The 72,089-nt window shown below is 41.7% G+C and overlaps 1 protein-coding gene across 3 annotated transcripts; it reads left to right on the top strand.

The window, feature by feature from the left end:
* The first annotated feature begins 23,301 nt into the window (after positions 1 to 23,301).
* On the top strand, positions 23,302 to 56,920 carry LOC308675951 (ADP-ribosylation factor 1). Of its 3 annotated transcripts, none has more exons than XM_081341628.1 (5): positions 23,302 to 23,382; positions 27,408 to 27,591; positions 32,307 to 32,417; positions 50,474 to 50,598; positions 52,418 to 56,920. In XM_081341628.1, exons 2-5 carry the CDS (start codon positions 27,444 to 27,446, stop codon positions 52,577 to 52,579), a joined length of 546 nt encoding a protein of 181 aa, XP_081197754.1. In that variant the 5' UTR covers positions 23,302 to 23,382; positions 27,408 to 27,443; the 3' UTR covers positions 52,580 to 56,920. The 3 variants fall into 3 exon arrangements, with proteins under 3 accessions (XP_081197754.1, XP_081197753.1, XP_081197755.1); XM_081341627.1 differs by lacking the exon at positions 23,302 to 23,382 and adding an exon at positions 23,575 to 23,737; XM_081341629.1 differs by lacking the exon at positions 23,302 to 23,382 and adding an exon at positions 23,758 to 23,874.
* Positions 56,921 to 72,089: the final 15,169 nt, after the last annotated feature.

Here is a 72,089-nt window from a genome sequence, read left to right as displayed (position 1 = left end):
CTTCCTTCCTTCTTCCCCCTTTTTTTTAAAAAACTGCCACAGGTTCCAGGCAGAGGTGGCAGCAGGCAAGCAGCGGTGGGCAGTTGCTTTGTATTTTGACCCGCTCCCATGTTGTTGCCTCTGCATGGCTCTCAGCTCACCTCTCCCAGATCTGCGCATGTGTGTGTGTGTGTGTGCATACAGGCAGGCGGGGGGGTGGGTCTTGCCCCTAGCAGCCTGGTGCCCTCAACAGAGACCTTCTGTGATGGCAGGCTGAAAACTAATGAAAGCTGTTTTTTTGGAGTACTTGTTTCTTTTTTTCTTTTTTTCTTTTTCTTTTTATTGAAAAGTTTTACAGTACATTTTTTTAAAAGAAAAACTCCCTCCCTCCCCCTCCCCTCCCCCCAACCCTCCCCTACCCTCCCCTCCCCCCTCCCCGACTTCCCAGAGCTGAATACAGGGTATAAACTTACAAACCTAAGCTAAAATATGCTAACAAACAAAAATAATACATTAAATTCTATCGCACTTTAACTCTCCGTAAATATAACCATATTACTAACAAATAACTAATAACTAATAATACATCATATAAAACCACTACTTATTCAAATGCTAAATGAAACTTTTTAGTCCCATATTTATTCTGAATATATTCGATCCATCTTCTCCATTCCACAATATATCTCTGTTGCGATTGTTCTTTCAAATATGCTGAAATCTTTGCCATTTCCGCCAAGTTAGAAACTTTCAAAGTCCGGGTGGCAAGGCGCCGCCGAAGACAGACATTTTCGGGCTGTCCGCTCCGTGGCTTTGTAGAGCCGCCGAAAACAGCGCCGATCAGCTGTTTTGGCGGCTCGGAAGCCCCCTCCTCGGGAGAAGGGGAGGGGGTGAGTACCCAGGTAGGGGTTGAGCTCTCCGGGGCCGCCAGAGCTTAAAGTTCTGGCGGCTGAAGGATCAAGCCCCCCCGAAGCCTGGGTTTGCTCCGGGGTGCGCAGCGTTTCTGTTCCGTGCTTTTAGGAGCAGAACAAGGCGTTCGCAACCATCCCTGCCAGCAGGAAAGGATTCTGGAGAACGAGGATGCAGGCAGAGCGATACAGGAGATTAAGGTGAAAGTGGACTTTTGATCTTTGGCTCAATGGACTTTGCAGACTTTGAAAGTGAAAGTGCGTAGTAAGTAACAGTGGGGGGAAATGGCGGCTAAATCTTCCAAAGTTATTCGAAGTGCGGGGGCCTCCCCGGTGCAGCAGTCTTCGTTGCAAGCTTTATTGCCCCCGGCACCTCCACCTTCGCCTGCTCTGACAGTTAAAGTTTTGCAAGATGCTTTGGAAAAGCATTCACAGCAAATAGCTGAGATTATAGATGAAAAGCTGGATGAGAAGTTAACAGAAAAACTAGCTGAAGTTATGGATGAAAAGCTGGATGAGACGTTAACAGAAATAAGGGCGGACATCTTGCTTGCATTTCAAGGCATGGCAATATGTATCGAATGCTTGGATGAAAGAGTGGAAGATCTCAGCCAAAATAATATTAAATTAGATGCAAAAATGTTAGAGACTGAGAATGTGGTGGATAAAATTGACAGTGACTTGATCTTGGTGCAGTACCACGAGATGGAGTTTGCTGTTAGAATCAGAGGCTTGAAAGAGAATCCTAAAGAAGATCTGAAGGAAATAGTCTCTGAGGCTCTGGAAGGGGTGCTGGGACGGCCAGCAGATGGAATTGTGGGAGACATAGATAAAATCTTTCGTGTCAATTCGTGGATTGCAAGACAAAGGAAATTACCTAGAGATGTGGTTGTTTATTTTACAAAGAGAGCAATCAGGAATGAAGTTATTCAAGCTTCTTACAATACTAAGCTTGTAATTGCTGAGCAAGAAGTTCTGGTTTTAAAAGAGATCCCTCCAAAAATTTTAAGGAGAAGAAAGGAGTTTGCTTTTCTAGCACAAGAGCTCAGGTGACATGATATCAAGTTTAGATGGGAGATACCAGTGGGTATGGTGGTGATGCATGAAGGCACGAGACATCGTCTTATTACAGTGATGCAGGCACGTGATTTTTATAGTAATGTTTTAAAAGCAACCCCCATACCACTTTTGGAATCTACAAAGAAGAATGGCGAGGGAAATCCTCAAGGTGCTGAAGGAACAACACAGACAGATGAGAAAGCTACAGGAGTGGATCAAATTTCAGTATCATCGGAAGAAGCAAGAGACCAGAGGATGATGCGTGCTGCTTTGAGACGAATGAGACGCGAGCAAGAACAAGACCAGCAGAAAGTTATGGAACCTCCAAAACGTACTTATAGCGAAGCTGTGGGAGGGGCACGGCCTAAGAATGTTAAGGGGATCCTGGAAGACGCGCTCCAAAAGCTTCGGGTCGCTAAGGATGGCGACTAAGCTTCTAACTTGGAATGTCAATGGTTTAAATTCACCACAGAAGAGAAAGAAAATCTTTCAATATTTAAAACAATTTAAGACTGATGTTATTTGCTTACAAGAAACACATATTAGAGTTATGGACCAAAAGTATTTATTAAATTCAAGATTGGGCACACAATTTACTGCTTCTGCAATGAATAAGAAAAATGGAGTGGTTATTTATGTCAAGAATACTATTACAGCAGAGTTAATTGAAGCAGATAAACAAGGAAGATACGTTATAGTAGATTTGTTAATAGAAGGCAAAAAAATGCTTTTGGTTGGATTATATGCTCCTAATCAACAACAAGCTGACCTTTATAGTTTATTACACAGCAAGATCACTCAATTGGATTATAAATCTTTTATTTTTATGGGAGACTGGAATGGTGTCTTGAATGTACAAATGGACAAGAGTGGCTCTTTTAAAAGTACTCCAAGTCATGCTAAATTGCCTAGGTCCTTTTTTGAGATGATGGATGATTTGGAGCTGCGAGATATCTGGAGAGAAAGAAATCTACAAGAAAAGGATTATACTTTTTTTTCTGATAGACATCAATCTTTTTCTAGGATTGATTTTATATTAATCACTAATGATTTTTTTTCTAGGATTAAGAAGATAAAGATTTGTCCAAGAATTATGTCTGATCATAGTCCAGTCTGGTTAGAGATTGATAAGGACAACAGAGATAGGCGCTCCTGGCGTCTAAATGAGAACCTGTTTAGAAATCAGGAAAATGTGGAAGAATGTAAAGAACAGATGGTTTTTTTTTGAAACTAATATGTATAAGGGTACTTCTATGGAAATGGTTTGGGATGCTAGTAAGGCGTACATGAGAGGTGTGTTAATATATTTGAACAATAAATATAGACGTAATTTGGAATTTAGGAGGAAAGATTTAGAGAATGAGATTAGGGAAAAAGAAAAGGCCTTAATTTTGAATCCATCGCATGTGAAGATTAAAGAGGTTATTAATTTATTAAGGGGACAATTTGATAAGTTGATGGCTGATCAGGTGGCAACTAATTTACGGTTTGCTAGACATAATACTTTTTGTAATGCTAATAAACCAGGTAGATGGTTAGCTTATATGCTAAGGAAGAAGCAAAGGGCTTCTAATATAGACAAAATAGAACATAAGGGCAAGGTTGTGTATCAACAGAATCTTATTAAGGAAACCTTTGTTGATTTTTATTCTAAATTATATGCTAGAGATAAGATTAATGAAGCAGATATTGATGCATATTTGAGGAATGCTAGTATTCCGGTTCTTATGCAAGAACAAAAGGAAGAGATGAATCAACTGATAACTGAGGAAGAAATTCTTTTAGCAATTAAACAATTGAAAGTGGGTAAAGCGCCAGGCACGGATGGTTTGACTGCTGTGTATTATAAAAATTTACAGTCTGAGATGATAAAGCCATTAAGGGAATTGTTTCAGACAATTCAAAGGGGAGGAGGGGTGCCTCCGTCTTGGAAAACTGCTTTCATTTCTTTGATTCCGAAGGAAGATCAGGATGTCACTCAAGCAAGAAACTATAGACCAATATCACTTTTGAATACGGACTACAAGATAAGGTCTTAGCTAACAGATTTATTTTATTTTATTACATTTCTATATCGCCCTTTCCCGAAGGACTCAGGGCGGTTTACAGGGTAATTAAAAAACCGAAATACAAAAGTTATGTTGATGAGGGTACTGCAACAGGTAATCTATGGTGATCAAACTGGGTTTATAAGTGGTAGACAAATGAAAAATAATGTGAGGCATATAGTTGACTTGTTGGAATTTTTGGAAAGAAACAACCAGATCCCTGCAGCGCTGATTTTTCTGGACGCTGAAAAAGCCTTTGATCAATTGGATTGGAAATTTTTGATGAAAGTATTAGATAAAATGAATTTTGGGGATAAATTTTTACAACCAATTAGGGCATTATATCAAAAGCAAACAGCCCGTATAATAGTTAATAACAGTCTGACCGAAGTATGCAGTATTGAAAAGGGCACAAGGCAGGGGTGCCCGTTATCACCTTTATTATTTGTTTTAACATTGGAGATATTATTGATTAAAATACGGAATTCGGAAAAAATCAAGGGAATTCAAATAAGAGATCAGGATTATAGATTGAGGGCGTTTGCAGATGATCTGGTTGTTACGGTGACACAGCCAGAAAATTCTGTTGTAGAATTGATGGAGATAATAATGCAATATGGGAAAGTTTCTGGATTCAAGGTTAATATACAAAAAACTAAAATGTTGTCTAAAAACATGACAGTATTACAAAAGGCTGTTTTAGAAGGGTTAACTGGATTTGAAATTGTTAAAAGGGTTAAATATTTGGGGGTATATTTGTCACCCTCAAATGCAAAGTTATATAAAAATAATTATGAAAAGCTATGGGGTAAAGTTCAAAAAGAATTGGACAGCTGGAAAAAATTACAATTGTCATTATTGGGAAGAATTGCAGCAGTGAAAATGAATGTTTTGCCGAAATTTCTATTTTTGTTTCAAATGATACCTATTCTAAAAAAGGATTCAAACTTGGAGGAATGGCAAAAGGGTATTAATAAATTTGTCTGGGCAGGGAAAAGGCCACGAGTTAAATTCAAGATTATGCAGGATACGCGTGAAAGAGGTGGTCTCAAAATGCCCAACTTTAAATTATACTATGAAGCTGCTGCATTGTCAGCGATAAGTGATTGGATTAACTTAACACAAGGGAGATTATTAAATCTTGAAGGTCATGATTTGTTATTTGGTTGGCATGCATATTTATTGTATGATAAGAAGGTAGATAATGTGTTTAAGGTGCATATTTTAAGACATGCTTTGTTGCGAGTTTGGAAAAAGTATAGACATAAGTTAAATTATAAGATACCTTTATGGGCAATACCGAAACACGCAATAGAAAACATAAATGTTGGGTTCAAACATGATGTGACTACATATAAGGAAATCTTAAGTTTGGAGAGGAATGTATGGTGTTTGAAGCCATATAACTTTTTACGAGGAGAAAAGATTGTTCAAACCTGGTTTCAGTATGGGCAACTACAGGCCAGGTGGAAAGAAGATCAGAAAATTGGTTTTTCAATGACTGATGAAAATCTGGTAAAGCAAATTAGAAATCAGGGTCCAGCACATATCAAACGGATATATCTTGCATTGATAGAAATTGATACAGAAACAGAACTTGTTAAAGATTGCATGATAAAGTGGGCTCAGAATATTCAAGAAGTTATTACAATGGATACTTGGGAAAAGATCTGGGTGAGAAATGTAAAATTTATGCAAGCTCAAAATTTAAGAGAGAACTTTTATAAAATGTTTTATAGGTGGCATTTAGATCCCAAAAAGTTAGCAAGTATGTATCCGAATTACCAGCCTAAATGTTGGAGGTGTGGTGGCGAAGACGCAACGTATTTTCACATATGGTGGACCTGTAAAAAGGTTAAAGCATTTTGGATTAAAATCTGGTGGAATATGCATAAGATATTTAAGAAAAGGATAAAGTTTTGTCCGCAATTGTTTTTACTGGGCATTATTACTGATACGACTGTTGTGGACACTAAGTTGATGTTGAACTTAATTACGGCAGCAAGACTTTTAATAGGGCAATACTGGAAGAAGGAAGAACTGCCGACTATAGAGGAATGGACTTTAAAAGTTTCTAACCTGGCGGAAATGGCAAAGATTTCGGCGTATTTGAAAGACCATTCGCAACAACGATATATTGTGGAGTGGAAAAAATGGATTGATTACATCCAGAATAAATATGGGACTAAAAAATTTCATTTAGCATTTGAATAAGTATTGATGGGACATTTATATTGCTTGTAGTCATTTTATAAGAGCTAAAGTGCGATAGACCTAATAGTTTATTGTTGTTAGCATATGGTAGTTTATGATTGTTTTTTACTTTTATACCTTGTATTTAGCTCTGGGAAGTCGGGGAGGGGGGAAGGGGAGGGGGGAGGGTTGGGCTGGGTTGGGAAGGGGGGGAGGGGGTGGGGAGGGGTTGTTTTGTTAAAGATAAAATGTATTGAAAAACTTTTCAATAAAAAAAGAAACTTTCAAAGTCCACTCTTCTATAGTAGGCAGTTCCTCCTTCTTCCAATATTGCGCTACTAAAAGTCTTGCTGCTGTAATTAGATTCAACATCAATTTAGTATTCTATGACAGTAAAATCTGTAATAATACCCAACAAAAACAACTGTGGAGAAAACCTTATCTTTTTCTTAAATATCTTTTGCATGTTCCACCAAATTTTAATCCAAAAAGCTTTGAATTTTTTACAAGTCCACCATATATGATAATAAGTTGCATCCTCAAAGCCACACCTCCAACATTTAGGCTGACAGTTCGGATACATACTTGCTAATTTTTTTGGGTCTAAGTGCCACCTATAAAACATTTTATAAAAATTCTCTCTTAAATTTTGAGCCTGTGTAAATTTTACGTTTCTGACCCAAATCTTTTCCCAAGTATCCATTCTTATCACCTCCTGAAAATTCTGGGCCCATTTTATCATACAATCTTTAACAAGCTCCATTTCTGAGTCAATTTCTATCAATGCATTATATATCCTTCTTATATGTGCTTGACCTTGATCTCTAATTTGTTTTACCAAATTTCCATCAGTTATCGAAATACCAACTTTCTGATCTTCTTTCCATCTTGCTTGTAACTGCCCATACTGGAACCAAGTTTGTTTCTTCTTTTAAAATATTATATGGCTTTAATTGCCATACATTCCTTTCTATCCTTAAAATTTCTTTATATGTAATCTCATCATGTTTAAATCCAACATTTATATTTTCTATTGCATGTTTAGGTATTGCCCAAATTGGTATTTTGTAATTTAACTTACGTCTATATTTTTTCCATACTCGCAACAGAGCATACCTTAATATATGTATCTTAAACACATTATCCACCTTCTTATCATACAATAAATATGCATGCCAACCAAATAACAAATCAGAACAGTCAAGATTTAATAGTCTCCCTTGTGTTAAATTAAACCAATCACTAATTGATGATAAAGCAGCAGCCTCAGTATAATTTAAGATTAGGCATTTTGAGACCACCTCTTTCACGTATATCTTGCATTATCTTAAATTTAACTCATGGTTTTTTCCCTGCCCAAACAAATTTATTAATACCTTTCTGCCATTCCTCCAAATTTGAATCCTTTTCAAGTATAGGTATCATTTGAAACAAAAATAAAATTTTTGGCAAAACATTCATTTTTACTGCTGCAATTCTTCCCAATAAGGATAATTGTAATTTTTTCCAACCATCAAGCTCTTTTTGTATTTTTGACCATAACAATTCATAATTATTTTTATATAATTTCACATTTGAAGCTGATATACCCCCAAATATTTAATCTTTTTAACTATTTCAAATCCCGTTAACTCTTCTAAGACAACCTTTTGTTCTATAGTCATATTTTTAGACAATATTTTAGTTTTTTGCGTGTTTATCTTAAATCCTGAAACTTTCCCATATAACGTTATTATCTCCATCAATTCTACAACTGAGTAAGTCGGTTGACTTACTGTAATAACCAGGTCATCCGCAAACGCTCTCAATCTATAATCTTGATCTCTTATTTTAATTCCCTTAATTTTATTTGAGTCTCGTATTTTAATCAATAATATTTCCAATGTTAAAACAAACAGCAAAGGTGACAACGGACACCCCTGTCTTGTACCCTTTTCAATATTACATGTTTCTATCAAACTACCATTAACTATTGTTTGATCTGTTTGCTTCTGGTATATTGTTCTAATAGATTGTAAAAAAATTTCCCCAAATTCCATTTTCTCCAATGCCTTAAATAAAAATTGCCAATCCAATTGATCAAAGGCTTTTTCAGCATCCAAAAAGATCAGCGCTGCAGGAACCTGGTTATTTCTGTCCAAAAATTCCAATAAGTCTACAATATGTCTCACATTATTCTTCATTTGTCTACCACTTATAAATCCAATTTGGTCACTATGAATCATTTGCTGCATTACCTTCATTAATCTATTTGCTAAAAAAAATTCAAATATCTTGTAATCAGTGTTTAAAAGTGATATTGGCCTATAGCTTTTGGCTTGGGTAGCATCTTGATCTTCCTTCAGAATCAACGATATAAAGGCTGTTTTCCACGATGGAGGCACTTCTCCTCCCAATTGAATTGTCCTAAACAATTCTCTTAAAGGTTCCACCATTTCTGACTGTAAATCTTTATAATAGACGGCTGTCAAAAAGTCTGTTCCTGGTGCTTTACCCATCTTTAATTGCTTAATTGCTAAAATAATTTCTTCATCATTTATCAATTGATTCATCCCTTCCCTTTGCTCTTGTGTAAGAACAGGGATATTAACTTCTCATAGATATCTATCTATATCTACATCTTGAATCTTGTCTCTAACATACAACTTAGAATAAAAATCAACAAAGGCCTTTTTAATAAGATTCTGCTGAAACACCACTTTACCCTTATAATCTATTCTATCTATATTACATGACCTTTGTTTCTTCCTTAACAAGTAAGCTAACCACCTACCAGGCTTATTAGCATTGCAAAAAGTATTATGTCTAGCATACCGTAAATTGGTTGCCACTTGATCTGCCATCAACATATCAAACTGGCCTCTTAGTAAAGTGATTACCTCTTTAATCTTCCCATCAGATGGATTCAAAATTAAAGCCTTCTCTTTCCTCTTAATTTCCTCCTCTAATTCTTTTCGCCTATGTTCCAGTTTACGTCTATATTTATTATTCAAATATATTAATACTCCTCTCATATATGCTTTACTTGCATCCCAAACCATCTCAATAGAAGTACCCTTGTGCATATTCATATTAAAAAATTCTTTCATCTGTTTTTTACACTCTTCCACATTTTCTTGATATCTAAACAAATTTTCATTTAGTCGCCAAGACCGTCTATCTCCATTATCTTTTTCTATTTCCAGCCATACTGGACTATGATCTGATATACTTCTTGGACATATCTTAATCTTCTTAATCCTAGAAAAGAAATCATTAGTAATTAGTACAAAATCAATCCTGGAGAAAGATTGATGCCTATCGGAGAAAAAAGTAAAGTCTTTTTCTTGCAAATTTCTTTCTCTCCAAACATCTCTCAATTCCAAGTCGTCTTTCATCTCAAAAAAAGATTTAGGCAATCTAGCATGACTTGGTGTACTTCTAAAAAGACCTTTTTTGTCCATTTGTACATCCAAAACGCCATTCCAATCTCCCATAAAAATACAAGATTTGTAATCCCATTGAATTATCTTGCTATGTAATAGTTTATAAAATTCTCCTTGCTGTTGATTAGGAGTGTATAATCCAACCAAAAGTATTTTCTTGCCTTCTATTAATATTTCAATTATAACATAACTTCCTTGTTTATCTGTTTCAATTAAATTAGCTGTTAAGTTGTTCTTAACATAAATAACTACTCCATTTTTCTTGTCAGGAGCAGACGCAATAAACTGTGTGCCCAGCCTAAAATTTATCAAATACTTTTGATCAGCTGCTCGAATATGCGTTTCCTGTAGACAAATAACATCATTTTTAAATTGTTTTAGATATTGAAATACTTTCTTTTATGTGGAGAATTTAAACCATTAACATTCCAAGTTAGAAACTTTGTCGCCATCTTTTGCGACCTGAAGCTTTTGGAGCGCCTCTTCCAAAATCACCTGCTGATCATACATCAATTCAAAATTATAGACCTATATCGCTACTCAATTCGGATTATAAGATATTCACAACAATCATAGCTGAACGACTTAAAAGATTCCTGAATGACTTTATACATGTAGACCAGAATGGCTTCCTTGCTAAGAGGCAAACTAAACATAATATTAGAGTAATACTGGATACGTTAGAGTATTACGAACTACATAGCGGACAACAGATGGCGTTACTATTTCTAGATGCCCAGAAGGCTTTTGATAATGTAAAATGGTCATTTTTATATCAACAACTTAATTTTATGGATATGGGTGAAAAATTTATAAACATAATTAGGGCAATCTATACTAACCAGGAAGCAAAAGTAATTATTAATGGGGAAACATCTAGGAAATTTCAAATACAAAAGGGAACACGGCAAGGTTGCCCTTTATCTCCACTGCTGTTTATATTGACACTAGAAGTCCTAACGAGAACAATTAGAAATGATCCACAGATAAAAGGATTAGCTATTAAAAAGGAAACCTTTAAACTCCAAGCATTTGCAGATGATCTGGTCTTTATCATGGAGGACCCATACCACACGGGACCAAAATTACTGGAAGAATTAATTAAATATGGTGAAGTTGCTGGATTGAGAATAAATAGACATAAGACTAAGATGATTGTTAAAAATATGACTAATAAGCAAAAAGAAAAATTGGCTGGAATTATGGACATAGAAATAGTCAAAAAAATAAAATACCTAGGAATCAATATCACGGCTAGATGCACTTCACTTAAAGAAGATAACTATGATAAAACAGTGAAACAAATAAAAGGCGATTTGGAAAGATGGGGAAAGCTGAACCTTTCATTATTGGGGAGAATTGCGGTTATCAAGATGAATGTCCTGCCCAGAATCTTGTTCTTGTTCCAAAATATTCCAATACAACTTGACTCCAAATTCTTCCGAAATCTGAACAAACTATCACTAAATTTTGTTTGGCAAGGGAAAAAACCAAGAATCAAAATGAAATACTTGCAGGATAAAAAGGAAAACGGGGGTTTTGGATTGCCAGACTGGGAGTTATATTACCATGCCGCGGCGTTAAATTGGATTAGAGAATGGATAATTTTGAAAAATAGAAGATTACTGACTTTAGAAGGTCATGATTTACAATTTGGTTGGCACGCCTTTTTATGGACTGAGAAACAAGGATTATTTTCACACTTTCAAAAACATCGGATTAGGCAAGCATTATTTAACATTTGGAACAAAATTAGAACTCACAATTATACTAAAGTACCAGTCTGGCTATCCACTCTCGAAGCGATTGTTTATCCAAATCTATTTGATTTGGGCAACATAATTTCATATAAGGATATCATGAATGATGAGGGGGAATTGAAGTCTAGAAATGAATTAGATTTACAAGGAATAAAACTAGATTGGTGGGCCTATTTACAGATTCAATCAAGATTCGGGAAGGATAAAAAAAGAATGGGGGATAAATACCCAGGAAACGGCCTTGGACAAAATATTATTGGGCCCAGATAATAAACAGATAAAGAAATTATATAATCTGCTTCTGGGATACAAGTTGTTCGAGGAACAAGTGAAGGACCCTATGTTGACTTGGGCTAAAAATCTGGGACATGGCATTGACCTTGATACATGGCAAACGCTCTGGGACAGAAATAAAAGAATAATATTGGCTTCATCTTACAAAGAAAACCTATTCAAAATGTTCTACCGATGGCATCTTCCTCCAGCACGTTTAGCCAAAATGTATAAGACAGTATCTCCCAAATGTTGGAAATGCTCCGAAGAATTAGGTACATACTTTCATACGTGGTGGTCCTGTAGCAAGTCACAAAGATTTTGGCAAATGATTTGGGCATGGCTAAAAGAAATATTAAGACAAGAAGTTGAGTTCAGCCCAGAATTTTTCCTATTGGGCATAACAAAAGAGAAATACCCTAGAGACGAGTTGTATCTGATGATTCACATTATTACAGCAGCAAGAATGTCATTTGCCCAGAATTGGAAAAGGAGTGAAATCCCAGTAGAAAACGAGGTAATAAGGAAAATTTGGGAATGTGCAGAAATGGATAAATTAACTTTGGAAATTAAAAATAAAGACCAATCAGGTTACTACAAAATTTGGAATAAATTTTATCTTTGGCGGGAACGAAAGGAAGGTCTCTATTAGAACTTATAGATTGGTTGATTGTTCTAAGTATTGTATTATATTTAATTAAGTGTATTTTATGTGTACATATATATATATGAATATTGTAGACAAGAAGGTATGTCAGTCCGTTTGTACCATGTCCAATGTTTTAAATAATAAATTTAATAAAGTATATAAAAAAATAACATCATTTCTAAATTGTTTTAAATACTGAAATACTTTCTTTCTCTTGTGCGGGGAATTTAATCCATTAACATTCCAAGTTAGAAACTTTGTCGCCATCTTTTGCGACCTGAAGCTTTCGGAGCGCCTCTTCCAAAGCCACCTGCACTCTCTTCGGTTTCGCTCCTCCCACTGCTTCACTGTAAGTAGGTTTTTGAGATATAATTGTAACTTTCTGTTGTTCTTGTTCTTGTCTCATTCGTCTGATTGCACCCCGTGTCATTCTTTGTTCTCTAACCTCTTCTGTTGGTACCTGGGTCTGATCCACTCCTGTAATTTGCTGGGATTCTTTATCCTTCTGCAGAGTAACTCCTTCAGCTCCTTGTATACTCTCCATTCACGACTGACGCTCTCCTTCACCATTCCTTCCTTTAAATTCTGAAGATGGCGTAGAGCCTGCCTTCAAAATATTAGCATAAAAATCTCGTGTCTGCAAAACTGTATTAAGACGATATCTCATGCCTGCGTACATCACCGCCATACCTGCTGGAATCTCCCATCTAAACTGAATCTGCCATTTCCTTAATTCTTCTGCCAAAAAAGCAAATTCTTTTCTTTTCCTTAAAATTCTTGGAGGAATTTCTTTCAGAATTAAAACTTCTTGCTCAGCAACTGTAAATCTATTGTTATAAAAGGCTTGAATAACCACATTTCTAATTGCTCTCTTTGTAAAGTAAACCACCACATCTCTAGGTAACTTTCTTTGTCTTGCAATCCAAGAGTTAACACGAAATATTTTGTCTATATCCCCCATAATATCTTCTGCTGGACACTCCAAAACCTGTACAAGGGCCTGTGCCAGTAATTCTTTCAAATCTTCCTTAGGATCTTCTTTTAAACCTCTGATTCTCACAGCAAATTCCATGTCTCAGTATTGTAACATCACTACATCATCATTAATCTTTTCCATCACATTTTCAGCATCCAGCATTTTAGCATCTAATCTCATATTATTTTGGCTGAGCTCTTCCACACGCTCATCCAGACGCTCAATACAAACTGCAAGCCCTTGGAATGCAGCCAAAATGTCTGCTCTAATTTCAGTATTCTTCTCCTCAATAAGTCCAGCTATTTGTTGGGATTGCGTTTTTAAAGCCTCCTGTAAAGCATCCTGCAAATCTTTTATTGTTAAAGCTGGTGCAGGTGCCACAGGAGGAGGCATCAAAGCCTGTAATGAAGAGTGCTGAACTGGCGAAGCACCAGCACTTCTAGGAACTTTGGTTGATTTAGAAGCCATCTTTCTATTGCGCACTTTCACTTTCCGCACTGCTTGCAACTTTTTCTCTCAAAATATTCAGAGTTAAAGTTCAGATACTTGCTATTACAGCATTCTCCTGCACAGCTCTGCCTGCATCCAAATAATTCCACAGTTAATTATTGATGGCAAGGATGGTTGCAGCGTCCTGCTCTGCTCCAAAGCCTTGGAGCAGAGGCATCCCAAAGTCCGGAGCAAACTCAGGCTTCGGGGGGGGGGGCTCACACCCTTCAACCACCAGAGTTTAAACTCTGGTGATCTAGGGGAGCTCTACCCCTACCTAAGCGCTCACCCCCCCTCTTCTCCCGAGGAGCGGGTTTCCGAGCCGCTAAACAGCTGATCGTCGCTGTTTTTTTTTATTGAAAAGTTTTAAAATACATTTTATCTTTAACAATCCCCCCTCCCCCCCCACCTATCCCTCCCTACCCCTCCCCCCCTTTCCCCCCTCCCCCCCGACTTCCCAGAGCTAAGTACAGGGTATAAAAACAAAGAACAATCATAAACATCCATATGCTACCAACAATAAATTCTTAAATCTATCACTCTCTAGCTCATATAGGATAACTACAAACAATACTAATATTTCATATAAAAAAAAAGAAAATAGAAAGGAAGACTTATTCAAATGCTAAATGAAACTTTTTAGTCCCATATTTGTTCTGGATATATTCAATCCATTTTTTCCACTCCATAATATAACGTTCTTGCGAATGATCTTTCAAATAAGCCGAGATCTTTGCCATTTCTGCCAGATCGTCGCTGTTTTTAGCGGCTCTACGGAAAGCAGTGGGGCTGACGGCTGAAACGGCCGCCATCAATGGAGCCTTGCCACCCGGAAGTCCCCTTCTTTTTTTCAACATGGCGCTGATGGCATTGCACCCTGTGCTCCTCAGCTCCTGCCCCCAGCCCAGTGGAAGGCTGCAAGAAGCTCCTATCACAGCTTCTCATATTTCTTCCGTTCTTTTCCTCCCCAATATCACAGTGTGGGGCTACAAGGAGACACCCCCCCCAAGAACGTATATATATACACACACACACAAACATGTGCATGGGTCTGGGAGAGGTGAGCTGAGAGCCACGCAGAAGCAACGACAGGTGGGAGGGGACAAAATATGAAGCCTCCTGCCTGGAGCCTCTCGCAGCTAAAGGAAATAAACCTGAAAAGTGCTCATGAGGCAGTCCCTTTCCTAGCTCCTTCCTTCCTTCTTTCCTTCCTTCTTTCCTTTCTTCCTTCCTTCCTCCCTCCCTTTGTTCCTTCCTCCCCTGCTTCTCTCTCCTTCCTCCATGCTGAGGAAGGGATGATGGGAGGGGGAGAGTTTGCCAGTGCTGCCGGTGGCCATGCTGGTGCTGGCCATAGCTATCGCACGCAGGCAGGGGCGGTCCTGGTGAAAGGTAATTCTGCTGTCTGCGAGGCTAGGTCAGCGAGCGGGCATGGTGGAGGCCATCAAAGCCAGAACGTGCTCAGCCTCAGATCCACAGGGTAGCCCTGGAGCCAGCGAGCCCCCCTGCTGTCTCTGCCCCGCCCCCTGGGGGTGAACAGAGAAGGTGGTGAGTGCATGAGAACTGGAGTCCTGGGGGAAAGGGAAGTGCTTCTTTTGCCTTTTTTTCTTTCTCAGTGGTCAGCAGGGATGGTCAGCAGGGATGCTGGGTGCTCGCTGTCTCTTCGCATGCCCAGGGGGTGGGGTGGGGGCAGTCCCTCGCTGGCCCTTTCCCACCAAAACCTCCTTTTATATCCTCTCCTCTCTCCCCCACTCCTCTTCCTTTTCACTATAAGGCACCTCCAGCTTCCAGAAGCACTGATCAGCTGGAGCCCCGCACTGATCCTGGGGCTTCTGCCAAGCCCCGACAGCCCTGCAGCTCCAGCTGTCTCTCCCTCAGGCTTGTGCGGCACTGCCGCTGCTTCAGCTCATTCATCTCCCCCGCCCCACTACCACTTCTCTAGGACAGTCACGTACCACCTGCCAGATGCCAAAGTACCACCGGTGGTACGCGTACCCCGTTTGAAAAGCCCTGGAATAGACAACATCACCACCAGATGGATTTGTAGCTGGCTGACAAACCATACTCAATGAGTAGTCCTCAATGGTACTAAATCCACATGGAGAGAAGTAAGCAGTGGGGTACCACAAAGCTCCGTCTTAGGCCCAGTACTCTTCAATATCTTCATTAATGACTTAGATGAGGGAACAGGAGGGGAACTCATCAATTTTGCAGATGACACTAAACTGGCAGGAATAGCCAACACCCCAGAAGACAAGCTCAGGATCCAAAAAGATCTTGACAAACCTGAACAATGGCACCTATCCAACAAAATGAGTTTTAATGTGGAGAAAACCAAAGTTTTACATTTAGGCAGGAAAAAAATCTAAGGTACAAGTACAGATTAGTCAAGACCTGGCTCAAAAACAGCAACTGTGAGAAGGACCTTGGAGTCCTAGTGGACGATCACTTGACTATGAGCTAGCAGTAAGCAGCAGCCGCCAAAAAGCTAGTACAATCCTGGGTTGTGTAAACAGAGGCATAGAATCAAGATCATGTGAAGTACTAGTACCACTTTATAAAACCCTAGTGAGACCACACCTGGAATACTGCAACCAGTTTTGGTCACCATACTACAAAAAAGATGTTGAGACTTTGGAAAAAGTGCAGAGAAGAGCAACTAAGATGATCAAAGACCTGCAGACTAAAACATATGAAGAACGGCTGCAGGAGTTGGGTTTGGCTAGTCTAAAGAAAAGAAGTAACGGGGGTGACATAATATCAGTATTCCAGTATTTGAGAGGCTGCCACAAAGAAGAGGGGGTCAAATTATTCTCCAAAGCACCAGAGGGCAGGACAAGAAACAATGGTTGCAAACTGATCAAAGAGAGAAGCAACCTGGAATTAAGGAGAAACTTCCTAACAGTGAGGACAATTAACAAGTGGAACAGCTTGCCTTCAGAAATCGTGGGCACTCCATCACTGGAGGTTTTTAAGAAGTGTGGGAAGTCAGCCCCCCCCCCCAGAGAAAGAAATATTTTGGTGAATATTAAAAAGGCAGAATATTATATTTCCCCAAAAGAATAATGGAGAAGATCTTAAAAAAGGCAGAAACCTCTCCCTCCCCACAGCCAGAAACTCAGCAGAAACCAGGTCTGTAGAAATGCAGATGTGATAATCCTTTCAGAAAGGCTGGAGCCAGGAAGCTTAGAGCTGATGGGATTAGAAAGACAAAGATCCCTAGAATTAACAACCCATCAACCCCCCAAAAAATCCAACACAGGACATAGTCATCAGCCACAGCCCCAGGGAAGCAGGATATGCCTTTTTGGACATAATAGGATTAACCCACCACCATTAAAATACCAGAAAGGGACACTGAACTTCAGGTCAAAGTTAATGCCACAGGAACAGGAAACAACCTCAAAAGCCCAAGAAGGTATAAAAACCCACCACTCTCTGCTACATGTGGTCAGCTTTCCCAGTCACCTTTCTGTCTGGCGCTGCTCTTCAATAAACTACAACCTTCTTTCTAAAGCAGTCTCCATTTTGTTTATTCCTGGCTTGGACTGGACCCTGATGAAGGTTTTTCATTCAACAGAAGAGACTGGACAGTCACTTGTCTGCGATGCATAGGTTCTTCTGCTTGAGTGGGGGGGTGGACTAGAAGACCTCCAAGGACCTCCCTTCCAGCTCTATTCTATTCTAACCTCCAAGGTCCCTTCCAGCACTATTCTGATTGATGAGAGCAGGACACCCCCTCCTCACCCTCCTTGGCAAATACAGGAAGGTAAAGGTAAAGGTAAAGGTAAAGTTTCCCCCGCACATGCGTGCTAGTCGTTTCCAACTCTAGGGGCCGGTGCTCACCTCCGTTTCAAAGCCGAAGAGCCAGCGCTTGTCCGAGGACGTCTCCGTGGTCATGTGGCCGGCATGACTAGATGCCAAAGGCGCACGGAACGCTGTTACCTTCCCACCGTAGTGGTCCCTATTTTTCTACTTGCATTTTTTACGTGCTTTCGAACTGCTAGGTTGGCAGAAGCTGGGATGAGTAACAGGCGCTCACTCTGTTACGCAGCACTCGGGATTCGACCCGCCAAACTGCCGACCTTCTGATCAACAAGCTCAGCATCCTAACCCACTGAACCACCGTGTCCCTAATACAGGAAGAACCCAATACAAACAAGTCTGACTCAGTGGCAGACTGAGGCTAAATAAACAAACACTTAACACACACTGGCTACAGGAATGCAGAACTAGCTAACAGCAATTAGGATTGACAGCATTAGAATAGAAATACTAAAAAGTACACAACAAGAAAATAATTACACCGGATCCCTCCTGGAGCAAAAACTAACACTTTTTTAGACAGAATTGATAAAGGAATTAACCCAAGAATAGACACTGACCAAGAAATCAGAAAAGACAAATTTTAAACTCACCAATCAGAAATGACAATTTTGGAAACCATGAAAGGGTATAAGAACTCACATTTGAGGACCATTCTGTCTAGCTAGCCAGGGATTCATGCTGAATTGTCACTCAACTTTAATCTCCGTGGTTAAACCTCTCTTTCCAGTAGCTGGCTTCACGTTCTATTTGTTGTCTTCTGTGCTGCTTATGAGAATCCCGGCTGGAAGAGCCTGAATGGGGGAATTCCTCCCTGTTGTGATTCCATGCCAGCCTGTCATCCCGGCAGCCATCAGAGTCAGAGGAAGGCTCTGATGAGTTACCAGACTTATAAAGTGAGGAAGAACCTGGCCCCTCCACTCGTGGTCAAGCTGAAAGCCAGCTGGACTGGGAGGCGGAGTCAGACTCAGAGGAAGCACAGCTGGAAGACCTCAGAGATGCTCAGAAACATAGACAGGTCACACGAGTAAATCAGAGGGAAGCAATAGGGTGACTCCAGGGGAGAAGGAGAAAGCAGTGAGAAGCCATGCCTTAGGGGCTGTGTAACAAAAAGGAATGTGTGGGCAGGGCTGGTTGCTGGAGGCAACCGTTTGTAAAGAACTTCTGTGTCAAGAAATGATGGTCTGTTTGTGTTACCAGTGAGTTATTACCTGTTGGCTTGTGCTCTGTTTTGTTTGTGGACAAGGTCTGTAACTTCAATAAAAGGGGTTTATTTATCCAGTCTACTGATAAATTAGGGGTTGCCTTGTGAAGTAACAAGGACATAGTAGGCTGGGACCGAACACTCCCAACAATTACCTGGCGACCAATGAAGAGACTTCCAGCTCACCCAGCCACCGGACTGGGCCCAGAAGAGCCATCACCCAGCCTTGTTCTGCAGGAAAGTCTCCACAGACCCTGCCCTGTTGCCAACGGTTATTAAAGGGAGTTTTTGAGTCTTGCGCTCAAACAGCTACCTGTAAAGAGGGTAAGTGCCACCAAATTTAAATTCCTAGATTCAAAGGGTCCGAAGAATGAAAGGAAGTGTGTGTGGATGTATGTGTGGGGCATCCTCCTCTGAAAATCAGCTGAATCTCACCCCCTCTGTATGTCCTCCAGCCGCACCCCGGCCTGCTGCTAGCTCCCCTGGAGCTGTGACTGGCAGGTCCCGGGAAAGCAAGGGGAGGACATCGGAGCATAAGACCTTCTGAGAAAGGGAGAGCGGGCAGTAAAAGTGTCGTAAAATCTTTTGTATTGGTAGACTGGACCCATTTCAGAAACTTTTTTTCATTGGTACACCAGGACTCCTTCCACCAGTAATTTATAAGCAAAAGCCCCATGTTAGGAAATTAAGCCACAGGCTAGGAGCGTCCCTTACCTCTGAAAAGCAAGCAGAGGCCCTCCCGGACATTTGAAGTCCGCAAACAGTGGTGGAGAAAAGTAAAAGTAAAGCCGGTAAGAGAATGCCACGTAACTTCTGCAGGGGAGCAGAAGAGGCCTCGACAGATTCCTTTTGGCCCGAAAACTGTGTTGGTAGGCAGAAGTCTCACTAGGAGGCTTCAGTGTGCTGGACCCAATAGAACCAAAGTGAACCCATGCATGAGGAATAAGGGAATCATGGGAGGTTCTAGTTCAAGGGTCAAGATAGGTTCCCCAGTGAAAAGCTTGCTTGAAGCCTGGGACGGGAATCAGCTACCCATCCAGGCAGGTATGAAAAAGAACCTGTTAAAGGAATTATGTAAAAAATGGGCTTTGCTTAAAAGTTTTGGCCAAAAGGCAGCACATTCAAATTCAAAGCACTAAAAGCACTTAGATCCAGAATAGAACCAGCCCAGCTACCCTATTGGTATTGCTGGGGTGAACTGTCCAGATTAAAAAGCCACACTCAAATTCAGTTCAAACCTCAGCCTCCCTTAGACCAGGGCTTTTCAACCGGTGGTATGCATACTACTTGTGCTACTTTACCACATCACAGGTGGCACGCGATTGCTAGCCAAGTGTAGCAGGCAAGGGGAATGAGCCAAAGTGAGCCAAGCCTGAGGGAGAGGCAGCTGCAGCTGCAGGACTGTCTGGGCTTGGCAGAAGCCCCAGGAGCCGGCAGGGCTCCAGCTGATTTGACACTTCCAAGGGGGAGGGGGACAGAGGAGAGGCTATAAAAGAACGTGGTTTGGGTGGGGGAAGAGGAAAAAAGACAATAGGAAAGGTTTAATCCCTTTAAACAAATGTAATTAGTTTTACCCCCTTTAATTGAGTCTGACTGTGGCTTTTAGAAAGTTTTCTTTGAAGGTAAACTGGCTTAATTTAAAGCTAAAGCTTTTTGCAATTGCTGGAGCCTTTCACTCGAGAATTACAACATTGTGATACATGACACGCCTGAGGCAGCTTAAAGAAAAAAAAACTGAGTTTGTGTTTCTTTATTTTCTTGCTTTGCACTTGATTCCTGTGTCTTTAAGGGTACAGGGAAGGGATTGGGGGTGTTCATTCTTAGTGCACTGTGGAAGAGCTCAGAACTTAGCAACTTTAAGACCTGTGGACTTCAACTCCCAGAATTCCTCAACCAGCCATGAGGGCTGAGGAATTCTGGGAGTTGAAGTCCAGAAGACTTACAAGTGCCAACTTTGAAGACCCCTGAGCTAGCTGGTAGTGGTGCATATTAATAAACATGGATAAATTCATCATACATTTGTCAGTGCAAAGGGAAACTGATTCAGCAAAGGAACAGCCACCAAAGAAATTAAAACTGGTACTTTTTTCTACAGTTTGTAATATTTTATTAGATTATAGAATAAAATACAAAAATACAAAAGCAAATAGTAGGACACAGTGGGGAGGAAGAAGGGGGGAAAAGTGAGGGGGAGAAGGGAAAAAGAACATACTTCCTCTGTTGCAGTAGAAGGAAGCATTACCATTGAACCACAACTTTTTACTTTTCCATATTATAAACTAGCCATTTCTATAACAACAAATGAATGTAAACAGTAAAACCCCAAATCCCCCCCTTTTTTGGTCATCAAGTTTTTGACACCTTGCTAAGCACTGGTGGTACTCAAATATTGTCATGTCCTAAAAGTGGTACAATCTGTGAAAAGGTTGAAAAGCCCTGCCCTACTCTACCTTTTAGATGACAAAGTTGTTGGGTATGTTGGTTATGTTAGACTTAGAAGACTTTTGTTATACATGGGGCTTTTTCCAGGGTAGGGTAGGGTGGGGTGGGGTGGGGTGGGAAGAGTTTCCATTTTTGTCCTAGTCATATCCTGCTTCCCTGGGGCTGGGGCTCATGGCTATGTCCTGCATTGGATTTTTTGGGTGAGGGGTTGTTGGCTCTAGGGATTTTTGTCTTTCTAATCCCATCATCTCTAAGCTTCCTGGTGCCAGTCTTTCTACAGTAAAAGCATTATCAAATCTGCATTTCTAAAAGCTGGCCTGCTTGGTTTCTGCTTGGGGGAGGGAGACTTGAGGCTCTTTGCCTAAGATGTTTCATTATTCCTTTGGGGAAATATAGTATTCTGTCCTTTTTAATATCCCCCCAAAATATTTCCTTTTCTAGGAGGGTGGGCGGGTGCTGACTTCCAACAGTTGGAACAGGTCCTGATTTTTCTTCCAACAAAATTCAGATTCTTTCCTAGATGTTTTCATTTCCCTGATCCATAACTTGAACCAACCACTTCGGTTCCCACAACCTGCTCAGACTAACCCAAGTTACCCCCTAACCAGGTTTAATCTCTCATGGGGATGAAGTCAAATCCTTCCTTGGCTGGGTCCAGCCCAAGCCAGCTAGTATTTAAGGTTTAAGACTCAATCTGGGATGATGTCTGTGACTAGCCGTTGTAAGGTTATTCACTTAGCCTCACAATTGTCCCAGTGTTACTCAGGAATTTAAGAGAGCCAAAAGAAACTCCTGAGCTGAGGTTTCAGCAAAGAATTACAACTTTATTTTGATGAAAACAGAGAGGGGTGGCCCTATTCATCTTCATGGTTGGTAGAGGAATGAAGGCAACAACCAGGAAAGATGTCTTCCACCTTTTATACCTTTTCAGAACAAAAAGATCAGGTCTTTGTATCAGGAATGAAAAGGTACAGAAAAATAATTCCAAGATGATGACTCATACACAGCAACCCAGTCTCCATCCGTAACTCCTTTTCACCCTCCCATTGCTCTTTTCATGTAAGAAATCTCCTGTATGTTTAACATGAGACTTTTACTTTTCCAATATACATAAAGCATCTGCTCAAACAATTGGCTACAAAATAATGATTACATAACACTACAAATATCAATATAAAACGATATATATAATAGCTGCTAGTGTCAAGTTTAAACATACTAAAATCATAAACAATAAAATCCCTTCACCATGATTAACCATAACCACAAAACTAGTGAGGGAAGTCAGCTCCCCAGAGAAGGAAATATTAAAAAAGGCAGAAAAATATATTTTCTAAAAAGAACTTGAAGAGCCAGGAAAGCATGCTCAGTTTTTTTAATAGTCTCAGGTCTCCTTCCCCACAAGCAGAAAACCAGTTCTGTAGACATGCAAATGTAAGCCATTAAGAAGGTTGGAGCCAGGAGCTTAACATCTACATACTCCAGCCCCAGAGAGGCAGGGGCTGGGACATACAACCAGCAACATTCCTAGAAAGGAACACCTAGACTCAGGACACACAGTAAATAGCCCCAAACAGGAACCGGAAATAATTCCAAACAATAGAGTCCAGAGGGTATAAAAACCCACTACCCCCATGTGTTCATTCCTTTTTTCTGGATCCATCTTCCTGTCTGGCTTTCCTCTGCAATAAACTGTAACCCTCTTCCCAAAGCAGTCGCCATGTTGTTTATCCCCGGCTTGGATGTAACTACGACGAAGACTTTTCTTCCAACACTAGGGTTAAGCCCTGGCTGTTCCTCAGCAAGCTCTCGTCACCTCCAATCACAATTCTCATACCAACTAGGAGGACCATGTGGGAGTGGGGGTAGGGGATGATGAGCTTTGTCGTTCCCAAAGGCGCCGCCCTCCACTGGTGAGGGAGGCGACAAGCTAACCCTAACCCTCCCTCCGCGAAATGGTGCCTGAGCCCAGCAGGCCCCGCCCCTTTTTCCAGCGCGCGTGCCACAGAATCTCCCCGCGAGGCTCTGCCCCTTTTTCCAGGCTCGCGCGCGCTCCCCCTCCCCATTGAAAAGGGCACGGGGCACCTCCGTTCCCGCTTTCTAACGGTCGGCAGGGCGCACGAGACGAAGAAGGGGAGCGTGCATGCTCCTAAAGGTAGGTCTTCCTCGTTCTGCTTCTACGCCGCAGTACTTGGCCACGCCTCCCCGTTCCTGCTCTGCCTCCCCCTTTCGGGGAGAAAGAAAAAGCATGAGGCGCAGGGAAAGGAGGAATATATATATATATATATATATATATATATAGAAAACCCAGCCCGTGTTTCCCGTCGTGCTTTGCGGAGCCCTTGGCACTGACGTGGCCGTGGGGAGCCGCCATTTTGTGGGCAGTGAGGGAGGCTGTGAGGGAGACGGAAGGTGAAGGCCAGAAGCAGGCGAGACAGCCGGCGGGCCCGGAGAGGAGGACGAAGACGACGACGAAGTCCCCGCAGCCAGGCACCCCGCGACATCGCCCGGTAAGCAGCCGATCCCTCACGAAGTCTTCGCGGCGGCTGGGCTTGGTATGACCCGACCCTTCCTTCGCCAACGGCCCGCCCTGAGCCGACTGGGCGGGGCAAAGTTCCCCGGCACCCGCTGTTCTCCCGGCCCAGCTGTGAGTCTCTTCTCTCTCCTCCTTTGACCTTCCCCGCTGCTCCTCCGCCGTCGCCTTTGTGGATCACCATTCCCCTCTTCCCCAGCCCCCACGAGAAGGGGACTGTAGTCAGGGCGAGAAGGAGGTCCTGCACGGGTTCCACTCCTAATAGGCCTCAGGCCTGGGCCCCTTTGCCCGGGGTGGCAGTCACTCCTTACACCCATAGTTCTGGTGCTTTGGCCTGGCTGTATTACAGCGTCCATGAGACGGGGGCGAAGTGGAGTGGAACAACTCGCCGCAGCCAACTCATCACGGACGACTATTTTTTGTCATTCACATTTCATTCTGTCCCTCCTTTTGCATCCATTTTTAATGATTCTATTCCACCACATCTTTGATATTAATTTAACTTGTCCCGCAGCGAATTGTCTGGTGAAGTGTCATAGACCCGGGTAGCCCGCGGGGTGGATGATAGGCTTGGGGGGGGGGTGCCTTTTTTCTTTCCTCGTCTGGAATTTGGCCCCAAAGACGCGGGATGGGTGGGGATTTAGGATCCTTTAGTCACTTGCTGGTGACTTCATCCAAAGAGTTGCGCAAGGACAGGGAGTTTCAAGTGTGTTGTGGTGAAGATTCTCTTCCTCTTTATTAGCCAAGGTGAGGAAATCAGACACAAAAGGTCTGGGTTGACAGGCCGGGACAAGACTCTTACTTAATCCATTTATGTAATGACTCCACGCCTTGGGCAGGGGGTTGGGCCAGATGACCTCCAAGGTACCTTCTGGCCCTAGTATTTGGGTGGGAGGAAGGGTCAAATATTAAGCCATGACAGAAATACAAATCACCATTAGCCAAACTTAGTTTATTGTACAAGGTCTTAGCTAGGTCTTTCTCTGTCTTCCTTAAGCTTGTTAGGCCAACTGAGCCATGAAAGAATGAAGAAGGGAGGGAGGGAAGGAGGAAGGAACAAAAGAGAAGGAAGGAGAAAGAAGAGGGAGGAAGAAAGGAATGGAAGCTGGTCAGAAGGAGATGCAACCTAGAAATGAACTCCCTGATGGTGAGAACTATAAAGCAAGCAGTGGAACAGCTTCCCTCTGGGAATTGTGGGTGCTCCACCTCTAGAGATTTTCAAGAAAAGATTGAACAACCATTTGACCAGGATGGTATAAAGCAGACATGTCAAACTCGTGGCGTCACGCAATGTATCGGGACAGTTTTGCCATTGCCATCAATGGGGTGGGCGCAACTTCCAGATGATGCATCCGGCCCGTGGGCCAGCAGTTTGACACCCCTGGTATAAAGTCTCCTGCCTTGAGCAGAGGGTTGAACTAGATGACCTCCAAAGTCCCTTCCAGGCTTACGATGCTTTTCAAAGCTGTTTTCATGGCCATTCCCATTTTCAGGGTTGTGAACTGTTTCTCTAGCTTTGCCACACAGGCAACTACAGTACAGTATAATTCTGGACATCAAAGCCATCTCAGGACAATGTAATTTACTGCCTAAGTTTCTTTTTCTTGAAATATCAGGAAATGTCAGGCTGGATTAATATTGCTAGTCTCTGCTGATCGGCTGGATTCACCCCACTGGAGAAAGTCCTCTTAAATCTTGGGTTAATGGTTTTTTTTAGGAAATATGTTAAAAAACTTTTCATGTTGCTAATACCTGATAATGACATGCCCCTCATAAATACTTGGGATAATGAGGGGGACAGTTGGTTTTAAGCATTAATTTTTCTGTTTAAGAACTAGGTTTTGCAATAAAACAATGCCAAGGTGGATGGCATTGCTGTTTTTTTTCTTAGTGAATTCTAGCATGTATTTTCTGATGTTTAACTTACTGGTCTTTCAATGATGTAGTTCACTGGCCTACCTTAGATTTTGGCTCGCTTAAGGTTTTCATCTTTTATCTTTGTGACATGGGCAAAATATAAACAAGATGCAGAAACTAACATAGATTCAGGAACAAATATCTCAGTTACTCAGTGTCATTTTCCCCCCACCTATTTTTTTTTCCAGCTTAGACTTTTCCTTGTTCATCAGAACTTGGTGGAAGTTCACTTTTGAAAGATTTGGAGATTTCTTTTACAATGCCAAGCAAAGTCAATGGGGAAGCCAGAGTCAGATAAATGTGTTACTGACTTAACTACAGTGATTCAGTTAACAAGTGTTCCAAGAAAGTTCATAAAATGAGGCAAAATTCACATAATTGTCTCATTTAGCAACAGAAGTTTTGGACTACATTATGTTCATAAGTCGAGGACTACCTGTATTAATACCGTAGACTTCTCAGAGGGCTACCTTTTTCTCTGCCAAGTTTGACAGTAGAAACTAGTTAACTACTAGTTATGACGTCAGGAGAGTCAAGTAGAGAATCCCAGTGTTAGCTAGGCATCAGATGATGCTTGAGCTCTAGAATTGTGAACAGCCTTTGAGAGAATCATACTGGTCAAACTGGATTCTGCCAACCTAGAGATTGTTAAGCTGGGCTCAGTTTCACAGAGGGAAATGCATGATTATTTTCATTAAAGAAAATTTCATATCTGGCTCATGCTGCTAACAAAGTTCCTTGCGTAGTTCCTTCTAAGTGATTAACATTGAATAGCATTATGCCACGATGATGGTTTGTCCTAGCTACTGTTTCACTCATTTAGGGAACAGGAAGAAATGCATTTGTCTTGAAATTACTTTTATGCTTCTATTTTTATGTTGAAGCCCTTTCTTCTTTCCTTGAAATGTTTGTAGATATATTTATAAATAGACATAATTACGGTACAGCCAATAAATGTAAAGTGACCTGTTTTGTCTTTCAGTAGTAACATGGTTTTCACACCCATATCTTTCAACATCCTTATGTATTTTGACCATTTTATTGTAGTTTCATAGAACATGTGATCATTACAATAATTGTATATTTGAGCAAACTGCCTGTCTCCTGCTAAAACTTTATCCTGTGGTGAAAATGCCTGTTGCTCTCTTTGTGTATATACAGCAATTTAATTTGCATAAATACTGCCTTCTATTGCCTCTATTGAGCCTCTGTTGCCACAAGCTGACTACAGGTAGTCCTCGACTTATGACCACAATTGAGCCCAAAATTTCCCTTGCTAAGCAAATGCCATTGTTATGTGAGCTTTGCCCCATTTTACGATCTTGTGACAATTGTTGCCGTTAAGTTAGAAACATGGTTGTTAAGTGAATCTGGCTTCCCCATTGACTTTGCTTGGCAGAAGGTCACAAAAAGCGATCACATGACCCTGGGACACTCCAACCATCATAAATACATGCCAGTTGCCAAGCATCTGAATTTTGATCACGTGACCATGGGGATGCTGCAACGGTCATAACAGTGAAAATGCTCATAAGTCACTTTTTTCAATGCTCTTGTAACTTTGAATGGTCACTACACACATGGTTGTAAGTTGAGGACTACCTGTATGAATGTTTACATGAGAAATAAACCCCCCTCGGTTCATGGGGGCCATTAATATATACTTTTGGGGTTAGCTATGATTGTGATGTTTTACTGAGTTAATAGTCTTGAAACCCTTTGTCTCCTAGATTTTCTTGGCCAGTGGGTGAACAACATCCTCAAACATGGGAAATATTTTTGCCAACCTTTTCAAAGGCCTCTTCGGCAAAAAAGAAATGCGTATTCTTATGGTTGGATTGGATGCCGCAGGAAAAACTACTATATTGTACAAGCTTAAACTCGGTGAAATAGTAACTACCATCCCTACTATAGGTAAGAATTCAAGCATCTCTTAATTGCAACTAATTCTGAATTTAAAATAAGATATGGGTACGTTTTGCACAGTATCACAACTCTGGGTGAAAATGTAGAATTAGCCTGTATAGGTTGCTCAGTAGCTGCTGAGTAGTAGCCAAGATCATGTTACTTCAGTTAACTCAATTAAGAGGGCAATCCGGAAATTAACCTCTGTTTGGTTATCAATGACAGACACTCGCAGATAAAGAACTTTTATTATTCACATTAGAAAACTACAACATTACATTACTTTTTGACATAATCGCTATTCAAATTGAGGCACTTGTCATAACGTCTTACAAGGTTTGAAATTCCTTAGTCGCTCAGCGCCAAATCTGGGCTATGGGGGGGTGATCAAAAGCATCCCAACAGAACTACTTCAAAAGTTCTTGGGTGCGTCTAGCGGTGTACGGGCAAGCATTATCGTGAACCAACACACTGGAAGTGATGCCATAGAAAATCCCACCAAATGAGAAGATACCAAAGGAGTACTGCTAGTGAAGTTCATGGAGCGTGGTTCGACCATCAATTCAGAAGTCTACTGTGAAACGTTACAAAAACTCAGACGAGCCATCCATAACAATGGTCTTCCGATGCGGAAGAAAGGGAATCACTGCCCGTCTTTTTTTTTTAACCTGGTGAACCAGCTCTGCCCCCTCTACTTCTGTACTGTTTAGCCTTGGATTTCTAAGAGGTGAGGCAGGTGGCAGGGTGTGGGAGACCTGGCTGTGGGGACCCTGAGGTAAGCAGGTGCAGGGCACGTGGGGCAGCTCCCCCCTCCTCCACCTTGCCTTGCGGCAGCACCAGCACACCACATGGCCACTTGTTGCGAGCAGAAGTGGACAGCAGCCACCCAGGCTCCTGCTGGGCGGGGCTGTTGGTGCCGCTGCTGCGAGGCAAGTGTCAGGAAAAAATAAGACCCAATGTCTCTTTTGGAGGCCTATAAAAATATAAGACCGGGTCTTATTTTCGGGAAAACACGGTATGTAGGAACACATTCATTCTTGTTTGGATAAAAATATATCCTATTGTTTTGAAAAGCAAGTCTAAGGTGGTCTGAGGATTCCTGAGTGAATATACAGCAGATTTAATATCTAAAAGTGTTCACTGCTTAGACTGCCTTCATTTAATTAATTACATATGCATGCTTATACTTTTCAGAGGTCCGATATTGTTCTATGTACACTCCTTGTTTTATTGATTGCATGTAATATTCTAATTTTCTGAGATTGTGGATTTGGGGTTTTCATGAGCTGTACACCATAATCATCGCAATTATGACAAATCACGGCTTGAACTATCTTGCTTTGCATGTAATGAGTCTATCTCATATATTAGTTTCCCCTTTTAAGTTGCATTACTGAAATAAATGAACTTTTGCACGATATTCTAATTTTTCGAGTTTCACCTGTATACATAAGAGAACAGGCTTAGGTGAGGGGGAAAGTGTTATAATTCAATCTATTTATGAATATGAATGAATATGTCCATAATTGCCCAGTGTATTTTAACAATGATGTAGAACTGTGCTATGAGGAGCTTACAATTTACATTTCTTATTCTTGGGGAATTAATGACAGAAAATGGATTGAAAAAAGTAGATGCAAAAAATGAAATGAAATGAAATGAACCTTTATTGTCAAAGTACAACCATGTATACATTGAGATTAGCTGAGCCTCCCTTTGTGCTCCCACCCCCAACACACAGTGACAAACAAACCCTCCATCTTACTACACCATGTGAACCAACTACACCACACACCGGCCTCCCAAGTCAATTCTGCATAAAATTCAGAAAAGATATTTCTCATTCAAAAGCCTAACAGCCCACAGATAAAAGCTGTTTTTCAACCTGTTGGTGCGGCTGGCTATACTCCTATATCTCCTACCCAATGGTAGGAGAGTAAAGAGATACCATCCAGGGTGTGAGTCATCCCTGAGAATTTTCTTCACTCTTCCAAGGCAACAGTATAAAATCATTGTAAACTTTAAAACTCAACCCATAAAATTATTGAAAACAACAAAAACCTGTCACCAATCAATTCTAATGTGTGATCATCTAATCTCCCAACACTTGGGAGAAAAGTCAGATCTTGAAGCTTTATGGAATGCTAAAAAAAGGTGGAGGCATTGAGCACCCACTTAGCTGAGACGGTGTGAAGATTCCTGCCATGGAAGAGGACTAGACGACCTCCAAGGTACCCTCCAATCTTGGAGTGCTATAATATTTTACAACATATGTGTAGCTTTTTAATTTTTCTTCTGTTTGGTTGTGCCCAATTCTCAGAAACTGCCTTTTCAGAAGTGGTTTGCCATTACTTCCTTCCTAGGGCTGAGAGAAAGTGGCTGCCCCAAGGTCACACAGTTGGCTTCATATCTCAGGCAGGACTAGAAGTCCCAGTCTCCTGGTGATTGGCCCAAAGTCACCTAGCTGGCTTTCATGCTTAAGACAGAGCTACAACTCACCGTCTCTCGGTGATTGACCCAAAGCCACCCAGCCTACTTTCATGGCTAAGGCGGGACTTGAACTCACCGTCTCCTGGTGATTGGGCCAAAGTTACCCAGCTGTCTTTGTGCTCATGTAGGAATAGAACTCACTGGCTCTTAGCTTTTTAATACCACTTTGTAAAATGTATATAGAGAGGGAAATGTTAGGTTTTTCTTTATATTATTGCGATAACTTGCTTATAAGATGTGTTTTGGCTGGCAAGGAGGATGTCATGGTTCTGACAGATGATACTCTTCAAAGAACTTAGAGGCACTGTTTACCTTAAAGAATCTTTATTCAAGTAGCATGGCATCGGCACATACATGGTCGAAGCCAAAATCTGAATTCTCCCCTTAGCATGTAGTATCAAACACAATTCCATCCTCTAATAGTCATAAATCACGTTCTCCAATTAGTTTGAAATGCAGGTTTTCCCTCCTGTTCTCCAACCCGCCATTTCTTATAATCTCTTATTTCAAAAGCCCCTGCTTTCACACACCATTACAATATTGTTATGTCTAACTAACTCCCATCACATTCCTCCTCCTGCTGCAGTAACTTCTAATTCTAAAAGTAAAGCATAGGAAAGAAAAAGGCTGCATCGCCATACGTTGTCAGCAAGAACATCTGATGTTAGCAGCGTTGACACAGAACAGGCTGTTGAAGACCAAATGTGACTGACATCTTTTATATATATAGATTTTATTAGTTTTTATAGGGTTAGGGATAAGGTGAGGTCAGGATTGGATTTGGGTTGGGGTTGGGGATGGGGTTTTTCCAAATAACATTTTCAATATTTAGCAAACAGCATAATGTCTGGGTACATGTATTTAACTAACAATAATAGATATAGTTAATTATCATATGTTGATTAATGCTAATATATATTCAAAATTACATATCACATTCCTTTCTCTCTCGACTCGTTTTTCTAGCCATTGATAGAAATTACCCCATGTTCTAAAATACACTGAATCTTCTTTCACTTTAATCTTTAAAGTCAATCTATCCATTTCTGCACACACTAAAATTTTCTTAATACTTCTTCAGTTGGTAAGTGTTCATTTTTCCAATGTTGAGCAAATAAAATTCTTGCTGCCGTTAATTTCTCATAATTTCTCATAATTAGGTCCTATTATTCCTAACTAAAATAATTCTGGTTTAAAGTCTATTTGTTTTTTAGTCATTTTCTCCAACCATAAATGTATTTTAACCCAAAAGCTTTTTGCTTTGGGGCATGTCCACTAGATATGATAATAAGTACCTGGTCTTTGTTTGCATTTCCAACAGTTGTTTGAAGTATTTTTTAACATTTTTGCTAATCTCACTGGTGTCACATGCCATGGTGGAGCAGTGGGCTAATGCCTCCTTAAGTAACACCAGCTGCCTGCAATTAGTGCAGGTTCGCATCCCACCAGGCTCAAGGTTGACTCAGCCTTCCATCCTTCCGAGGTAGGTAAAATGAGGACCCAGATTGTTGGGGGCAATAAGCTGACTTTGTAATAATGCCGCTTGGGGGGTGTGTGAAAGCCCTAATAAGCAGGCATATACATAGAATGAAGGCTACTGCTAAGCTTGTAAGCCGCCCTGAGTCTTCGGAGAAGGGCGGGATATAAATGGAATTAAAAAAAAAAAAATCTGTAAAACATTTTATATAAGTTTTCTTTATACAACACTGCCTTAGTTAATTTAACATTTCTTTCCCATAACTTTTGCCAGTCTTCTAATTTTATATTATGTCCAAAATTCTTTGCCCATATTATCAGTTTCTTTTACTTGTTCTTCCTCCATCTTTAACAGTAATCTATAGAGTTTCTTAATCAACTTTTCATCTGTTTTTAGCATTATCTGATCAATTTCTGTCTGTTCTTTATAAAATCCCATTGTTTTAGCATATTTTTCATATCTCGTTTGAATTTGCAGATATGGCCACCATGCTAGATCAATACCTTGTTCTTGTAGATCTTGTCTGTCTTTCAATTTTCCTTCATTGTCCAAAATATCTTTATTAAGTCACAACTTTATGGTAGTTAATTAAATTTGGGTAAGCAAAAGCTTCCATTGTTGAAAGCCATTCAGGTATCTTAATATAATTTTTTTGTTTTTATTTTTTCCCATTCTGAAAGAAGTGATTGACATCATCTTAAATGGATAAATTTATCTTTCTCCTATTAACTGAACACATTCTCTCATATCTGTTTAGGTTTCAATGTAGAAACAGTAGAATACAAGAATATTAGCTTCACGGTGTGGGATGTCGGTGGACAGGATAAGATCAGACCACTTTGGCGCCATTATTTCCAAAATACACAAGGTGAGTTGGTGGTGGTCTGCAATATCCACATACTATTTCAATCCATTTAATCTGCATAAGCATTCATTTGCTCCAGAACTGCATGGACAGCACCAGGAAATCTTGTGAACTGCATGAATCAAGTGGAAATGTTATGAAGAATACAAGTAGTGCTCAACAACAGTTCATTTATTGACTGAAGTTACAACGGCACTGAAAAAAATGACGGCCATTTTTCACACAACCGTTGCAGCATCCCCATGGTCAGACGCTTGGCAACTGGCATGTATTTATGGTGGTTGCCATGTTCTGGGGTCATGTGATCCCCTTTTGCAACCTTCTGACAAGCAAAGTCAATGAAGTCAGATTCGCTTAACAAACATGAGACGAACTTAACTGTAGCAAGAAAGGTGGTAAAATGGGGCAAAACTCAAAATGTCTCAGCAACAGAAAATTTGGGCTCAATTGTGGTCGTACGTTGAGAACTACCTGTATTTATTATCTCAGGATAATATAATCTGAGGACCTCAATAACACCCTTGAAAGTTACAAGAAGGATTTAAGGTTGCTAAATATATTGAATTGCAATTCTGACTGGTTGACAATTGACTCCTGAAAGAAAGAATTGTTATCAAATATTGATTTTACTGAAACCTTGACAATTGAAAATTACAGTGGATTATAAAAATTATATAAAGACAAGAACTATACAAAATTGGACTGTTTGGGTTTTGAGTTTTTGGCCAGCTTGACAAGGCTAATTACAGAGACTATGGCACTTATGATGGTTTACTCGAAAGGGGGAGATAACATGGATATAACATATTCAACAAAAAATGATAGAAAACCACGCTTAATATCTACTCTTGAAAGATTCAGCCGGAAAGATCAAAGACCTCTAGAACAGGGCTTTTCAACCTTTTCACCCATTGTACCACTTTTAGGATATGGCAACATCCGAGTACCACCAGTCGCCTAGCAAGGTGTCAAAAACTTGAGCAAAAAAAAGGAAAAAAGTGATGAAGTACAGGTAGTCCTCAACTTACAACAGTTCGCTTAGTGGCTGTTTGAAGTTACCATGGCACTGAAAAAAGTGCCCCCCAAGCCACAGCAGAGCAAGACACCTGCCTGCCTGAGGTTTTCATTGTTGTGAGCATTGGGGTGGGGTGGAGGGGTGTTTGGTTTTTATTCCCTTCCCTCTGCTGGGTGGTTGCAGCAGGTTTTGGTCACTTCACATGACCCTGGGACACTGTGACCATCATAAATATGAATCAGTTGCCAAGCATCTGAATGTACATCACAAGACCCTGGGGATGCTGCAACATTTCAGCTGACCAGAGCTTCTTTTGGGCTCAGCAGAAGTGCCAGGATCAGCACTGAGCTCCAGCTGGAGCCTGGCACTGATCCTGGCGCTTCCGCTCAACCCTGCAGCTCCAGCCATCTCACTCAGGTTTGTGCGCTGCTACCACTAGTTCAGCTCATTCCCCTCCCCCGCTACCACTTTTCTAGGATGGTTGCGTACCACCTGCCAGGTGCCAATGTACCACAGGTGGTACCCGTAACACTGGTTGAAAAGCCTTGCTCTAGAAGCAACATTTCAAGACAAGACAAATACTTTCCAAGAAGAAATTTATGCAGTACTACAACAGATACAAATCATAATAGCTCTAAACTACAAGGAGATTAAATGTAACTTTGATAACATAAATGAATACACTTCTAAATGAAGGGAATTATAACTTAATACAAACAAGAAAAATCTCACAAGATTTGGATATAACAATAAATATGGAAAAGATACCTTATGCATTAGAATGTCAAAATAAACCTGAGAAGAAAGAAGACTTAACAAAATGGACACTGCTAGGAGAATCATTGTTTGGGAGACAAAAAGCATACATCTTACGTATTATGTGTCTTCCTAACAACAACTACAAAAATACAAGAACTGTTTGACAAGTCAAAAATATTAATTTGGAAAACAATTTGGCAAAGGAAGATGATTAGAGATGGGTTTAAGAGACTTGACTCGCTCTACCAGATAGAATATTATACAAGCAAACACTTGTTTGAATATGGCTAAATAAACAAATAATTTTGACTATAAAGTGGCTTTAAAATACCGTATATACTTGAGTATAAGCCGAATTTTTCAGCCCACACTCCAGTGAACAAAAAAAAAGAACTTACCGAGGACTTGCGCGCGGCCGAGGCTTCGGTGCTTCCGGGATCGCGCGCACCTCTCCCAAGCCGCCGCCGTCCGGAGACCTGCCGAAGTTTGGGGAGGTTTGGGGAGGTGTGCGCGCACCTCCCCAAACCTCCCCAAACGTCGGCAGGTCTCCGGACCTCCGCGCCCTGCCTGCCTGCTTCTTTCCGCTGCCTGGCTACCCTACGATGTAACCCGCTTCATGATAGAGTGCGACGCCTGCAAGGACTGGTTTCACGGCAGGTAACACAAAGCGGTCATTCTCGCCTTTCCCTACCCCCCTCGCCCGCCCGCTCGCTTTTTTTTCCTCTCAAGCATCACTGGACTGGGCCAGGGAAATCAGAGAGAAGCTGGGCGTGCAGCGTCACGGCGACGGCTGGAAGCCTCGCCCAGCTAGAGACAGAGGAGGGAGGGAGGGAGGGCGCGTGCAGGCAGAGAGGGTTTGGTCAGGGCGGCGGCGGACGCGGGGAGCTGAGGCGCCGTCCGGTAGGTAGAGGCCGTTATGGGAAGGAGGCGAGAGAAGGGATGTGTGGGGGAAGTACGGGGGCCGTGTAAACGGAGTACGTGCGGCGCCGCGCGGGTCTGATAGAACTGGGCCGGCAACGGGTGCTTGTGAAGCGGCTGAGGGCTGGCTAGGAAGGGGGCGGCGGCGGACGCGGGGAGCTGAGGCGCCGTCCGGTAGGTAGAGGCCGTTATGGGAAGGAGGCGGGAGAAGGGACGTGTGGGGGAAGTACGGGGGCCGTGTAAACGGAGTACGTGCGGCGCCGCGCGGGTCTGATAGAACTGGGCCGGCAACGGGTGCTTGTGAAGCGACTGAGGGCTGGCTAGGGAGGGGGCGGCGGCGCTGGCGCTTTGTGGGTGGGACAAGGCTCTCGAGAGAGAACATGGCGGAGGCGGAACCGACCCCGCCGCTCCCTGCAGGGGAGAGAAGCTGGGCAAGCGCTGCTCCAGTCCTCGCTCTTCTTCCCTCTCCCGATTTTGCCTTCCTCTCCAAGATAAGTTCGAGCGGTAGGGGAAAGTTAGAGCCCCTTTCCGAGGCCGCCCCTTACTTGGGATTGTTGGGCGAGAAGGCGACGTGGGCACGGAGGAGGAAGTAAGTCGCGCTTTACTCGTCGCTGCGGGGGGGGGAGAAAAAAAGTTCTTGCCGGCCGGACTTGGATGGCGGCAGCGGCCTCAGCTGGGAGCCGCAGCCCCGCCTAGTCCGGTTGAGCTGAACCAGCTCAACACAAAGCGATCGGGCCTTTCCTCCCCCCCCTTTCCCTCCCCCCTCCCGCTCTAGGGCAGAGATCCCCTTCCTATCGCTCGGGGCCTTTCGTCTCTTTGGCTCGCCAGGGCTGGAGCGGCGAGAGCGAGCGGCAGAGGAGAGATGGTGGGCTCCTGGCTGCCGCTTCTGCTCTGTGCAGTTTTCCAACAGGCCTTTTTGGAGAAGAGGAGGCAGAGGCTTGCGGAGCGCGGATCCAGCCTCCGCCGGCGGCAGAGGCTTGCGGAGCGCGGATCCAGACGGCAGAGGCTTGCGGAGCGCGGATCCAGCCTCCGCCGGCGGCAGAGGCTTGCGGAGCGCGGATCCAGCCTCCGCCGCCGACAGAGGCTCGATCCGCTGTTCTGCAAGCCTCCGCCGCCGGTTAATACCCTGTATTCAGCTCTGGGAAGTGGGGGGAAGGGGGAGTTTGGGAGGAGGGGGAGTGGGAGCTCCACGGTGCAAAAATAAAGCCCTGCCGCTCTTCGCGTTGCTTGCCCGACTGGCTGTCACGGGACCGCACGGATCGCCTCGCTCCCACCGGCAGCTGATTCCTTCGAGTTTGGTCTCGAGCGATTTTGCATTTTCTCCAGTGCTGAAAGCCACTCGGGGAACTTGAGTTACCGGCTCCCCGATCGCTCCACCCTCATCTTCTCTTCGTTCCCGCTTCCCCCCGAAGGTTCCTCTCGCCGTCCGTGACTAAAGTCCCACTCCCACCCCCCGCGGCAGGTTGGATCCCCCCCAACTATCTTGAGTACCTCCTAGAGCCCCGCGCTGCCCTGCCCCAGGCCACCGCAGCCGGAGAGGACGGCTCTGAAGTTAGATATTCCGCCCGTAAGTCGCAGAGGGACCCCGGGTGTTCATAATTGATCCATAAAAACCTAATACCGAATAAAAGTACGATACATCAATAAAAAGATCCAATTTGATTTCCCCCCCCCCCCGCCACACACACACACACACAGGTTGGAGACCCTCCGACGTGGCTTGGGCACCCAGAGGCTCCCGCTGCCCCCTTTTCTCCACCGGGCGAGAGAGGCAAAACGTGCACCAGCCCTGCCCCCATCCACCTCCAGTATGGATGGCTCTGCCAAAAGAAAAGCAGCCGAAGCAAGCCTCCCATTGAGAGAATGGGGCAGCGGAGGCTTGCAGAACGGCGGATCGAGCCTCTGCCGGCGGCGGAGGCTTGCAGAACGGCGGATCCCAGCCTCGGCTTATACTTGAGTCAAGAACTTTTTCCAGTTTTTGGGGGTAAAATTAGGGGTCTCGGCTTATACTTGAGTCGGCTTATACTCAAGTATATACGGTAAGTGGGATAAGAGAGATAAGTAATATAGTATTTTTTGATAAGACAAAATGTAAAAATATTGGGATGATGTAAGTGAAAGAAAAGTTTGAACTTTAAAGACAAGTTTGAAAAGATTTAGGATTAAGGAATGATTGAAATATTGAGGGGAAATTAGGCTTAATAACAACTTTGAAAAAAGCATATAGTGATTCAATCAATTTTTAGAAATAGAAGTGAAATATAAATTATTAGAAAAGGTGTTATAGGTAGATGTTATGCTAGATAAGTAGTATAGTATTTCTACGATACATGAAATATGAAAATACTGGGATGATACATTTAAGTGGAAAATTTGTATATTTAGATGTTAATTACTGAGAAAATTATTGTTAAGGAATTTGTTGTGCAGAGATCTCCTTGTGCTACCAAAGAGTTGCACAGACAAGGAAGGGTACTGAGAGCAGTAAGAGTCACACGAGTACACTGAGTAGTTTACTTTTGAGGTGGTGTAAGAACAAAAATGCACAATCAAAAATAAACAGTCCAAGTAGCAATCCAAAATACAAAGTCTTCTTACCGGTCCAGAGGTCAATACACAGTTCAGGTAACAGCAAAAACAGTAACAGTAGAGAGCAGTGAATTCAGAGTGAGAAAGAAGCTACGTTACTAGCTCCCTCTTATGGCCATGAGAACACTTACAGACCCATTGGCCAATTAACATCTTAAAGACATAACATCATGGTTAATATGTTTTCAACCCAACATTGTAGGCTAACACCATATGCCTAACAATTATGATTTATAAGAATTCTTTGAATATTATGGAGAAATTGAGCTTAAACAAGATTTATGAAAATAAGATATATGGTGAATCAATAAGATGACTTTTATGAAAATAACAAGTTGATAAAATGCTATCTATGCTCTCGGGCCGTTCGCAGACAGTGTTGGCAGGGGGGCAGAGGTCAGCCCCTAGGCCCCTTAGTTGTGGGGTGCCTCAGGGGTCGATACTCTCGCCCCTCCTGTTCAACATCTATATGAAGCCGCTGGGTGAGATCATTCGGGGTGAGGTATCATCAATATGCTGATGATTCCCAGCTTTTTATCTCCACCCTGAACCAACCCAGTGATGCCCTCGATGTCATGTCTCGTTGCCTGGAAGCAGTACAGATTTGGATGGGGAAGAACAGGCTCCGGCTCAACCTGGCCAAGACCAAGTGGCTTTACGTACCGGCATCTCGTTTAGTCCAAGAGGTTCCATCTTTGGTTATGGGAGGAGAGGTGTTACCTCCCGTTGATAGGGCACGTAATTTAGGCGTCCTCCTGCATTCACGACTCAGTTTTGAAGATCATATTGGAGTCGTGGCCAGGGGGGCATTTGCCCAGGTTCGCCTGGTGCGCCAGTTGTGCCCCTATCTGGACCGAGATGCTCTACGTACGGTCACTCACGCACTCGTTACCTCCCGTATAGATTACTGCAATGCTCTCTACATGGGGCTGCCCTTGAAGACCACCCGGAGGCTCCAGCTGTTGCAGAATGCGGCCGCGCGGGTAGTGATGGGAGCATCCCGATACTCCCATATTACGCCCTTCCTGCGTGAGCTGCATTGGTTATCGGTTGTCCTCCGGGTGAGATTTAAGGTGCTGGCACTTACCTTTAAAGCCCTACCTGGCTTAGGCCTGGGATATTTGCAGGACCGTCTGCTGCCGGGAACGATCTCCCATCGCCCAGTATGCTCACACAGGGTGCCGTCGGCTAGACAATGTCGGCTGGCGACCCCCAGGGGTAGGGCCTTCTCTGGGAGCGCCAGCCCTATGGAACCAACTTCCCCTTGAGCTCCGGATGGCCCCGGATCTCCGGTCCTTTCGCCGCAGCCTTAAAACACTTCTTTTCCATCAGGCTGACCTGAACTGACGACAGGGATTTTAAAATGTTTTTTAATTTTTAACTTCAATTTTAATTTATTTTATTGGGGCTGTTAATTTAATTCTTTTTAACTTTTGTATTGTTGTATTTTATTGTTCCCCTTCATGGATTACTGCCTTGTCGTGGCGAAGGGGCTTGCATAATTCAATGAAGCTATGAGCTATGCCGTGCAGGGCCACCCAAGACGGACAGGTCATAGCAGAGAGTTCTGACAAAACGTGATCCACTGGAGAAGGAAATGGCAACCCACTCCAGTATCTTTGCCATGAAAACCCTATGGACAGTACCAAAAGGCAAAACGATATGACGCCGGAAGATGAGCCCCTCAGGTCGGAAGGCGTCCAATATGCTACTGGGGAAGAGCAGAGGGCTAGTACTAGTAGCGCCAGAAAGAATGAAGCGACTGGGCCAAAGCCGAAAGGACGCTCAGCTGTGGCTATGTCTGGTGGTGAAAGGAAAGTCCGATGCTGTAAAGATTTTTTCTCCATAGGAACCTGTAATGTAAGATCCATGAATCAAGGCAAGCTGGACGTGGTCAAACAAGAGATGACAAGACTAAACATTGACATCTTAGGTATCAGCGAACTAAAATGGACAGGAATGGGTGAATTTAATTCAGATGACCATCAGGTATACTACTGCGGGCAAGAATCCCTCAGAAGAAATGGAGTAGCCTTCATAGTCAATAAAAAAATAGGAAAAGCAATACTGGGATACAATCCTCAAAATGACAGAATGATCTCAGTTCGAATCCAAGGCAAACCATTCAATATCACAGTAGTCCAAGTCTATGCCCCAACCACCGGTGCTGAAGAGGATGAAATTGACCGGTTCTATGAAGCCCTACAGCACCTTATAGAACTAACACCCAGAAATGATGTCCTTATCATCATGGGGGATTGGAATGCTAAAGTAGGAAGCCAAAAGATAACCGGAATAACAGGCAAGTTTGGCCTTGGAGTACAAAATGAAGCAGGGCACAGGCTGATAGAATTTTGTCAAGAGAATACGATGGTCATAGCAAACACTCTTTTCCAACAACCCAAGAGACGGCTTTACACATGGACATCACCAGACAGTCAACACAGAAATCAGATTGACTATATGCTCTGCAGCCCAAGATGGAGAAGCTCTATACAGTCAGTAAAAACAAGACCAGGAGCTGACTGTGGCTCAGACCATGAACTTCTTGTTGCAAAGTTTAGGCTTAAATTAAAGAAAGTAGGGAAAAGCGCTAGGCCAGTCAGGTATGAATTAAATCATATCCCTGTTGAATATACAGTAGAGGTGACAAATAGATTTAAGGAATTAGATCTGATAGACAAGAGTGCCTGAAGAACTATGGACAGAGGTAGCAACCAAAACCATCCCAAAGAAAAAGAAATGCAAGAAAGGAAAATGGCTGTCTGAGGAAGCTTTGCAAATAGCTGAGGAAAGGAGGGAAGCGAAAGGCAAGGGAGAAAAAGAAAGATATGCCCAATTAAATGCAGAATTCCAAAGAATAGCTAGAAGAGATAAGAATGCTTTCTTAAATGAACAATGCAAAGAAATAGAAGAAGACAATAGAATAGGGAGGACCAGAGATCTTTTCAAGAAAATTGGAGAGATGAAAGGAACGTTTCATGCAAAAATGGGCATGATAAAGGACCAAAACGGCAGGGACCTAACAGAGGCAGAAGAGATTAAGAAGAGGTGGCAAAAGTACACAGAAGAACTATACAAGAATGAGCTTAACGTCCCTGATAATCACAATGAGGTGGTCACTGACCTCGAGCCAGACATCCTAGAATGTGAAGTGAAGTGGGCCTTAGAAAAGCTGAGCAACAACAAAGCTAGTGGAGGTGACAGTATTCCAGCTGAGCTATTCAAAATCTTAAAAGACGATGCAGTAAAAGTGCTACACTCAATTTGCCAGCAAATTTGGAAAACTCAACAGTGGCCACAGGATTGGAAAAGATCAGTTTACATTCCAATTCCAAAGAAAGGCAGTGCCAAAGAATGTTCAAACTATCGCACCATTGCACTCATTTTTCATGCTAGTAAAGTTATGCTTAAAATTCTACAAGCTAGACTCCAGCAGTATGTGGATCGAGAACTACCAGAAGTACAGGTAGGATTTCGAAGAGGCAGAGGAGCTAGAGATCAAATTGCTAACATACGCTGGATCATGGAGAAAGCTAGAGAGTTCCAGAAAAACATCTACTTCTGCTTCATTGACTATGCTAAAGCCTTTGATTGTGTGGATCATAACAAACTCTGGCAAGTCCTTAAAGAGATGGGCATACCAGACCATCTTATTTGTCTCTTGAGAAATCTATATGCGGGCCAAGAAGCAACAGTGAGAACTGGACACGGAACCACTGATTGGTTCAAAATTGGGAAAGGAGTCCGGCAAGGCTGTATACTGTCGCCTTGCCTATTTAACTTATATGCAGAGCACATCATGAGAAAGGCAGGGCTAGATGAATCAAAAGTTGGAATTAAGATTGCCGGAAGAAACATCAACAACCTAAGATATGCAGCTGATACCACTCTAATGGCAGAAAGTGAAGAAGAACTAAAGAGCCTCTTGTTGCGGGTGAAGAAGGAGAGTGCAAAACTTGGGTTGAAACTAAACATTAAGAAAACCAAGATCATGGCATCTGGCCCTCTCAATTCCTGGCAAATAGATGGGGAAGAAATGGAGGTAGTGACAGATTTTATTTTCCTGGGCTCCAAGATCACTGCAGATGGGGACTGTAGCCAAGAAATTAAAAGACGCTTGCTCCTTGGGAAGGCCTGGAGGAACATTGTCCATAGGGTCGCGATGGGTCGGACACGACTTTGCAACTAACAACAACAACATTTTATTATTGTTAGCCGCCCTGAGTCCTTCGGGAGATAGGGCGGCATATAAGTCCCAAAAATAAATAAATAAATAAATAAATATGGATGCTATTGTTGGTATAAATATAGAAGAAAATTTTTATTTAATCATTTATATATGAAAAATATCAAATATCAAAAATTATATATTTGTTTAATGCTGAAGAAGGAGAATAATATTGGGAGAAGAGAGGATCGAGGAAATATCAATTGGTATACTAATTATGGAAATATAAAAATTATTATTGAAGCTGTTTCCAGTGGAGCAGTCGGAAGATTCGGAATGCCGAACCCTTTAGCTGAAATTTCTTTCTGTTGAGGACCCTAAGGGGCCAGAACCCACCCTGAAGAGGTGGAATGAAGGAAGGAAATCCCAGGGACTTAGGAGAGATGGCGGTCTCCCTAAACGGTCCAGGAGAAGCCTTCCAGAAACCAACAGAAGAAAAGGCTGGCTAACTCCATTGTCCAGCCATAGCTGAAAACAACGGAAGTCACAAGCTTATATTAAGCGGATTTTAAACAGCATGCTTGAATCTGGGTAAGAATATTGATTTTCTCTATCCTACCTATTTTCCTGAAGAAAAAAGTCCCCAAAATAAGAGATCTCTGAAAAAAAAGGAGGGGGTTTCTACTCCCTCCTTTTGGCTACCTGCGGCGAAACTTATCCTTTAGAGAGAGAGAAAAAAAGACTAGAAAGATCTAAAAATGAGCAAATGCTGACACCTACTGGTGGGTGAGGATTAAGTTTTAATAAAGTACAGCTGTGTAAATAAGTGAGACTAACAAATCTGAAGCAATGAATACTTCACAAAAGGAAACATATGATAAGCGGCAACCATTTCAAAGGACAATTATTTTAAACTACAAAGAAATACAGAACAACTTTGAGAGTATGAATCAACTTATCTCCAACTTAATTTCACTCCAAGAAATTTCCCAGGAAAATACAGTAGAGATGACTGAACATAATTCTGAGGATAGAGACTTAAAGATGGAACTGTATAAAATAAAATATCATGATTTAATTCAAGTGGGAGATATTTCAATGCGTCCAAGCAACTTTGAAGATAAGAAAAAGAATGAGAAAAAATACTTTACAGAGAAACGAATGATGCAGCAAAATACACTGATTAAGAAAGGCAATGGCCAGAGAAAAAAGAATAAAATGGAAACCAAGAAAATAGATGATGGGACTTATCAGAGAGAATACTTAAAAAAGAAACATTTGTTTGAATATGGCTAAAGAAATGGAAAAACATTGGAATATATTACTCTTAGAGGGATGATTTTTTTTAACTAATACAATATGTTTTTTTTTCCTTTCTGTAAAAAAAAGTTGAAATGATTTAAACAAAGCAAATGTTTTAGTTATTTAAATGTGATGATAAGAAAAGCATAAAATGTGTTTTGAATTAGAATTAAAGGATTAGATGATTAGATCTATTGAATGGAATGCTTAAAGTTTAGATTAAATATATTCTCAGCTATGGTTAAAAATAAGAAATTGAGGGAATAAATATATATTAAATTAGGAGGGATACATATTTTATTTTTAAAAATTTTTTCTATTGCTTTTATAAAAACATTAAAACAAAAAATACATATAAAAACAAAACATAACATAAACAATACAATCAACAAAAATACAAAAAGAATACTTAACTTCCATTATTCTTAATCTTTCTAATCATTTTCAGGTGACTTCCTCAAGTCCCCCCTATCTGCGTTTCATTGTAGATCATTAGCAATTTCTATTTCATAATTCTAAATCATATTTAATATCTATATTTAATTTCTTATTTAACAATCATTCTTTCATATTATCTTTAATACTAAACATTAAACTCTAAAACTGCAACCTATAAGCATTTCCAAGTCCATTTCAAACTAATTAATATGACAGTATTTCTTCAAATAGTCCTTAAATTTCTTCCAATCTTCTTCCACCGACTCTTCTCCCTGGTCACGGATTCTCCCGGTCAGCTCGGCGAGTTCCATATAGTCCATCATTTTCATCTGCCATTCTTCCACAGTTGGTATTTCTTGTGTCTTCCAATTCTTGGCTATCAAAATTCTTGCCGCTGTTGTGGCGTACAGAAAGAGAGTAACATCTTTTTGGGGAATTTCTTTTCCGACTATACCCAATAAGAAGGCTTCTGGTTTCTTAATAAATGTGTTTTTCAACACTTTCTTTAATTCATTATAGATCTTTTCCCAGAAGTCTTTTACTATGGGGCAAGTCCACCACATGTGGTAAAAGGTTCCTTCTACAGCTTTACATTTCCAGCATTTATTATCATGTGTGTGATAAATTTTTGCAAGTTTAATCGGTGTTACATACCACCTATACATCATCTTCATCATATTTTCTTTCAAAACATTGCATGCTGTAAACTTAATACCCTTTTTCCACATCCTCTCCCAGTCCTCCATCATAATGTTGTGCCCCACATCATTAGCCCAATCAATCATCACTGATTTCACTTGTTCATCTTCCATGTGCCACTCCAGCAATAAATTATACATCTTGGAAAGATTCTTTGATTTTGTATCTAACAATAACGTTTCCAATTTGGATTTCTCTATTTGAAAACCTATTTTTTTATCCATTTTATACACTTCATTCATTTGGTAATATTGAAAACAATCATCAACATTATCTTTCATCTGCTCATGTTTTTATCTTAAATTGGTCTCCTTCTTGTACCAATATATCCTTATATTTCAGCCACTTGGTTCCCATATTTGACCTTTTCTGGGCCTTAGTCTCTAGCGGTGAAATCCACTTGGGTGTTTTACTTTCTAACAGATCTTTATATCTCATCCACACATTAATCAATGACTTTCTAGTTATATGATTTTTAAAACCTTTGTGGACCTTTATCTTATCATACCATAAATATGCATGCCATCCAAATACATTGTCAAAAGCTTCCAAATCTAATACATCTGTATTCTCTAACACAAACCAATCTCTCAACCAGCAAAAAGCAGCAGCTTCAAAATAAAGTTTCAAATCTGGCAGGGAAAAGCCCCTTCTATCTTTTGAATCTGTTAACAGCTTGAACTTAATTCTAGGTTTTTTCCCCTGCCAGATGAATTTCGATAATACCTTTTGCCATTCTTTAAAACAATTCAACTTTTCAATAATTGGAAGTACTTGAAATAGAAACAACATTTTTGGCAATACATTCATCTTAACTGAGATTCGGCCCATCAAAGACAATTTCAAATTTGTCCAAATATCTAAATCTCTCTTAATTTCATTCCACATTTTATCATAATTATCTTTATACAAATTCAAATTTTTTGCTGTCATATTTACACCCAGATACTTCACCTTTTTTACAAACATCAAACCAGTGGCTTCCTTTAACTTACTTTTTTCCTCTAATGACAGATTTTTCCCTAAAACTTTGGTTTTATTCTTATTCAATTTAAAACCTGCAACATGTCCGAACTCTTGTATTATTTCCAGTGCTTTAATTGCACTGGTCTCTGGATCTTGTAATGTTAAGACCAAATCATCAGCAAAGGCTTTTAGCTTATATTGTTTCGAACCCACTACAATCCCTTTCACACCTTCCTCTTTCCTTATCATATTCAGCAAAACTTCCAGAACCGTAATAAATAACAGAGGGGAGAGTGGGCACCCTTGCCTGGTACCCTTTTCAATTCTAATTTCCTCTGACACCACATTATTAACTATAATTTTGCTTTTTGCTCAGAATAGATTGCATTTAAACCATTCATAAAACTCTGCCCAACCTCCATATTTTCAAAATTCTTTTTCATAAAACTCCAAGAAATATTGTCAAAGGCCTTCTCCGCATCAATTAACATTAATATAGCCTTAGAGTTCTTTTTGGCCTCTAACCTTTCCAAAATATCAACTATGTTCCTAATATTGTCCTTCATATGTCTACCAGGTAAAAAACCTGCTTGATCATGATGAATAAGATCTTGAAGGACCTTCTTCAGTCTTGTAGCCAAGATATTAGCAAAAATTTTGTAATCCACATTTAACAAGGAGATTGGGTGGTAATTCTTTACTTGAGCTCTGTCTGTATCTGGTTTAGGTATCAACGTAATAAATGCTTCTCTCCAGGTCTCGGGCGCCTTGACCCCCTCTAGTAATTCATTGCATACTTCCATCAGTGGCTGAATAAGCCAGTCTTTCAATGTCTTATAGTATTTTACTGTCAATCCGTCAGGTCCTGGTGCCTTGCCAATTTGCATTTGATTAATTGCTGCCTCCAATTCTTGTCTTGTAATCTGGTAATTGAGTAGGGTCCTTTTCTCTTCAGGAATTTTCTGCCATCCATATTTGTCCAAAAACTGTTCTGTTTTAATTAAATCCTCTTTTTCTTTCTTGCATAGCTGCTTATAATATTTTTGAAAACATTTCCTAATTTCTGCAGGGTTCTCAATAGTCTTTTCCTCTTGCGTTATCATAGTTATTGTACTTTGTTTCTGTCTCTTTTTCAACTGCCAAGCTAGTAACTTCCCACATTTATTTGCCGATTCAAAAGAACTTTGCTTCATCATTTTTATTTTCCATTCAGTTTCTTAATTAATTATCTGAGAAAATTGTGATTGAAAGGCCTTTATTTCTTTTTGAACCTGTTGATTCTTTGGATTACTCCTCATTTTTTTCTCTTTCTCTTTCAATTGGTTCATGATGTTATCTTTCTTTTCATTTTGGGCCTTCTTCCTTATTACATTCTGTTGAATCAAAAAACCTCTCATAACTGCCTTACTTGCGTCCCAAATGACCCTTTTTTCTATCTCTGTATTCAAATTTATCTCAAAATAGTCTCTTATGGTCTTTTGTGCCTTCTCAACGATCTGTTCACTTCTCAGCAAGGCATCATTCATTCTCCATCTAAGCGAACCCTGTAGAAACAGTTTTAATTCCAGCAGCACAGCATTATGGTCAGAACAAGTGTTTGGGCAATCTCTGATTTGTTTATTCTCGGGGCCAAATCTCTTGTTGTCCATATATAATCGAGGCGGGAAAACAATTTATTTGCATCAGAGAAATACGTGAAGTCTTTCTCCAATGGCTTTTTCAATCTCCAAGTATCAATCATATCAAAATTGTCCATCATTTCAAAGAAAGTCTTTGGTAGTCTTCCATCATTAGAAATCTTCTGTCTTTGTGTTCTATCCATCAATGTGGAGACTACTCCATTCAAGTCTCCCATCAAGATTATCTTATAATCCATATAATCCAAAAGTACATCGTGTATCTTCTTGTAAAATTCACCCTTAACCTTCATTTGGTGCGTAAATTCCAAGCATCAGCAACTTATCGCCTTGTGCTGTTACTTCAACTGCAACATATCTTCCCTCCTCATCTTTAAACAATAATTTTGCTTCAAATTTCTCTTTAACATAAATCACTACTCCTTGTTTCTTAACTTTATCTGCCGAAATAAATTCTTGACCTAATCTTTTATTTTGCAAAATTTTTCTATGAGTTCTCATCACATGTGTTTCTTGTAGGCATATCACATCCAAATTCTGTTTTTGCAACACGTGATGGATTCTATTTCTTTTAGGTTTCGAATTTAAACCATTCACATTCCATGATAAAATTCTTAGTGCCATATTGTTTTACTGTACTGCTCTTGGCTCAGCTCCTGCCCCGGCTCCTAGCGGCCCTACGTCAAAAAGAGGTGGTAATTCCAGTTGTGGGCCAGGTCTTGCTCCTGCTTCCGATTCAAGATCTTTTACTTTCTTCTCCAGAAATCTTTCCTTCTCTCCCAATGTTCAAATTCGAATCTTCTTCTGTTGGTATTTAAAATATAATCCTTCGGGGAATTCCCAACGGAAGTAGATCCCTTTCTTTCTTAGGGCACTAACCAAATCTGTATAATTGCTTCTTAAATCCAAGAAGAATTTTGGGATAACCTTAAAAAGGACCACCTGTTGCTCTTGGACTTTCAAATTCTTTTGATAGTGAAGGCCCAAAATTTTATCTCTTTGTTCTTTAGTTTGAAAAACCACCATACAATCACTTGTAAATTTCAAATCTCTCTTCTTTGGTTTTGCTCCACATCTATAGGCCTTCACTATTATTGTTTCCACTTCTTCTTTTGTCAAATCCCACGATGCTTCAAATTCCTGGATTATTGTTGCCCTTAAGTTACCTTGTTCTATCTCGGGAAATCCTCGAATTCTTAAGTTCATTTCCCTCTCCTTCATCTGCAGGGAAGCAATTGCTACCTGAGCTTGGTACTGTTGTCTTTCCAAATCCTGGACACGTCCTGTTTCCAGCTGAGTAACTCTTGTATCCACTTCTGAAACCTCTGTCTTGATCTGTCTTGATGTGTTTTGAATTAGAGTTAAAGGATTAGATGATTAGATCTATTGAATGGAGTGCTTAAAGTTTAGATTAAATATATTCTCAGCTATGGTTAAAAATAATAAGAAATTGAGGGAATAAATATATATTAAATTAGGAGGGACACATATTTTAAGTAGTATGTTATTTTTTGTATTTCAGTGCTTTGTCTTTTTTTCTTTTCTCTTTTTCTCCTCTTTTTTGTCTCTGTCCTTTTCTCTTTCTACTTTTTTACCTATTGATTAAGAAATATAAAAGTATGAGAGGGCTTATATGGAAAAAATAGAATTAAATCCACCAATGTAAATGTAATTAATTGTTGAGAAAATTGTCACTAGTAAGAATATTTAGAATTTGGGGGGAGAAATAAACTGAAACGAGCACGGTAACAGGATTTACGATAAGGCAACTAAAATGACAAATAGGAATATTGGAAAAACTATATACTTAATTGTTTATCAAAATAATGAGAATTGTTTTAATCTAATGTTTGCAAAGAAAGATACTTTGGGGAAAGGGGAAATCAACTGAAATTAACATATGGAATATAGATTATAGAAATCAATTGTTAAAGATTGTCTTATAAATGTTACCCAGACAACATACTGTTTACAAATGACTGAATGATTTATGTTCTGTTAAAAAAACAATAAAATATGTACAAACTAAATAAATAAAAATTATTGACTATTAATTAACTATTATTGATTGTATATTTTTTTAAAAAAAATCATGAACCAAGACAACATGCTGTACACCAGGCACTAAGGTTGTTATTGTAAAAAATCAATCAAATGTTTACACAATTCTCCCTTTGCTGTGATCTTAGGTGATCCTTTGTGCCTGGCACACCAGCAGCCTTTGCTTAATCTGGATTGCCTCATACAAATATGAAATGCTGATTGTTTTTCTTGTGCTAAATCAAAGAAAGAAAATAGAGAATTGTTTGTTTGAGGTTAAGAATGGAAGATTAAGTGCAGCGTTACAGTTATATAAAGTTATGTCTTTCAGCTTCTTATCTGTGTAATTGGTAGTTTATGCAAAAACATCCAGTTTCTTCCTTCCCTACCTCCCTCTTCTCTCTTTTTCTGTCCCTTCCTTTCTTCCTCACTCCCTCTTTTCTTTCTTTCTCTCTCCTCCTCCCCTCCCTCATCTCTTCCTCCTCTTTTTGTCTCCCTCCCTCCCACCTTATGCCTCTTTTTTTCTCTGTTCTCTTTTCCTGTCTCTTTCTCCCCTCCCTCCTTCCTTCTGTTCCTTCCTATCATTTCTTTATCTCATCTCTCTCCTCTCCTCTCTCCCTTTCTTTCTCTTCCTTCCTTCCTTCCTTCCTTCCTTCCTTCCTTCCTTTCCCTTCCTCCCATGGTCACACACAACCTCTTTCAAGGTGACCTTTTAATCACTTTACCAGCAGGTTAACCACATCAGCATGTTGCTGTTAGAAAATTGAGTAATAATGCTTATGTGAGATAAATACAACAGTGGGGATGTGCTATTTTTCCCCGCATCCAGAAGTCAATTTCGTATTGCTTGAAGCCTAATGTGGCAGGATGTTTCTCTCCCTGTATGTATATACCCACTAAGACTTAAATTCTAAAAATAATAATTTCTCCCTCTAAATGAAGACACCCCCCTCCCCCACTGCTTATATTTGAACCGAAGAACCTAGAGTATTGTTTCTCAACCTTGGCTATTTTAAGATGTGTGGACTTCATCTCTGAATTCTCCATCCGGCATACTGGCTGGGGAATTCTGGGAGTCAGAATCCACACTTATTTTATACAGGTAGTCCTCGACTTATGACCATGCATTTAGTGACTGTCCGAAGTTAAGATGGCGTGGACAAAAGTGGTTGAAATGTTTTTCACATGACTGTTGCAGCATCCCTATGGTCACATGATCCAAATTCGGACACTTGGTAACTGGCATGGATTTATGGTGGTTGCGGTGTCCCAAGGTCATGTGATCCCCTTTGGCAACCTTCTGACAAGCAAAATGGGCAATAGGAAGTTCACTTAACTAACTTAACTGCAGTCATTCACTTTACAACTATGGCACGAAAAGTCATAAAATGGGGCAAAACTCACTTAACAACTGTCTTGCTTAGCAATGGAAATGTTTGGGTCAATTGTAGCCGTAAGCCGGGGACTACCTGTACTGCAGCACAGTGTTTCTCTGCAACTTGAAACAATTGCTGTTTCATTTCAGGCTTGATTTTTGTGGTCGATAGTAATGACAGAGAGCGAGTTAACGAAGCCAGAGAAGAGCTTATGAGAATGTTGGCAGAAGATGAGCTCAGAGACGCTGTCCTTTTGGTGTTCGCTAACAAACAGGTACATGGGGAAAGATGACCTCGAGGGAACCGTTCTTCATATTCAAGGGGATATGAAGAATGGTTGCAGGAATTGGGTATATCTACCTTAATGAAAAGAAGGACTAGGGATGACATGATAGCAGTCTTCTAATATTTGAGCGGCTGCCACACAGAAAGGATGGAAACATAATTGAGAGAAGCAACCTGGAATTAAGGAGAAACTTCCTAATATTGAGAACAATTAACCAGTGGAATGGCTTGCTTCCAGAAGTTGTAGGTGCTCCAACACTGGAGGTTTTTAAAAAGAGATTGGACAACCATTTGTCTGAAATGGTATAGGGTTTCCTGCTTGAGCAGGGAATTGGACTAGAAGACCTCCAAGGTCCGTTCCAATTGTTATTCTGCTAATCTGAACCCTCCTGCTTGTTGCCCAGTCTTGTTTTAGAAATCTCCATGACTACTTGTTTTGTGATGGTTAAAAAAACCCAGGGAATTGAAAGGTTCAGCCACATTGAAAAATATCACAGAGAGATTTTACTTGTGTTCTAAGGGAGAATCACATTTTGAGAGTTTTTCCCTTGGGTAAAATTTAAGGAGGATTTTACACATGTGTTTTGCTGTTGTGCACAATTCTAGCTGAAGTCTTCAGAGGTTTCGACTGGATATGGTCAAAAAAAGTCAAAATCCTATCCCTGATGTTGCAATACAGGTAGTCCTTGACTTACAACCATTCATTTAGTGACCATTCCAAGTTATATTGGCACTGGGAAAAGTGACTTATGACCAGTCCTCACACATACAACTGTTGCAGCATCTCCACAGTCACATGATCAAAATTTGGGTGCTTGGCAACTGCATGTATTTACCACAGTTGCAGTTTCCTGGGGTCATGTGATTGCCATTTGCAACCTTCCCAGCCAGCTTCTAACAAGCAAAGTAAATGGGGGAAGCCAGATTCACTAAATGATCGTACAGTTAACTATTAACAACTTAAAAACTGTGGCAAAAATTGGGGGTGACTCGCTTAACTGCCTTGCTTAGCAACAGAAATTCTGGTCTCAATTGTGGTCGTAAGTCGAGCACTACCCGTAGAGGTTTTGCTTGTTTTTCAAGTTCATTACCCATCCAAAAATGGGCAGAGAGCACTTCGATCACACAGTTTGGCTACCACCTTCACTTCCTTGACTACAGGTAGTCCTCGACTTGCAACCACAATGGAACCCAAAATTTCCATTGCTAAGCAAGACAGGTGAATTGGTCTTGTTTTATGACCTTTCTTACCACTGTTGGTAAGTGAATCCCTGCAGTCCTTTAAGTTAGTCACATAGTTAAGTGAATCTGGCTTCCCCATTGACTTTGCTTGTCAGAAGGTTGCAAAAGGGGATCACATGACCCTGAGACACTGCAACTGTTATAAATATGAATCAGTTACCACGTGATCATGGGGATGTGGGTCTAGCTGGCCACGTTGAGCTAGTGGCGTCAAGTCATCCTAGACCCATGTCCCCATGGTCAAGAGATCAAAATTTGTTGTCCCATTCCGTGGGGATGCTGCAACAGTCATGTGAAAAACAATCATAAATCACTTTTCAGTGCCATTGTAACTTCAAATGGTCACTAAACGAATGGTTGTAAGTTGAGGACTACCTGTATACCCTGGCAATGCCCTGCTGGCATTAAATATTAGGAAAGTGATAGGCGTAACTCCTGCTTCTACATTATAACATTTTTTTATTATTATTTTGCCTCCTTTCTAAGCTTGTAAAATATGGTTCTTTCCTCTGTGGCTGTGATGGGGAAAAATTGCGTTTTCTAAAGCCAATTGTTTCCCTTTCCAGGACCTGCCGAACGCCATGAATGCTGCTGAAATCACAGACAAACTAGGGCTGCATTCTCTCCGCCACAGAAACTGGTACATCCAAGCCACCTGTGCCACCAGTGGGGATGGTCTCTATGAAGGACTGGACTGGTTGTCCAATCAGCTTCGAAACCAGAAATGAATCCCTGAATTATTCCTCTTTTCTCCACCCCTGTTCCTCCCCTTCCTCTTCCTCACTTTAGTCTAATGAGACAAACCATGCTACTTTGTAGTATTGAGTGCCGGAAACTCTTCATCTTTTCTCATCCACAGGATTGTTCTTCACCACACTGTACATGTGGCAAAAACCAAACCTGGAAAAAAACAGTTTTAGGGTGTTTTTTTCTTCTTACTTAATGTAAGTTCTTGTTTTTCCCACAAGGCAGTTTCTGGTACTCCTATGCAATATTATTCGCCTTTTTTATGATAAAGATTAAAAAAAATCAACCCAACAACTTGAGTAGATTCAGAAAAAAAGGTTGACAGGAGTCTGGTTTTGTTTGTGTCTTGTGTGTGTCTGTGGACTAGATCTGAACATGATCCCTGTCCGCTTGCAGATCTGGGCTGAGGGCTGATTTCTGCAGCCATGTTTTTAAGTTTGGGGACGAGTTTCTTTTCAGAAGACGGGTGGTGAGAAGGAAAGTGGGACAACTTGAACCCAGGACCCTTTGTGATTTCTGCAATGACATGAAAAATACCAGCAGTTTCCCTTGTTCCAGATCGTAGAATTCTTGGTCTCATTTCTGTTCTTGACAACCTTTTTTGTGTTTGGAGGCAGATGGGAGACTTTCCCCAGAGTTAGAATGGAATCAGTTGCAGATTAATGAGAAACCAGGACCCCCTGCACCCCTAACTGCCCCTTAGATTTGGATAAAAAAACTTTTTCCCTTCCAACCTATGAATGCCATCTTCATCTTCCTCTCTGTTATTGGGGAATGTAGCTCCTTCAAAAATCTTTGAATTTCTCCAGCCTAGAATTATTTAGGAAGATGGTCGTCTTGCATGGATGTCACAACAGCAGTCCCATCTCGGCAAGTACTGTACTTAAATAATGTCACACAAGCTTGTTGCATCTGGGTTGGGGGGGGTATTGAAAATGCAAGAGTTTGAAAATCGAGCGCCTTCCATTCTTAAATGTGTCAGAATCCATTTTTGGGACATGAGAAACGCCCTTTTTGCATCCCTCATTCTGCAAGGTTTGAAATTTGCCATCCCAGATGACTCTAACTTGTTTTGTTTTTTCTTTTGTATTTTGATGATAATAAAACATTGAAGAAGCTGGAGCTGTTGCAACTCTAGAAAAACACAATCAGAACTGGTTTGTTTAGTGTCGACAAGAAAAAAAATTGCTTTCAATACAGTAGTCAACTGTTTTGTATACTTGTTTTCAGTTATTTCAACAAACAAGCACTGTAATTAAAGCTATTAGAATATAAACCTCTTAACTATTCCTCTGAGGTGTGGGGTTTGGTTTGTTCTCTTGCGCTTGGATCTGGTCTGCGGGGACTTAATATCAAGTAACGGCATTTATGTTTGCTAATTGCTCCACTGGTGGAGGTTTTGCCGAACACTGGAAATTTTGAAGACAACCATTTATCTGAAATTGGTTTCTTGCTTCAGCAGGGGGTTGGACTAGAAGATTCCAATGTCCTGTCCAACACTCTTATTCTGTTGTCCTCAAACTGCCACATGTTTTCTCATAGGGATGCTGGAGGACAGCCATGTCATTAAATAAAGTGAGATACTAAGAGAAAAGATCTAGTTGTCCTGATACAGAGTTCCCCAACCTTTCTCGATTTGTGGACTGCCAGGGAGGGAGAAGGGATGGTTCTGTGCAAATGGAGCGCACACTTGCCCGCTGCTATGCAAGTGGGGATGTGCATGTGTGCCCGCCACCTCTACAATCTAGTTGCAAACAGCTCAAGGCTCGATAGTGGGGCAGGGATGAGAATCCCTGTCCTAGTAGATCACCAATTAAATATGAGCCAGTGGTGTGCAGCAGCCCAAAAGGCCAATGCAATCCTAGGCTGCATTAACAGGGATAGCATCAAGATCACATGAAGTGTTAGTACTCCTTTATAATGTTTTGGCAAGACCACACTTGGAATATTGCATCCAGTTTTGGTCACCGCAATTCAAAATGTTAAGACCCTAGAAAGTGCCAAGAAGACCAACAAAGATGATTAGGGGACTGGAGGCCAAAACATGAACGGTTGCAGGAATTGCTTATGTCTAGGGTGACATGGTAGCATCTTCCAATATTTGAGGGGCTGCCACGAAGAGGGGGTCAATTCTCCAAAGCACCTGAAGGAAGGACAAGAAGCAACAGGAGCTTATCAAGGAAAGATCCAACATGAGAAATTTCCTGAGAGAACAGTTAATGGAACAGCTTCCCTCCAGAAGTTGTGGGTGCTCCATCACTCGAGTCTTTCAAGAAGAGACTGGACAGACATTTGTCCAGAATGGTATATGGTCTTGAGCAGGGGGTTGGACTAGAAGACCTCTAAGGTCCCTTCCAACTCTTGTTATTCTGTTAGTCTCTAATCCCAGATCAATCAGTCTCACATTTACGTCCATTGCAGCATCCCCATAGTCACATGATCAAAATTCAGATGCTTGGCAACTGACTCAGACGGTTGCAGCATCCCAGGATCACATGATCCCCATTTGTGACCTTCCCAGCCAGCTTTCAACAAAGTCAATGGGAGAAGCCAGATAGGCTTAAGGACTGCCTCATTCACTTAACTAGTGATTTGCTTAACAGCCATGGCAGAAAGGTCCTAGAATCGGGCATGACTCACAACAACGGCTTTAATTAATGATGGGAATTCTGATCTCAGTTGTGGTTGTAAGTTGAGGACTACCTGTAATCGGGCCTGCGAGCACCATTGGTCTCTTTGGCAGGAGATGCTCCCTAACCAGATGCTTTTTATCAAAAGACCTGCCAGCAACCATTAGTTTTTGAGTAAAGATGCAAACTTATAAGGAGTTTTGGCTGAGTAAATGGCTGGCAGGAAGCAGGAATCTCGTCAAAAGAAAACAAGGAAAATACCAACAAATATTTTTTCTCTGCTACTCAAAACTATAAAAGTTGAAACCCTCATTAACATGGTGGACAAATAGCCCTTAAAATGCCCCTGGTGCTCTGGTGAAGAAAATAGCTTCTAGGGCCAGCGTACCACACGGATCAGACTAGAAGACCTCCCTTCATAGAAACACTCCACTTTGCTAGTAGAAGAGAAATTAATTTCCTGGTGGGGTAAGCTGGTATATGTTTTCATCCCCAGTTCTCTGGATGTAAATGGTATTAAGTGTGATTTGACAACATCTGCCTGCTGTTCACTAAGCCATGATTTAATCATGATTGTGGGGTCCTCGGTGCTCTCTGAGCTTGGTGGTTTTCTTGCAGACATTTCATGGATTTATGGTCCTGCCAGGATCCTCTTGTAAAGCAATTTGTTGAGTGAAAAGCATCCCCCAACGTGCAGGACAGATGCAGGACAGGGAGACACATATCAATTATCTTGCAATTAAAAGCAAGGGGGGAAAAAAACCCAAAGTGATATTTCTCTCCCAGTTTTTAAAAAAATCCTTCCTTCCTTCCTTCCTTCCTTCCTTCCTTCCTTCCTTCCTTCCTTCCTTCCTTCCTTCCTTCCTTCCTTCCTTCCTTCCTTCCTTCCCTTCCCCTCCCTTCCCTTTCCTTTCCTTTCCTTTCCTTTCCTTTCCTTTCCTTTCCTTTCCTTTCCTTTCCTTTCCTTTCCTTTCCTTTCCCTTACTTACCACAATTGAGCCCACCATTACCATTGTTAAGCAAGGCAGTTGTTAAATGAGTTTTGCCCCATTTTACCTTTTTTGCCACAGTTAAGTGAATCTCTGCAGTTGTTAATAACATGGTTGTTAAGCGAATCTGGCTTCTCCATTGACTTTGCTTGTCAGAAGGTCACAAAAGGGGATCACTGCAACCATCATGAATATGAACCAGATGCTAATCGTGACCACAGGGATGCTGCCACAGTCATAACTGAAAAACGGTCATAAGTTGCTTTTTTCAGTGCCGTTGTAATTGTGGTCACTAAATAAATAGTTGTTAAGTTGAGGACTATCTGTAGATTACCATCTCTAGCTTGCAACACTTTGGAGCAGGGCTTTTCAACCTTTTCACAGATTGTACCACTTTTAGGACATGACAATATTTGAGTACCACTGGTGCTTAGCAAGGTGTCAAAAACTTGACTAAAAAAGGGGGGATTTTGGGTTTTACTGATTACATTCATTTGTTATAAAAATGGCTAGTTTATAATATTATGGAAAAGTAAAAAGTTGAGGTTCAATGTCAATGCTTCCTTCTACTGCAAAAAGAGGAAGTATGTTCTTTTTCCCTTCTCCCCCTCACTTTTTCCCCCTTTTTCCTCCCCACTGTGTCCTACTATTTGCTTTTGTATTTTTGTATGTTATTCTATAATCTAATAAAATATTACAAACTAGAAAAAAAGTACCAGTTTTAATTTCTTCGGTGGCTGTTCCTTTGCTGAATCACTTTCCCTTTGCACTGACAAATGTATGATGAATTTATCCATGTTTATTAATATACACCACTACCAGCTAGTTCAGGGGTCTTCAAAGTTGGCACTTTTAAGACTTGTGGACTTCAACTCCCAGAATTCCTCAGCCCTCATGGCTGGTTGAGAAATTCTGGGAGTTGAAGTCCACAGGTCTTAAAGTTGCTAAGTTCTGAGCTCTTCCACAGTGCACTAAGAATGAACACCCCCAATCCCTTCCCTGTACCCTTAAAGACACAGGAATCAAGTGCAAAGCAAGAAAATAAAGAAACACAAACTCAGTTTTTTTTCTTTAAGCTGCCTCAGGCGTGTCATGTATCACAATGTTGTAATTCTCGAGTGAAAGGCTCCAGCAATTGCAAAAAGCTTTAGCTTTAAATTAAGCCAGTTTACCTTCAAAGAAAACTTTCTAAAAGCCACAGACAGACTCAATTAAAGGGGGTAAAACTAATTACATTTGTTTAAAAGGGATTAAACCTTTCCTGTTGTCTTTTTTCCTCTTCCCCCACCCAAACCACGTTCTTTTATAGCCTCTCCTCTCTTTCCCCACCTTTTTCTTCAGTTCACCTCCAGCTCCCAGCTGCTTTTGGAAGTGCCAATCAGCTAGAACCAATCAGCTGGAGCCCTGCCGGCTCCTGGGGCTTCTGCCGAGCCCCGAGAGTCCTGCAACTGCAGCTACCTCTTCCTCAGGCTTGGCTCACTTTGGCTCATTCCCGTCCCCTGCTACACTTGGCTAGCAATCGCGTAACACCTGCCATGTGGCAAAGTACCACAATTGGTACGCATACCACCGGTTGAAAAGCCCTGGAATAGAATAACAGATTTGGAAGGGACCTTGTAGGTCATCTAGTCCAGACATGTCAAACTCACGACGTCACATCACACAACGTATCGGGACGGTTTTGCCATTGCCGGCAATGGGGTGGACGCGGCTTCCAGATGACGCATCCGGCCCGTGTGCCGGCAGTTTCACACCCCTGATCTAGTCCAACCCCTTGCCCAAGCAGGAGTCCCTACACCATTTCTGACAGATGGCAGTCCAGTCTCTTCTTGAAAGGCTCCAGTGATGAAGCACCAACATCTGAAGGCAATCTGTTCCATTGGTTGATTGTTCTCACTGTCAGAAAATCTCTCCTTGATCAGTTTCAAACTGTTATTCCTTGTCTGGCCTTCAGGTGCTTTGGGAAATAGGTTGATCCCCTTCTCTCTGTGACAGCCCCTCAAATATTGGAACACTGCTATCATGTCTCCCCTGGTCCTTTTCTTTACTAGACTAGCCATACCCAGTTTCTGTAACTGTTCTTCATATGTTTTAGCCTCCAGTCCCCTAATTATCTTTGTTGCTCTTCTCTGCAGTTTTTCTAGAGTCTCAACATCTTTTTTATAGTGTGGAGACCAAAATTGGTTGTAGTATTCTAGGTGTGGACTTACTAAGGCTTTATAGAGTGGTATTAGTACCTCATGTGGTCTTGATTGAATCTCTCTGTTAATGCAATTTAGGATTGCATTGGCTTTTTTGGCTGCCGCCACAAACTGTTGACCCATATTTAATTGGTTGTCCAGTAAGACTCCAAGATCCCTCTCACAGTTACTGCTATTAAGCCAGGTTTCACCCAATCTGTATGTGTACTTTTGATTTTTCTTCTCTAAGTGTAAGACTTTGCTTTTCTATACGTTGAATTTCATTTTGTTAGATAGGGCCCAGTGTTCAAGTTTGAGCCTATATTCCACCTATTTTTGGTTTACCAATCCCCCTTCATGGATTACTGCCTTGTCGTGGCGAAGGGGCTTGCGTAATTCAATGAAGCTATGAGCTATGCCGTGCAGGGCCACCCAAGACGGACAGGTCATAGCTGAGAGTTCTGACAAAACGTGATCCACTGGAGAAGGAAATGGCAACCCACTCCAGTATCTTTGCCATGAAAACCCTATGGACAGTACCAAAAGGCAAAACGATATGACGCTGGAAGATGAGCCCCTCAGGTCGGAAGGCGTCCAATATGCTACTGGGGAAGAGCAGAGGGCTAGTACTAGTAGCGCCAGAAAGAATGAAGTGACTGGGCCAAAGCCGAAAGGACGCTCAGCTGTGGATGTGTCTGGTGGTGAAAGGAAAGTCCGATGCTGTAAAGATTTTTTCTCCATAGGAACCTGGAATGTAAGATCCATGAATCAAGGAAAGCTGGACGTGGTCAAATAAGAGATGACAAGACTGAACATCGACATCTTAGGTATCAGCGAACTAAAATGGACAGGAATGGGTGAATTTAATTCAGATGACCATCAGGTATACTACTGCGGGCAAGAATCCCTCAGAAGAAATGGAGTAGCCTTCATAGTCAATAAAAGAGTAGGAAAAGCAATACTGGGATACAATCCTCAAAATGACAGAATGATCTCAGTTCGAATCCGAGGCAAACCATTCAATATCACAGTAGTCCAAGTCTATGCCCCAACCACCAGTGCTGAAGAGGATGAAATTGACCAGTTCTATGAAGCTCTACAGCACCTTATAGAACTAACACCAAAAAATGATGTTCTTATCATCATGGGGGATTGGAATGCTAAAGTAGGAAGCCAAAAGATAACCGGAATAACAGGCAAGTTTGGCCTTGGAATGCAAAATGAAGCAGGGCACAGGCTGATAGAATTCTGTCAAGAGAATACGATGGTCATAGCAAACACTCTTTTCCAACAACCCAAGAGACGGCTCTACACATGGACATCACCAGACGGTCAACACAGAAATCAGATTGACTATATGCTCTGCAGCCAAAGATGGAGAAGCTCTATACAGTCAATAAAAACAAGACCAGGAGCTGACTGTGGCTCAGACCATGAGCTTCTCCTTGCAAAGTTTAGGCTTAAACTGAAGAAAGTAGGGAAAAGCACTAGGCCACTCAGGTATGAATTAAATCATATCCCTGTTGAATATACAGTAGAGGTGACAAATAGATTTAAGGAATTAGATCTGATAGACAGAGTGCCTGAAGAACTATGGACAGAGGTTCGCAACATTGTACAACAGGTAGCAACCAAAACCATCCCAAAGAAAAAGAAATGCAAGAAAGCAAAATGGCTGTCTGAGGAAGCTTTGCAAATAGCTGAGGAAAGGAGGGAAGCGAAAGGCAAGGGAGAAAAAGAAAGATACGCCCAATTGAATGCAGAATTCCAGAGAATAGCTAGAAGAGATAAGAATGCCTTCTTAAATGAACAGTGCAAAGAAATAGAAGAAAACAATAGAATAGGGAGGACCAGAGATCTTTTCAAGAAAATTGGAGAGATGAAGGGAACGTTTAATGCAAAAATGGGCATGATAAAGGACCAAAATGGCAGTGACCTAACAGAGGCAGAAGAAATTAAGAAGAGGTGGCAAAATTACACAGAAGAACTATACAAGAATGAGCTTAATGTCCCTGATAATCACAATGAGGTGGTCACTGACCTCGAGCCAGACATCCTAGAATGTGAAGTGAAGTGGGCCTTAGAAAAGCTGAGCAACAACAAAGCTAGTGGAGGTGACAGTATTCCAGCTGAGCTATTCAAAATCTTAAAAGACAATGCAGTAAAAGTGCTACACTCCATTTGCCAGCAAATTTGGAAAACTCAACAGTGGCCACAGGATTGGAAAAGATCAGTTTACATTCCAATTCCAAAGAAAGGCAGTGCCAAAGAATGTTCAAACTATCGCACCATTGCACTCATTTCTCATGCTAGTAAAGTCATGCTTAAAATCCTACAAGCTAGACTTCAGCAGTATGTGGATCGAGAACTACCAGAAGTACAGGCCGGATTTCGAAGAGGCAGAGGAACTAGAGATCAAATTGCCAACATACGCTGGATCATGGAGAAAGCTAGGGAGTTCCAGAAAAACATCTACTTCTGCTTCATTGACTATGCTAAAGCCTTTGATTGTGTGGATCATAACAAACTGTGGCAAGTTCTTAAAGAGATGGGAGTACCAGACCATCTTATTTGTCTCTTGAGAAACCTATATGCGGGTCAAGAAGCAACAGTGAGAACTGGACACGGAACCACTGATTGGTTCAAAATTGGGAAAGGAGTCCGGCAAGGCTGTATACTGTCGCCCTGCCTATTTAACTTATATGCAGAGCACATCATGAGAAAGGCAGGGTTAGATGAATCAAAAGTTGGAATTAAGATTGCCGGAAGAAATATCAACAACCTAAGATACGCAGATGATACCACTCTAATGGCAGAAAGTGAAGAAGAACTAAAGAGCCTCTTGTTGCGGGTGAAGAAGGAGAGTGCAAAACTTGGGCTGAAACTTAACATTAAGAAAACCAAGATCATGGCATCCGGCCCTCTCAATTCCTGGCAAATAGATGGGGAAGAAATGGAGGTAGTGACAGATTTTATTTTCTTGGGCTCCAAGATCACTGCAGATGGGGACTGTAGCCAAGAAATTAAAAGACGCTTGCTCCTGGGGAGGAAAGCCATGGCAAATCTAGACAGCACACTAAAAAGCAGAGACATCACTCTGTCAACAAAAGTGCGTATAGTCAAGGCTATGGTCTTCCCAGTTGCAATGTATGGCAGTGAAAGTTGGACCATAAGAAAGGCTGAGCGTCAAAGAATTGAGGCCTTTGAACTATGGTGCTGGAGAAGACTCCTGCGAGTCCCTTGGACTGCAAGGCGATCAAACCGGTCAGTCCTAGAGGAGATCAATCCTGACTGCTCTTTAGAAGGCCAGATCCTGAAATTGAAACTCAAATACTTTGGCCACCTAATGAGAAGGAAGGACTCACTGGAGAAGAGCCTAATGCTGGGAAAGATTGAGGGCAATAGAAGAAGGGGACGACAGAGAATGAGGTGGCTGGATGGAGTCACTGAAGCAGTAGGCGTGAGCTTAAATGGACTCCAGAAGATGGTAGAGGACAGGAAGGCCTGGAGGAACGTTGTCCATAGGGTCGCGATGGGTCGGACACGACTTCGCAGCTAACAACAACAACAACAAGCAGTAGATTGTGGTCTACTTTGTCAAATGCCTTACTGAAATCTAAGTATACTATGTCCACGGTATTTTGCTGGTCTACTAATTTAGACACTTTATCAAAGAATGAAATAAGATTGGTTTGGCATGATCTGTTTTTGACAAACCTGTGCTGGCTACCAGTTATAACTTTGTTTGTTTCTAGCTGTTTGCAGATCTGCTTTTTGATTATCTTTTCCAGGATCTTCCCAGGTATTGATGTTAGACTGATTGGTCTGTAGTTTCCTGAGTCTGTTTTTTTTCCCTTTCTTGAAGATGGGAACCACATCAGCCCTTTTCCAATCCTCAGGTACTTCCCCGGTGCTCCAGGGTTTTGAAAGTTATGGTGCAATGATTCTGAGATATCATCTGCCAGCTCCTTCAGAACTCTGGGATGTAATCTGTCAGGTCCTGGTGATTTATATTCATCAAGGTCGGATAGGTGTTCTCTTACCATTTTCTTGCTTATTTAATTTTTGTTTCTAGTTTGTTTTTGCAGTATTTTTTTGTATGTTGTGCTATAATTTCCTTTTGTGTGAAGACATGCAAAGAATAAGTTAAGCAGCTCTGCTTTCTCCCTGTTACCTGTTACTTCCTTGCCATCTTCTCTCTTTAGTGGACCTACAGTTTCCTTGACTTTTTTCTTGTTATTAATATGTTGAAAGAAACTTTTTTTTATTTTCCTTGATTTCTGTTGCAAGTCTTTTTTCGTTCTGAGCCTTTGCTTTTCTGACTTCATATTTGTATGTTCTGGCTGTCTGCTGATAATCAGTGTTAGTTAGTTTCCCTCTTTCCATTTTTTGTACTTGTCCTTTTTGTCTTTCAGTTTATTAGAGAGATCTTTGTGCAACCATACTGGTTTCTTCTTGGATTTCTTGTTTTTTTGTTTTTAGTGGTATTGTGCTGGACTGGGCTTTTATGTAATATTTTTCAGTGCTTCCCATGCTTTTTGAGTTGTTTTCCCCTTTAGGATTTTTATCCATGAAATTTTGGTTAGGCTCTGAGTTTGTAAAAATCAGCTCTTTTGAAGTTTAAGACACTGGTTGGATTATATTCTATTGCTTGTGTTTATGTTGTATATGTTGAAAGAAACTTTTTTATTATCTTTGACTTTTGTTGCAAGTCTTTGTTCATTCTGAGCTTTTGCTTTCCTGACTTCATCTTTGAGATTTGGAGTATCTGCTGATATTCTGCCTCTTTTAAAGTTTAAGACACTGGTTGGGTTATATTCTATTGCTTGTGTTTGCATTATATTGAATTCCAGTATGACGTGGTCACTCTCGCCCAAGGTTCCGGCAACTTCAAATCCCTCTATCACTTCTTCTCTATTAGTAAGAATTAGGTCCAGTATAGTTTTCCCTCTAGTTCCCTCCTCTACCCTTTGGATGACAAAGGTGTCATATACATTGGTAAGGAATCTGTTTGATCTCCCATTTGCTGCAGAGTTTTTTTCCCAGTTGATATCAGGGTAGTTAAATACTCCCACTACTACTGTGGTATGTTTCCTATATACATTTGTTAATTGATTAGCAAAGAGTTTATCTATTTCTTCTGCTTCGTTGGGTGCCCTGTAGTATACGCCTATAGCAATGTCTTGTTTTCCTCTTTTATATTGACCCATATGGATTCTAGGAGGCTTTCATCCTTGCTTTTGTGTATTTCTGTAGAGATGTAGTGATCTTTTATATATACTGCAACTCCAGCTCCTCTTTTGTTAGGTCTGTTTCTTTTGAATAGTTTGTATCCTTCCATCAGTACATTCCAGTCATGAGTTTCATCCCACCAAGTTTCAGTAATGGCAACTATGTCATATTTGCCTTCATGTACTAATACTTCAAGTTCATCCTGTTTGTTTCCTAAACTTGGAGTGTTAGTATATAGGCATTTGAGTCCTTTATGGGTCTTGGGTATTATTCTTATATCTCCTACTTTGTAACTGGGATTTACATCCTTTCTATCACTCTCTATTTCATTAAGTTTTTCTTTTTTATTTCTTTTTATAGTATTCTTTTTATTTATTTTTTTATTTACAGTAGTTTCTAGCTTCTTTATTTTAGCTTGGATACACCAACTCCTCCCTTCCTCACCATCTTAAAGTCACGAAGCTTCAGAAATGATGGTATTTCAACAAAAAGGAAAAAGCAGGCTGCAGCCAGAGGGAGCCTCTTTTAAAGCAAAAGGTAAATACTGTATGCAAAAAGCTAGCATCTAAGAAACAGTGACAGACTTTATTGTCCTTTTTAAATGGCTGGTTCTTCCAGCTTGCTTCTTGGTTACCCCACCCCCAGCCAGAGACTCACCCGATTCTTCTTCTTCTTCTTCTTCTTCTTCTTCTTCTTCTTCTTCTTCTTCTTCTTCTTCTTCTTCTTCTTCTTCTTCTTCTTCTTCTTCTTCTTCTTCTTCTTCTTCTTCTTCTTCTTCTTCTTCTTCTTCTTCTTCTTCTTCTTCTTCTTCTTCTTCTTCTTCTTCTTCTTCTTCTTCTTCTTCTTCTTCTTCTTCTCCTTCTCCTCCTCCTCCTCCTCCTCCTCCTCCTCCTCCTCCTCCTCTTCTCCTTCTCCTTCTCCTTCTCCTTCTCCTCCTCCTCCTCCTCCTCCTCCTCCTCCTCCTCCTCCTCCTGCTGCTTCTGCTGCTTCTGCTGCTTCTGCTGCTTCTGCTGATCCTTCTTCTCCTTCTCCTTCATCTGGGAAGCAAAAGGGTTAATTTCCAGAACTTCCTCTTTCCCAGGGAAGTTTCTTCTGACTTAGAAAACAACTCTAAGTATAAATCCATGGAGAATCAGTAACAGACTAAAAAAGGAATGCTACTGGCAGGCCGCCATATCTGCCAGAAGGACTTCCTTCTTAAACATTTCCCTATTAGGAAGTGAGAATAAAGAATTGACAGGAAAAATATCCTTAACCAAGTCAATTTTTTAAATGGTAATGCTAAGATTTTTACAGGGATAATAGGAAAAAAAGTCAGGCAAAAGGCAAATATAATACCTAGCACAGAAGAATTATTGGCGGGGGTGGGGTGGGGTGGCTGATGTTTTCATTATTGTTTTGAGACACACCAATAACAAGATCCATAGAATAAGACTCACTGTAAGAGAACAAGTATTTTCATTGCATACAGTTAGCATCTATTCATTCATAAACTCATATCATGTGATGAATGAATCCTTGTACAGTAATTCAATTCTCTCATTTATTCAGAAGCAATTTTTTACGTGGCAAAAAATTAACACCTGAAGGATAAAGTGAGATCATATACAGTATATTAGATCTGCTTCCAGTATCTCCACAGAACACTGTGTCCCAACTTTTAAAAATCTGAAGCAGGCTTACAAACACATTGTCATGGTTCCGACAGATGAAACTCTTCAAAAGAACTTCGAGAAATTGTTTACCTTAAAGAATCCTTTATTTGAGAAACAAAGTATCAGCACTACATAGTCGAAACCAAAAACTAAATTCCCCTCCCCTAGATACAAAGTAACAAAGCACAATTCCCTCCTCCAATAAACAGTCATAAATCACATTCCCCAATTAGCTTGAAGTGCGGGCTTTCTCCCCAGCTCTCCAGCCCGCCAAAACTCTATCAACTCTAGGCCCAATGACCTTGGGTTCCCATGGCTGAGTTATTATTGCTATGACTAGCTGGACTCTCATCCACATTCCCCCTCCCAGCATCAACTAACTCTAAAAGCAATAGAGAAAAATGGCTGCATTTCCATCTGTTGTCATAGCAAGAACATCCAATGTTAGCAGCGTTGACATCTGGCCCCCCTTACAAAAAGGACAAATCCTGTAATGTAAACAAAAACACAGGTTAGGGTTTGCCTCTTGGTTTGTTAGAGTGTTTCTTATAGAACCTATTAATGAGTCTGTCAGCTTTTACATCACTAGATTTCACCCAGGTGGCCTCAGACAATGGATATCCCTTCCATTGCACTAAGTACTGTAATTTCCCTTTAAAAATTCTTGAATCAAGAATACGCTTTACTTCATAGTGAGTCTGTTCTTCCACTACAAGAGGTCCAGGTGCCTTCTTAGGGGGAGGTCTTAAGGTGGAATCCTGAAAAGATTTCAACAGGCTACAATGGAAAACAGGGTGAAATTTCCCTAAGAGCCTGGGAAGTTTTAGTTCTACTGTGACCAGGTTAATGATTTTTACAATGGGGAAGGGTCCTAAGCACTTCGGTCCTAACGTCTTACTAAGTAACTTAAGCTGTAAATATTTGGTGGACAGATAAACCTTTTCCCCAACTTGGAATGTCCTTTAAGGAGTCCTTTTTTATCTGCCTGTTTTTGTATGTCTCAGAAGCCTTTTTCAAAGCAGTTTTCATGGTTTTCCAGACTTCTTCCCACCCCCTCACCCACTGATCAAGAGTTTGGGAAGCAGAGGGTCCTTGAGGATATTTGGGTATTGGGCTGAACTCTTTTCCTGTAGCCACTTTAAAAGGCATGAAGCTGGTGCTGCTGTGAACAGAGTTATTGTGAGCCACCTCTGTGAAAGGAAGGAGGTCAGTCCAGTTCATTTGTTGATAATCCACATAGCATCGGAGATACTGTTCCACCATTGAGTTTGCAGATTCAGCTGCCCCATTGCTAGACAGGTGAAAGGCCGATGATAGTCCTTGAGATGAGCCAATTAGTTTAAGAAAACTCCTTCAAAACTTAGCTGTAAACTGCACCCCCGACAGAGCTTATTTGTTTTGGTGTGCCATGCAGTCTGTAGATGTGTTTCAGGAACATCTTGGTTAGTCATTGGGTGGACGGGAGCCCTTTGCAGGGAATAAAGTGAGCCTGCTTTGAAAACATATCTATCACAGTCCAGATAACTGTATTTCCCCTGCTTTCAGGTAGATCTACTATAAAATCCATAGCTATTTCCTCCCATAGTTGGGAAGGGTCCTCCACCGGTTGTAATAACCCAGGGGGTTTCCCTGGAATTCTTTTCATGGTGGCACATACAGCACAACTCCGGACATAGGTTTCCACATCCCATTTCAACCCCAGCCACCAAAATTGTCAACAGATGAGGTGAAGTGTTTTTAAATATCCAAAGTGCCCAGCCTGTTTTACATCATGGCCATGATGGAGGGCATTAAGGCCTCGGCAAGTACAGCTTTCCCCCTTTTTAAGCCAAACCATCCCTGCAAGTTAGGGAGGTTTGATTGTCCTTGAACCATTGGTCAGTGAGGAGCTCTCATTTTATTTTCTTTGCCCCAGGGTCATCGGGGTTAGGGGCTCTTGAAGGTGGGACTCTTCATGGCATGAGTTGAGATGCAGTTTGTGGAGTGGAAATAATTGCTTCATTAACCTCTTCACGCTGGCTCTTGTACTGGGACAGTCTGGATAAAGCATCAGCTAAAACTTTTTTTCCCAGTATGTACTTTAGGGTGAAATTAAACCGGTTAAAGTATTGCACCCATTGTACTTGTTTCGGGGACAATTTGTGGGGAGTTTTCAGTGCTTCTAGGTTTTTGTGATCAGTCCATACCTTGAAATGCACCTTGCTCCCTTCTAGATAGTGTCGCCAGTTTAATAGAGCCCATTGGATCGGAAAGGCTTCCTTCTCCCACACAGCCCACCTCCTCTTGCACTCAGTGAATTTTTTTCGAGGTGTAGGCGCAGGGTTGTAGGGTCCCACTCTGGTTCTTTTGCAATAACACAATTCCAACGGCCACATTGCTGGCATCGGCCTGAATCACAAAGGGCTTCCCTGGGCAAGGATGCTTTAAAACCAGTTTGACCGCAAATAACATTTTTAAATTCTCAAAAGCGGTTTCACAGTTCATAGTCCATGCTAATGGTTGGCCCAGATGTGGCTTTCCTCCCTCCTTGCCTGTTTTCAGTAATTCCATTAGGGGCAAGGCAATTTCAGCAAAGGAGGGGATGAACTGGTGGTAGAAGTTGGTGAATTCCAGAAAGCTCTGGAGTTGTTTGCAAGTCTTTGGGGGCTGCCATTCAATTACGGCTTTCACTTTGGTCAGGTCCATTTTAATGCCTTCACTGAAAATTCTGTAGCCCAGATAATCTAGTTGGGTCTGGTGAAACTCACACTTTGGTAGTTTAACATAAAGTTTGGCATTCAACAGTTTCTTTAGCACTTCTCTCACTAGTTTTACATGGTCAGCCATATTAGTGCTGTATATCAGGATGTCATCAAGATACACCAAAAACCCTTTGTATAAATGGTCATGTAGTACCTGATTGATCAGCTGCATGAAGACAGCTGGAGCCCCCTGTAGTCCAAATGGCATAACTTTAAATTGGTAGCTCCCCATGGGACAGTTAAAAGCAGTTTTCCACTCATCTCCCTCCTTAATCCTCACCCAGTAATACGCCTCTCTCTAGTCCATCTTAGTGAAGACACTTCCCTTTGCCAGGTGGGTTAGTAAGTCCTTCAGGAGGGGGAGTGGGTATTTGTTTTCCATGCTCACAGCATTCACACCTTTATAAGCCACGCAGAGATGAAGTGACCCGTCTTTTTTTTCTTTAAATAACACTGGGGCTCCCAAAGCAGACTTGGGCCATTCGATAAATCCCCTCGGTAGGTTCTTGTCCACATACTGCTGCATCTCCTCCATTTCAAGGGGGGGACATAGCATACATTCTCAGTCATGGGAGTTTGGCTCCTGATAACAGTTTGATAGAGCAATCATTGGGTCGGTGGGGAGGCAGGATGTCGCATTCTTTCTCACTAAACACCTCTGCTAGGTCCCAGTACTCGCTGGGGATGAGTGGCTCACCTGGTTGAGACAAGGCAGCTATTTGCACTAGCTCATTGGGTGGGCTAGGTTCTCCTGTAACGTCCGTCAAGTTAAGGGGGGCTTGGGTCCTATAGGTAACCTCACAGTCCTCATTCCCTTCTCCCACCAGATAAACAGCTTCCATTTGTCCAAACAGGCTCAGTCATTTTTGGAGCCACCAGGAAACAAATGAACTCCCAGTGCTCACCTATTTCTAAGCGTAGGGGTTCAGTCAATTGCATGACTAAAGTTCCTCCCATTAGGTAGCCATTGGCTTGCTCAAACCTCACAGGTTTGGAGAGCAGCCTTGCTTGTATGTCCATTTTCACGGCATGTGACAAGCTAATAATGCACGGGGAGCATCCTGAGTCCACTAGTACTTTCAAATCTACCTGTGCCCCCGTCTTAGGGATTATGAGTTTGGCAGGTGAAAAAGGTGGAATGTGTCAACTCACCGTCGGGTCGTTCTCTCCTTCATCGTTGCTGTCGTAGAAGGGTAGAGTGACAGCAGGTCCAGCTTGGGTCTTGGCACTCTCCTGCATGGGCGACGTGACTTGGGCAATGGGTTCCTGCATGATCCAGTTGGATTTCTCTTTTGCCAGCTGCTGGCCTGGTTTCTTTCTCACTGGTGGTCCCGGTCTATTCTGCTGTTGAGGGTAAGGGACTGGGCAACTCGCTGCTCGATGTCCCTGTTGTCCACATCTGAAGCACTTGATCGCTGGGCCCGCAGGTGGCCTGAGATTTTCAGTAGCTGCGGCGGTTGGAGGCTTTTGGGGTGGGGGTGGTTGCTGTTTGGGTTGATCTGGCCTCGGCTCAGCTTCTTGTGGAGGCAACTTCTTATAGTGGGCAAGCTGGACGTCCAGTATTACTGCTGCCTGGTACCATTCTTGCAACTGATTAGGGACTGCTTGATAGACACAAGCCTGGGAGATGTGGTCGTCTAGTCCCTCCTTAAAGTAATGGACTAGCAGGGCTTTTCAACCAGTGGTACGCATACCACTTGTGGTACTTTGCCACATGGCAGGTAGTATGCGATTGCTAGCCAAGTGTAGCAGGGGACGGGAATGAGCCAAAGTGAGCCAAGCCTGAGGGAGAGGCAGCCGCAGTTGCAGGACTGTCTGGGCTCGGCAGAAGCCCCAGGAGCCGGCAGGGCTCCAGCTGATTGGTTCCAGCTGATTGGTGCTTCCAGAAGCAGCTCGGAGCTGGAGGTGAACTGAAGAAAAAGGTGGGGAAAGAGAGGAGAGGCTATAAAAGAATGTGGTTTGGGTGGGGAAAGGGGAAAAAAGAAAACAGGAAAGGTTTAATCCCTTTAAACAAATGTAACTAGTTTTACCCCCTTTAATCGAGTCTGTCTGTGGCTTTTAGAAAGTTTTCTTTGAAGGTAAACTGGCTTAATTTAAAGCTAAAGCTTTTTGCAATTGCTTGAGCCTTTCACTCGAGAATTACAACATTGTGATACGTGACACGCCTGAGGCAGCTTAAAGAAAAAAAAACTGAGTTTGTGTTTCTTTATTTTCTTGCTTTGCACTTGATTCCTGTGTCTTTAAGGGTACAGAGAAGGGATTGGGGTGGGGGGGTGCATTCTTACTGCACTGTGGAAGAGCTCAGAAGGGCCAACCAGCTAGCTCAGGACTCTACAAACTTAGCAACTTTAAGACCTGTGGACTTCAATTCCCAGAATTCCTCAACCAGCCATGAGGGCTGAGGAATTCTGGGAGTTGAAGTCCACAAGTCTTAAAAGTGCCACATTTGAAGACCCCTGAACTAGCTGGTAGTGGTGTATATTAATAAACATGGATAAATTCATCATATATTTGTCAGCGCAAAGAGAAAGTGATTCAGCAAAGGAACAGCCACTGAAGAAATTAAAACTGGTACTTTTTTCTACAGTTTGTAATATTTTATTAGATTATAGAATAAAATACAAAAATACAAAAGCAAATAGTAGGACACAGTGGGGAGGAAAAAGGGGAGAAAAGTGAGGGGGAGAAGGGAAAAAGAACATACTTCTTCTGTTGCAGTAGAAGGAAGCATTAACATTGAACCTCAACTTTTTACTTTTCCATAATATTATAAACTAGCCATTTCTATAACAAATGAATGTAATCAGTAAAACCCCAAATCCCCCCCCTCTTTTTTTTAGTCATCAAGTTTTTGACACCTTGCTAAGCACTGGTGGTACTCAAATATTGTCATGTCCTAAAAGTGGTACAATCTGTGAAAAGGTTGAAAAGCCTTGGACTAGGGATTGCTTGGGCCACCTCTCTATTCAGCTGGCTCTCTTGCAAAACTCTCATACGTATTCCAGTGCAGGCCTGCTGGCTTGTCTTATCTTGTGGACTTGGTCCTCCGCTTTGAGGGGAATGGATGGGTCCTCGAACCTTGCTCTCAGTCCTAGGAGGAAGAGATGGGAGTCCCCCAACTCAGGTGCTTGCTCATTGTATAAATTGTTCAGCCACTCGGATGCTTCCCCTTCCAAGCTGGATGCAACCACGTCGACCATAGCGGCTGGGTTCAGGTAGAAATAGGCACAGTGGTCCAAGTGAGAACGCACCTGGTTGAGGAAAAAGATCAGCTTCTCCAGGGTCTCCATTGAAGGTTGCTCTAAGAGGTGGCGCCATCAGTGGTTGCTGCAATCCCCAGGGAGCCTGCATTCCTGGTGGTTGGTGGCCTCCCCACTGTGGATGTTGCACCCCCAATGGTTGCTGGCATCCCCATGGTGGCTGCTGCATCCCCAGTTGCTGCAGGCCTCCCAGCAGTTGTTGCATGTTCGGGAGCTGTTGCCATCCCCACGGCTGTTGCTGCATTGCTGGCGGCTGGGGCATCCCCAGTTGCTGTATGATCCCCAATGGTCTCAGCGGCTGCTGAAATGGCACCCCCAGTTGCTGCGGTCCTCCCAGTGGTTGTTGCATGTGTGGGGTCTGTTGCCACCCCCACTGCTGCTGACCTGCGGGCAGTTGTGGCATCCCCAGTTGTAGGCCCCCTTCAGCCCGGGATGTGGTTGTTGCTGTATCCCGGGTTGCAGGCCCCTCAGCAGTTGCTGCACGTTTGGAGATGGCAGCCAGTCCCACTGCTGCTGCTGTACTCCCTGTGGTTGCTGACCCCCTGGTGGCTGCATCATCCCCGTTTGCTGCAAGGCCCCCATCTTCTGCTGCACATTTGGGGGCTGCGGCCACCCCCAGTTTGGTTGCTGCACCGCCAGGGACTGCTGGCCTCCCATCTGTGGGGGCTGTGACATCCCCCATTGCTGTATAGGCCCTGGGCTGGGTGACCGGTAAGCATGTCAATCCGGGCTTTGGCTGTCCCAGTGATGGCTCGGGCTCCTATCTCATCGTCAGTGATCTGGGCTTTTGGAGGGGCAACGACT

The sequence above is a fragment of the Vipera berus genome, assembly GCF_964194415.1.
Source record: "Vipera berus genome assembly, chromosome: W".
NCBI classification, from domain to species: domain Eukaryota; kingdom Metazoa; phylum Chordata; class Lepidosauria; order Squamata; family Viperidae; genus Vipera; species Vipera berus.
This window is presented reverse-complemented; position numbering and strand designations above follow the sequence as displayed.

What these genes read in the sequence shown, in the direction of transcription:
- LOC308675951 (XM_081341628.1), top strand. Translation starts at nt 27,444, where the DNA reads ATGGGAAATATTTTTGCCAACCTTTTCAAAGGCCTCTTCGGCAAAAAA. An exon ending in TTATTTCCAAAATACACAAG is followed by an intron (nt 32,418 to 50,473) that starts GTGAGTTGGTGG and finishes GTTTCATTTCAG; the next exon opens with GCTTGATTTTTGTGGTCGAT. An exon ending in TGGTGTTCGCTAACAAACAG is followed by an intron (nt 50,599 to 52,417) that starts GTACATGGGGAA and finishes TTCCCTTTCCAG; the next exon opens with GACCTGCCGAACGCCATGAA.